General features: G+C 51.2%; 5 protein-coding genes and 1 pseudogene across 7 annotated transcripts; 3 read left to right on the top strand and 3 right to left on the bottom strand.

The window, feature by feature from the left end:
- Positions 1-4,772: 4,772 nt before the first annotated feature.
- Positions 4,773-7,696, bottom strand: LOC310887826 (olfactory receptor 14C36-like). Of its 2 annotated transcripts, XM_083814004.1 has the most exons (2): positions 7,365-7,696; positions 4,773-5,947 (listed from the first exon to the last, which is right to left on the bottom strand). In XM_083814004.1, exon 2 carries the CDS (start codon positions 5,922-5,924, stop codon positions 4,968-4,970), a length of 957 nt encoding a protein of 318 aa, XP_083670130.1. In that variant the 5' UTR covers positions 5,925-5,947; positions 7,365-7,696; the 3' UTR covers positions 4,773-4,967. The 2 variants fall into 2 exon arrangements, with proteins under 2 accessions (XP_083670130.1, XP_083670129.1); XM_083814003.1 differs by lacking the exon at positions 7,365-7,696 and having other exon boundaries at positions 4,773-6,064.
- A 7,893-nt stretch (positions 7,697-15,589) lies between these two features.
- LOC310887843 (olfactory receptor 14C36-like) lies at positions 15,590-17,067 on the top strand (the record flags this gene model as incomplete). The annotated part of the gene is made up of 1 exon (XM_083814020.1): positions 15,590-17,067. The coding sequence occupies one exon, from the start codon at positions 15,590-15,592 to the stop codon at positions 16,547-16,549; it is 960 nt and encodes a 319-aa protein (XP_083670146.1). The 3' UTR covers positions 16,550-17,067.
- A 2,892-nt stretch (positions 17,068-19,959) lies between these two features.
- Positions 19,960-35,341, bottom strand: LOC310887748 (antigen WC1.1-like; the record flags this gene model as incomplete). The annotated part of the gene is made up of 11 exons (XM_083813919.1): positions 35,011-35,341; positions 33,666-33,980; positions 31,565-31,870; positions 31,130-31,456; positions 30,734-31,048; positions 30,295-30,609; positions 29,739-30,056; positions 28,939-29,079; positions 28,173-28,268; positions 27,305-27,457; positions 19,960-19,973 (listed from the first exon to the last, which is right to left on the bottom strand). Exons 1-11 carry the CDS (start codon positions 35,075-35,077, stop codon positions 19,960-19,962), a joined length of 2,367 nt encoding a protein of 788 aa, XP_083670045.1. The 5' UTR covers positions 35,078-35,341.
- Positions 35,342-42,766: 7,425 nt separating this feature from the next.
- On the top strand, positions 42,767-45,327 carry LOC310887824 (olfactory receptor 14C36-like; annotated as a pseudogene). Its single transcript has one exon. The product of its transcript is annotated as an olfactory receptor 14C36-like (transcript).
- Positions 45,328-55,190: 9,863 nt separating this feature from the next.
- LOC310887853 (olfactory receptor 14C36-like) lies at positions 55,191-56,319 on the bottom strand. The gene has a single exon (XM_083814031.1). It carries the CDS (start codon positions 56,201-56,203, stop codon positions 55,250-55,252), a length of 954 nt encoding a protein of 317 aa, XP_083670157.1. The 5' UTR covers positions 56,204-56,319; the 3' UTR covers positions 55,191-55,249.
- Positions 56,320-67,771: 11,452 nt separating this feature from the next.
- Positions 67,772-68,931, top strand: LOC310887878 (olfactory receptor 14C36-like). The gene has a single exon (XM_083814054.1). It carries the CDS (start codon positions 67,878-67,880, stop codon positions 68,799-68,801), a length of 924 nt encoding a protein of 307 aa, XP_083670180.1. The 5' UTR covers positions 67,772-67,877; the 3' UTR covers positions 68,802-68,931.
- The last annotated feature ends 745 nt before the right edge of the window (positions 68,932-69,676 follow it).

The raw sequence follows: 69,676 nt of genomic DNA on the forward strand, positions 1-69,676 counted from the left end.
CAGCCAGGTCTCTGAGGAAAGCAGCTGGGAGCTGGTGCAAAGGGGCCGTAACATCCAGCTGCAGACTTCAGTGCAGAAGTCTGGTTTAAGGAAAAGTGATGCAAGTGCCAGGTGGCAATGAGAGAAATGTCAGGGTTGGGGTGGAGAGGAGTAAGGTTGTCCATGCACTGTCAGACCTCAAGAGTCTGCTTTTCCTCTCTGTGGACATCTCCACAGGGCAAGCCCTGGATTAATATCAATTGAAGAAAGATGCTCAAAGCTGAAATGCAACAAAATTCACCTTTTAAAACGAGAAAAGATTTTTATTAGGTGCTTTTTGAAATCTTCCTCCTTAACTACGCCATGAAAGCTCTCCAATTAGCTGTCCAAGTCTTGAAGACTTGAATAAAACTATGGAAGACATATGTTTCCTTAGGTGTTTCTGCATTTTAATGAATTCCATGGTGGATTTTGGTGCTCAGTCTCTGAACCTGAGATACTGAGAGGAGAATGATGCAACTGCTTGAGAAAGTAAAGTCAGAAGGAAAAGTTGAAGTGACTTGGAGTATTAATGGGCCCCACTGAGGGCCATTACCAAGAGATTCTCCTCAGGGACTTGTTAGGGCAGAAAATTGGAGGCCATCCTTACAGATAGGCAAAGCACTGTTCTGAGAAAACTCTGGGTTTGTGGTGGTGAAGTAAAAGGGCCAGGTCCTGACTCCAGCCACTGGGAGGGAAGATCCTGCACCCCCATGTCTGGCTCAGGGCTCTTGCTGGGGGTCTGTGGGATTTGGTGAGCAGTGTGCTGCCACAAGAAGAACAATGGTATGACACCTCCCTGGCTCTGCACAGGGTCTCAGGAAAGCAATGACCGCCCTTGCAATGACTATATCTCATCTCCTTACAAGCTCTATCCAAGGGGACAAAAATGTCAGGGCTGTTGGGGCCTTCTCTTCTTGCCAACACCCACCTCTTTGTCCTCTCCAGACTTTTCTATGCTGCCCCACACTTTGCCCTATTTCCTTGAAGGCTGCAGACACCCATCTCTGTTCACCACCTTGCTCTCAGCCCGGCATTTCCGTGGTTTCACCGATGTCTTGTCAACCCTCACCAGCTGTTCCTTGAAACACAAAGTCATGTTCTGATCACAGACACTCTTTGGGTGACCTCTAGCACCACAGCACAACACTTTGAGGGACATTCCTTCTTTATGACCAGTGCCAACCTTCCAAGGTGCACTTTCTGGCCGTTTTTTTCTCTCCTGCTCTTTCCTACTACCAAGGAAAGCTCCATCAGGGTGGAAACCACTCCTGTAGTAGGCATCCCAAACCATCAGCCTTCTAGTGGCCTGTCAGCCAACCAGACAGAAGTCACCTCACCATCATCTTCCAAACCATGGTCCTGCTGCTGGCCTTGCAGCTTCTTGCGTAGACACAACCAAGCCTTGTGCCACCTGCTGTCCAGTCATGTACCTGAGCAGAAGGGACAGTACAATCCATATTCAGGCCTTCTTTCTGTCTGGGTCCTCCTGGGCATGTAGGCAGAGGGGATCCCACAGTCAGCATGCCAACCAGGTGCCTTCTGCTGGACTTGCACAACCACTGGCAGATGTCAGCTGAAAAGTACAGATCCTAGGTAGAAGTGTGACCTGTCAGCTACTTCAGACAGAAGTGACCTCACAGTCCCTTTCCGTGACACGTTCCTGCTGCTGCCCTATCAACTGCAGAGACAGAAGTGACCTCACAGTCCCTTCCACAGTCACATTCCTCCTGCTGGGGCAGGAGATCCTGAAGCAGAGCTGAGCTCATCAGAGCATTCCCACCCATCTCCTCCTTGTGACCTACAAGCTGCTCAGATCCATGGTCCCTCACATTCACCTTTGAATGCACTGCAATCTCACGATTCCTGCCCTCCCCCAGTGGAACAAGAACCTAAAGTTAAAGGTTAGGAAAAGGGTTAAAGGTGAGAAGGTTAATGCACAGGAAGACAGGCTTTGGATGATAGTTGTTCATGTATGGCGTTAGGGACTACGGCGAACCTTTCTGGGTGAGAGATTAAGCAGATGTTTCATGGGAGGGTTTGGTGTTCTGCTTGGGGTGTCAGGTCTGCGGTTAGGGTATGGGCAAGCTCTTTGGTTGAGGGTTTTGTTTAGGTCTGCTGGAAGACTAGGGTTAAATAGAGCATTTCAATGCTAGTGTTAAGGGCAGGGATCAGGGTGAGCAAGAGAGTAAAGGTAACGGAGAGGGGTTATGGACTAATTTTGGCTTCAAGGGATATTGTGGTCAAAAATTAGAGCAGTGGATTCCTGTCAGGGTGTGGAGTGGCATTTAGATTTAGGTATTAACGTAACAGGTTAAAATAGGGTAAGGGTCTCACATGACTGCTTTAAGTCAGCTTTATGGTGGGATCAACATTACCTGAATATTCTTACCTCTCCAAAATCGTTAGCTTCTGCTCTCCAAGCTCCTCTTTCTTCCCACAAATCTCACATCTCTCCTGGCCAGGCTCCTCCTTTTTCCCCATATCAGTCATCTTCTTAGGGGCAGCTTTCTGATGGCTTTCATGAACTCAGAGTATCTGTCTCACCTCTGTTGGCTCCTCTGTTCCTGAGAAAGAAGCAGCTCCTAAGCCAGCATGGAGAAGGACACAAAGGCTGTCGGAGCACCCTGCACAATGTGCCCAGCAGCTCTGCAACACCACAAAAGTGCGCTTCCTGCCTACATGTTTTGGTTCCAGAATGGCTCCTATGGACCCACGGTAACTTTTTCCATGACCTCATGACGGCTTTGTGTTCCCCCAGGCATCTGGGAGGCAGTGGCCCCCTCTGTGTCGAAAACTGAAAGAAGCCCTGAAGGATGAACGAGGCAAAAGCTGAAACCTCTGACATGACAACACCTGTGCAAGTCCTCTTCCTCAATGGGGCCTACCAGATCCTTAGGGAGAGAGGATCTCACAAACTATGTGCAAAGCAGGTGCATCTGCTGGCCTGTCATGGCCTCCTTTAGGCTCACAAATCCCAGCCAGGATTCAAGGGATGACCTGTCAGCTACTTCAGAAAGAGGTCAACTCACAGGCCATTTAACAGCCATTCGCTTCCTACTGGACTTAGAGCTTCTGAGGCACCACTGCCCTCGTAATACGATGCCTACAAAACACCCCCTTCTTAGTCCAGGATCTGCCCAGGTAGAAGTGAGCTGGTTGTGATCCTTCAAGCCCATGGCACTGCTGCTGGACTCCCAGCCTCTCTGACACACAGCAGAAAGTTCCATGCCACTCCTGTGAGGTGTTAGGGCAGGAGGGACGTTGCAGGCAATGTTCCAGCCCCGTGCCTGTTTGTGGTCTCTCAGCTCCTTGTGCACAGTGAAGATCACGCTCATGTCCAGAATCCATGTGCCTGAAGCTGGCCTAGGAGACACTCAGGGGAAGCGCTCTCCCAGCCCCAGCCCCGGCCCGGCCCCAGCCCCCGCCCCAGCCCCAGCCCCAGCCCCAGCTGGCGGTGCTGCTCTGCAGAGCGAGGGGGCTGTGGTGCCCGGGGCACAGGGGCACTCTGCCCGGTCGTGCTGGGCAGGCTGGGACGCAGACCCAGCTCATGAGGTCACTGCCATTGCCCCAGGGCTGGAACAATTCACTCGCCAGACTCCTTTGCTGGGGCTGCTGCATGCCCCGGGGCTGCAGAACTCTCCTCTGCCTGCTCTCACCAGATTGAGCACTTGAGCTCTGGTCAGTCCACCTTGGACAGGCTCATGCTCTGCAGTTGTCTCCCAGGCTCATATTGCCCCTGCAGATCACCTGGGCTCTCCTGGAAGTTCCTGGCTCCCTCCAGTGAAAAAAAAAAAAAAAAAAAAAAAAGAAACTCATCTGCCATCAGCACCATCATGTTCTGTGGAGCCCGAGTGTCTAGGAATTAGAACTATTCATCAGCTGCATGGCCATTAGCAATTAACAGGGATCTTGTGAACCAACCCCAGATCCCTAAACTCCATGCTGGGACTCTGCTCTCACCACACCAAGCCCTTGTGGAAAGCAGAAAAGCACAGAGCCTCTTTGGAGTCTCTTCCTTGGGCTTGTTCTTGACGGCAACTTTGCAGGAAGGCCTCAGCCTTCAGGCAGTGCCCGGAGGAGATCCCCTCTTAGGAGGGAAGTGCTGCAGCAAGCGGAGGCCAGCTGTGCCACTGCCGTGCCCACTGCCTGTCCCTGCCTGCAGTCCCAGCACAGCCCCACAGCAGCACTGGCACCAAGCTACAGGAGCAGCCGGGCCTGACCCCACCAGCAGGGCTCAGCAGGAGAGGGCGGCAGTGGCAAGAGAGCAGCTCTGCAGGCACCAAGCGCTGCTGCTCCCTGGCCGTGCTGCTGGGATGGGGCTCTTTTCCTCAACACCCCTGCACACAGGCACTGCGCCTGCAGATCCAGACCAGGTCTCAGAGGAAGGACGTCAGACAAAGAAGGCAGTGCAGGCTCCTTTCTTTTGTTTATGTTCACAGAGAGCCTGGCTCGTTGTGTGCAGAGTCTTGTGTGCAGAGCTAAGCAGACACCCATGGGTGAGTTTAAATCTAGCCCTTGGTCTCTGAGAGGTCACAGTGCAACAATGAGCCATTCCCTGAACCAAAACAGGAACAGATCCTTGTGGGGAGCAATTCTTTGGGCCTATTCTTGACACTGGTTAGGGAAGGAAATCCCAGCCTTCGGTCAGTACACTCTGGTGATTCCGTTTTATTACGGAGATGTAATGCAGGAGTCTTCACTGAGTCTTCACAGTGCTAGACGCACATTTATACAGCCTCCATATGGGACAGAAGAGGTTCATTAATTCACAGGGGGGGAGGAAGGGAATCCAAACACTTATGTACAAATGCAAGGAGCACAAACACTCATAATGACAACAAGAACAACTGGAACAACAACAACAACAACAACAACAACAAAAAGGAATTCTAACAATAATGAGAACAACCAAAACACAAGCCTGGAAGGTGTTGTACTGGGCTTCATTATTGGAGAGTGAAGGGATCTTTATGAGTACTGAAAAACATCCATGAAATCTGTTTCCTAACTGCATCCTTGAGCTCCTGGTTCCTCATGCTGTAGATGAGGGGGTTCATTGCTGGGGGCACCACCGAGTACAGAACTGCCAGCAAAAGGTCGAGGGATGGGGAAGAGATGGAGGGGGTCTTCAGGTAGGCAAATGTGGCAGTACTAAGAAACAGGGAGACCACAACCAGGTGAGGGAGGCACGTGGAAAAGGCTTTGTGCCGTCCCTGTTCCAAGGGGATCTTCAACACGGCCCTGAAGATCTGCACATAAGACAGCACAAGGAAAACAAAACACCCCCCAAAAAAACAGGCACAAACCACAAGAAGCCCAACTTCTCTGAGGTAGGCATCAGAGCAGGAGAGCTTGAGGATCTGTGGAATTTCACAGAAGAACTGGTCCAGGGCATTGCCTTGGCAGAGGGGGAGGGAAAAGGTATTGGCAGTGTGCAGCACAGCATAGAGAAAAGTACTGCCCCAGACAGCTGCTATCATGTTGACACAAGTTCTGCTGTCCATTATTGTCCCGTAGTGCAGGGGTTTGCAGATGGCAACGTAGCGGTCATAGGCCATGATGGTGAGAAGATAAAACTCTGCTGCGACAAAGACAATAAAGAAAAAGAACTGGGTAGCACAGCCTGTATAGGAAATGGTCGTAGTGCCCGACAGGGAGTTGGCCATGGCTTTGGGGACAGTGGTGGAGATGGAGCCCAGGTCTAGGAGGGTGAGGTTGAAGAGGAAGAAGTACATGGGGGTGTGGAGGCGGTGGTCGCAGGCTACGGCTGTGAGGATGAGGCCGTTGCCCAGGAGGGCAGCCAGGTAGATGCCCAGAAAGAGCCCGAAGAGCAGGAGCTGCAGCTCGTGCGTGTCTGCAAATGGCAGGAGGAGGAACTCGTTGGGGAAGGTGCTGTTGGACATTTGCTGCCTCAGGGCATAGTTGCCTGTCAATGGAGGAAAAGGCAAAGGCATGTTAGGGAGACTTCTCTGAACAAAATTCACGCCTTCTCTCAGAGAATTCACCCTTCCCTGAGCTGTATGAACCCGCTCATTATCCTACCCTCCCAAGTGAGTGACACCATGCCCGACAGTTTAAAATGAATCTTGGGCCCTTTGTTCCCAAGAAGACACCCTCAGGGCAGGGCCCAGCATTCCTTGTCAGAAGAGAAGTTTATACTCACCTGCACCCCAGACAAAGAGAGCAGGAGAATCACACACAGCTGGAGACATATGAAGGAATATCACAATGCTCCAACGCACTGACACAGAGAAAGGAAGGCAGGCATGCAGGGAAGCCTTAACCTTATCAAGCCTGCATGCCACCTATGGAAGTGACTCTGCAGGGAAGGCACTCTTAGCCTCAGCGTTGTGTATCACACTGCAGGACACAGACTCCTCTCCTCCTCTGGAGGTCCAGCTGAGGAGGAGGTGGCTCATGCCCTAAAGCCCCTGAGGGCAGAGGCTGTGCTGGGTGGCAGAGGAGAGCAGGGGGTTGCTGTAGAGAAGGTGCCTGCACTGCAGGCCTGGCAGGGAGTGCATGAATCCCCCCTCCCTTGGTGTTTCAGGCAGCAGCTCCCTCTCCCTCCCTGCCCAGGTCTCTGCTGCCTGGAGTTGTCCCTGCTGGCAGCTGCTTCCCTGTCCCCACGTCTCCTCCCTGCCATTGCTCACAGACCCTATCCCACCTGACGTGTGCTCAGCTTTGTTCTGCAGACATCTCCTGTTCCAGATAATTGCCCAGGGACATCTCCTCATGCAGATATACAGCAGCTCTGACCTGTCCTGAGAGCCCTTCAGGGGAGGAAAGTGAACGTAGAGATCCCAGAAAGTGCCTTCCCTACTAGTAGTGCAGGCATTTCTCTTCCATTTCAAGAATCTCCCCCAAAGATTCCCTGGGGGTGTTGTGGAGCTGCAACCACCTTGACCCAGGCGGCAGCCTCTGGGCACCAGCAGTGTCCTGCCTTGTTCTTGTTGGGGGGCTCCTTCCACCTGCAGCTTCTCCCTGCATCTCCCTGAGAAGCTCCCCGGGCAGGCTGGGTGCTGAGCCTGGCAGGCGGCAGAGGCCCTGCCCCAGCACACAGCCCCTGGGGCACAGCAGGGACCCTGCTCTGCACCACAGCCCTGGCCACCCCTGCCTGCACCCCGGCTGCACAGCCTGCAGCCGACCCCATGAGGAGGAGCCCGCATGTCCTGTCCCTCTCTGACAGCTTTGGCAGGTAATTTTGTATCCAGGGAACATCCCTCTCCTCTAAACTAGGGAAGCCAGAACAGACCCTGTAACGTCTACTACCGGCCGTGGGAAGTGGCAGCTGTAGGAAAACCCTCTAGGATACTTCACCTGCCTGCCCTCACACAGACACTTACCTTGTTCAGGGCTGGGAAGATTTCTCCAACACTGAGCTCTCAGCAGCCCCCCTCCACACTGCCTTTAACATCTCCCTCCCTTCTCTCAGCCGCCCTTGTCCCCTGCAGGCAGTGCCCCCAGCCCTGCTGTGCTGTGCAGAGGAGCTGCTCCTGGGCAGAGCTGTCTCTCTGCAGCGCTGCCCGCTTGCCAGGAGCTCCCCTTGGGCCCAGGAGCCCAGCCCAGCTCAGCAGCACAGGGAGCTCTTGACAAGTCCCTGGGCCTCCAGGGGAATCGACTTTGAATCAAACTGATTTTATCAATGTTCTTCCTTCTTTCCACTCAAGAGAGACACCTATTTCCAGTGCTATCTATTCTCCTAGTTCAAAGGTAGAGTTCGTTATGAGAATCATCTTTTCCTGTCCTTTTATTAGTTAGGACACCCACAGATTGACACACAGCTGTATTCCATTTCATTCAAGCACTTGTTAATATTCAGGAGAAGCAATCTTCTTCACAGCAAATGAAATCCCTCTGTCTACACAGACTACAAAACCAATTGTTGGCCAGCATGCTCATGGAACCATAGAATCTTTGGGGTTGGAAGGGATCTTAAGTTCTAGTTCCAGTCCCTGTGAAATGGGCAGTCGCTTCCCTCTACAACAGTTTGCTCAAGGTCCCGTCCAACCTGACCTTGGACACTACCAGGGATGAGGCATCCACCACTTCTCTGGGCAACCTCTTCCAGGGCCTCACCACCCACTACGTGAAGAATTTCTTCTTTAGATCTGATCTAAATCTACTCTCTTTTAGCTTAAAAGCACTGCTCCTTGTCCTATCACTACACTCCCTGGTACAGTCTCTCCAGATATTTCTCCTATTTTTCTCCCCCTGTTCTTTTAAGAATGGGGAGGGAGAGAGCAGCTGTGTGGTGCTTGGCTGCCTCCTGGGGATAAAGCACAACATAGCCAGGGACACAAACCTGACCAACAAGCGATAAAGGAGGCAGTGAGGGAGCCAGACCTGGTCAGTCACGCTAACTGGTGAGAGCATGGGAGAGAGAGAAAATGTTTCTTCCAGTGAGGTTATCTGACCAGGAACCTTGTCAGTTGGGAAACCAAGGGAAAAGAGGGAATACTTGTAAAAGGGGATGTTCTATGAGGACAGGTTGAGGACACTTGGGTTGTCTATTCTGGAGAAAAGAAGGCTGAGGGGCGACCTCATTGCTCTCAGCAACTTCATGAGGAGGGCAAGTGGAGAGGGAGGTGATGATCTTTTTTCCCTGTTAACTGATCACAGAACGTGTGGGAATGGCACATGGATGCACAAGGGGATGTCCAGAGTGGACAGCAGGAAAAATGTTCTGTACTGTGAGGGTGGTCGAACACTGGAACAGGCTTCCTTGAGACCTGCTTTTAGTTCCAGGCCTGTCAGTGTTCAAGAAGCATTTGGACATTGCCCTCATTAATATGCTGTAACTTGTGTTTAGCCCTCAAGAGGTCAGGCAGTTGGACTAGATGATCTTTGAAGGTCCCTTCTAAATGAACTCTTCTCTTCTCTTCTCTTCTCTTCTCTTCTCTTCTCTTCTCTTCTCTTCTCTTCTCTTCTCTTCTCTTCTCTTCTCTTCTCTTCTCTGCTCTGCTCTGCTCTGCTCTGCTCTGCTCTGCTCTCCTCTCCTCTCCTCTCCTCTCCTCTCCTCTCCTCTCCTCTCCTCTCCTCTCCTCTCCTCTCCTCTCCTCTCCTCTCCTCTCCTCTCCTCTCCTCTCCTCTCCTCTCCTCTCCTCTCCTCTTCCCTTCCCTTCCCTTCCCTTCCCTTCCCTTCCCTTCCCTTCCCTTCCCTTCCCTTCCCTTCCCTTCCCTTCCCTTCCCTTCCCTTCCCTTCCCTTCCCTTCCCTTCCCTTCCCTTCCCTTCCCTTCCCTTCCCTTCCCTTCCCTTCCCTTCCCTTCCCTTCCCTTCCCTTCCCTTCCCTTCCCTTCCCTTCCCTTCCCTTCCCTTCCCTTCCCTTCCCTTCCCTTCCCTTCCCTTCCCTTCCCTTCCAGAAGGCTACAATAATTTATCATGGAGTCTTGTCTTCTCGATACTAAGCAATCCCAACTCTCTCAGCCACTCTTCACAGGAGGTGTACTTGGTGTGCATGGCATGTTTTTGGTAGTGGGGTGGTAGGCTGCACAGGGTGCTGGATGGTGAGGAATATCAATTTGATCACTTTGGGTCAGCTCTTCTGGCTGTGTCCCATCACAATGTCTTGCACACTCTCAACCCACATGTCATGGGGGGCAGTATGAGAAATAGAAACCCTTGATGCTGTGCTTACATGGGTCAGCACTAAGTGAATGTCTAATATCTAATCTAAAACTACTCTCTTTTAGCTTTATAGCTATTACCCCTTGTCCTGTCACTACATTCCCTGATAAAATGTCCCTCCTCAGCTTTCCTGTAGCCCCCCTTTAGGTACTGGAAGGGTGCTTTAAGGTCTCCCCAGAACCTTCCCTTTTCCAGCCAGATTAAAAATAAAAAATAAACAAAATAAAATAAATCAATTCTTCCAACCTCTCTCTTCATAACAGACCTGCTCCAGCCCTCTGAACAATTTTGTGGCCCTGCTCTGGACCTGCTCTACTAAGTTGATGTGTCTTTTATGCTGAGCTGAGACAGAAATAAAAAGATAGACATTTATTGAGCTATTGAAGAAACACTAAAAAATTCTGCATTTTTCTTTTATTCGTGGTGCGAGGAACATTGGGTAATATTGCGTCTTCCTTTGCAACTAATGGTTACACTTGATGAAACAGTTTTCCTACAAATAGCTAAATTTCTGCTCGTCAATGGCAAGTACTGAATAATGAGTTATTTTATTTTATTTATTATTTTATTTTATTTTATTTTATTTTATTTTATTTTATTTTATTTTATTTTTTGATTTGATTTGTTTTTAATTTTCATGTGTGCACAGCTCTTGCTTTACTTATTAAACTGTCTTTATCTCAGCCCACAGGGTTTCTCACTTTTAGACCCACTGTGTGGGAGGACCAAGCTAGCTGCTGTGTGGTGCTTAGCTACTTCCAGGTTAATCCACAACAAAACCTTACTGAAGTCAGAGTAGATCTATATCCACTGCCCTCATCTGCCGGGCCAGTCATTTCATCACAGACATTTGATGTCCAAACTGGTCAAGTGCCATTTCCCCTAAATGAAGACATTGCAACTGCTCCAAATGATTTTCTTGTCCATCCTGTGCCTGGAAATGGGTTCCAGGATGAGCTGCTCCATCGTCTTCCCAGGGATGGAGTGAAGCCTAAGCAGCCTGCAGTTCCCTGGGCCCTCCTTCTTGCCATTCTTGCAGCTGTGAGGGACATTTGCTTTCCTCCAGTTTTGGGGCACTTCTGCTGGTCACCAGGATTGATCCCAGAAGACCAAGAGTGACCTTGTAAGGACATCAGCCAGCTCTCTCTGCTCTCATGGGTGCATCCCATAAGGTCCCATAGATATGTGTATCCCATCTGGTTTAGTATGCCCTGACCTGACCCACTCCCACTGAATGTACATCTTCCTTGCCCCTGACTTTCCCTTGTTCTTTGTGACCTGGGATTCCTGAAGGGCAGTCTTGCCAGTACTGATTGAGATGAAGAAGGAACTCAGCACCTCTGTTTTTTCCCTGTCCTGTGTCAACAGATCCTGGGTCTCATTCAGCAGTGGGTCCACAAAATCCTGAACCTTCCTTTTGTCACCTATACACTTCCAGAAGCCCTTCTTACTGCTTTAGACATCCTTGGCCAAATCCCATTAGTCGGGCTTTAGCTTTCCGATATTCTTCCCTACATGCTCAGACAAGACCTCTGTATTCCTCTCAAGTTACCGTCTCTATGCTTCTTTCTGTGTTGGAGTTTGACCAGGATATCCTGGTTCATCCATGCAGGCCCCTTGCCATTTTTGCCTGATTCCATCTTTCCTGGGATGGACTGCTCTTGACGTTGCAGGAGGTTATCCTGGAATATTAATGACCTTTCTTGGACTGCTCTTCTCTCCAGGGCCTTATCCCACAAGACTCTTCCAAGCAGATGGTTGAAGAGACCAAAGACTGCTCTCCCGAAGACCAGATTACTATTTGTTCTCTTTCTCAGTGTTGTTGCAAACAGCAGGCAGAGTTTCGCATGGTCCCACAGCTGAGGTGTGACAGCCCAAAGATGTGCCGACACCATCAGCCAGGTGCTCAGACCAGAACATGTGATTTCTGACATCCATGGAGTCACTGCCAAGGCATGGTGGGACAAGTCTTGCAGCTTGGGATCCTTCAGTGGGTAGGTACAGACTTCAGAACAGACAGGCTGGAATGATCCAGAGTTGGATTTCCTCACTGAAGCTGCTTGGATATAGGGAGCTCCTCTATGTGACCTGTGAAACGTTCCGTGAGCCCTTGTGGGTGCCAATCAGAGAGGGGGTCACTAAGGGTGCTATCATGGTGGGAGAAAAAGAACTTGCAGCCATGTCAAGGAAGTGGACATAGTCATTGTTAAGCACCCCAAAGAAGTCTCTGGATGTATGAGTCTGGGTCTCCCTGAGGGCTTTTTAATGTCCCTGCCATTTTCCACAAGGGGAACAGAGCTGTGTGCAAACAGTCCAGGTGGTTTCTAGAGTGTCTTGGAATAGCTTCTTGGTCCAGCTGCCAGATGGTCCAACAGAGGTAATACAAACCTGGACCTGATACCTGCATGCCAGAAAGAGCTGGTCAGGGATGTGAAGATCCGTGTCAGCCCTGGCTGTCATGACCCTGAAATTGTGGGGTCCCAGATCCCAAGGGGTGTGAGGAAGGGGAATAAAAGACTTTTATTGGAGATCCCAGGTGAGCAGCCCACAAGTGCAGAACAGTGGTTGGACACCTCACGAGTTCTGTGCAGGGCTGAGGAGGCAACGAGGCCCTGGGGCTGGTGTCCTCTCGTGGTCCTCAGTGGAAGAGATGGCAGCCCTAGATAGCTGAGAGGACAAGGACCTCAGGTCTGTTGGTGGAGGTCCCAGCCACACCAGAGCCCCCAGCTATTCCCACCACAGGCTGTCCAATGTTTTTGCATGTCTGTGCTTTTTTCTCTGCAGATAACTCATGTCACTTCAGAATAAGAGATAACACACCTTTCTCCATTAATTTTCTCCCACTTTTGGGAAAGAGAGAGAGATTATAGGGGAGGTTTATATGATTTAGCTAACTGCCATGGGACAGCTCCCAGGTTAGTGACAAGGCACAAAGGAAGGCAACATTTTTAGGCAGTATACACTAGACAAAAAGCCAATACCTCTATTCCCAATCTCTGAAGTCCTAACTTAAAGGACTACTGCTAGCTTGGACAACCTCTGGCACCTCAAATGTCAAATGGTGTTTGCATTTGAACAACTCACTGTTCTTCCCTATCTCCTGTAATTACTTGAGGGAGCTTAGCCTAGAGTATTTTGTACATACCTAAACAGAGGTGAGAGAAATCCCAAATTGTGTGGGTTTGTGGCTGATATGGAAGGTTCTGGGCCCCATTACAGGCTTAGGACACCGAACTCAGAATGAGGTGCATCAATTGACTTGCTGTGATCACTTCCCTCAACTTGGGAAAATGTGATCCCTGCCACTCACCGTCTGGGTGTCCTGCCTAAAAGTGGAAGAGGACAAGGTGATTCTTTGATGAAACTTCTCCTGATAGGAGAAATGGCACTGCTGGAAGTAAGTAAGTGCCTCTCCCCAGCTGTGGGAGGGAACATCAGGGATTGCTTCAGTCTGTTTCAAAGTTGATTCCCCTGGAGGCCCAGGGACTTGTCAAGAGCTCCCTGTGCTGCTGAGCTGGGCCGGGCTCCTGGACCCAAGGGGAGCTCCTGGCAAGTGGGCAGCGCTGCAGAGAGACAGCTCTGCCCAGGAGCAGCTCCTCTGCACAGCGCAGCAGGGCTGGGGGCACTGCCTGCAGGAGACGGGGAGGACAGAGTTGTTAAAGGCTTTTTGAAATGAGAAGACAACTTAGCGCTCCTTGTTTGAGAAATTTTCAGTGTACTTTATACAAGTCCATGTAAAGGCAGAAACTTTATACAAGTCTCCATGTAAGTGTAAGGCAGATGCAGTACCTGCAGGGATCTCCTGAAGCTGGCATATCCGCCAGTTTACGGGATATGTCAGGAGTGCTCCTGCTACTTTTCCAGTCTGGAGGAGAAGAACCTGCCCCAGGTCAGTGTTTTTCTGCTTCACCATCAGAGGCCAGGACATGAGGGTTCTTTTTCATAGGGCTGGCTGCAGGCTGTTCAGCTGGGGTGCAGACAGGCGTGCCCAGGGCTGTGGTGCAGAGCAGGGTCCCTGCTGTGCCCCAGGGGCTGTGTGCCGGGGCAGGGCCTCTGCCGCCTGCCAGGCTCAGCACTCAGCCTGCCCGGGGAGCTGCCCGGGGTTGCAGGGAGAAGCTGTGGGTGGAAGGACCACCCCTGGCAGGGCAGGACAGGGTCCTGCTACTGCCCAAAGGCTGCCACATGGCTCAGGGCTTCTCAGAGCCCAAACTCGTAGCCTAAACAACTTCTCAGAGGAAGTTGCTTGATAGGGGAAGAAATGGAAGGGTTTACCTGGAAAGGAAAGAGCCTGTGAATTGAGATTTCTCCTCTTCCTTGCAAGGTTAGGAGTGAGATGGGAACTCACTGCGACTCTAAATCTGTTTCACTGAGAGGTGAATAAGTCTGGGTGCATCAGATTAGTTCTCCTTGATTTACAGATAAGCCACTTTACCTTTCCAGCCTCATTAGGTTTTGTCCAATATTCTGGTTAGCACTTTGTAACATGGAGGTGTCCCTGAGTTGTGGCACGGGACAAGACGTGTCTGCAGTGCAGCACTGAGTACATGGTGGGTGGGAAGAGGTCTGTGAGCAATGGCAGGGAGGACATGTTTTGGACAGGGAAGCAGCTGCCAGCAGGGACAGTACCAGGCAGCAGAGACCTGGGCAGGGAGGGAGAGGGAGCTGCTGCCTGAAACAGCAAAGGAGGGGGGATTCAGGCACTCCCTGGCAGGCCTGCAGTGCAGGCACCTTCTCTGCAGCAACCCCCTGCTCTCCTCTGCCACCCAGCACAGCCTCTGCCCTCAAGGCCAGGGGTTCTCAGAACTAGTGGCAGACCAACTGCAGGGAGGAGGAATGCCCCAGTGCCATCTGTCTGTCCCTGTCCTGCCTCCCTTGGCAGGAACACTGGGGCATTTCACCATATTTCCCCATCTCTCCTTGCCGTCTTTGTCCCAGCTAAACCCTGTGGGGTCTGGGCCCTGCAGTGTGTGGGGCTGGCAATGAGCTGGCCCTCCCTGCAGGACACCCCATCTTCGGGACATCTTTCTCTTTCCCCGGGTGGTCCTGCTGGGCTGCAGGCTGCCGTCCACAAGGGCACAGCTCCCCCGAGGCAGCTTTGCTATCTAGGAGCCCGATGCAGAAGACAGCTCACTGCTAAGGTGATGGAAATGCTGCTGGATGGTGTCTGTGGGCATCTGCAAGGAGCCCTCTGTGTCTTTGGCTGGGAGGGGAGAGCTGAGGTCCTCCTCAGGTACACCGACATGGGGCGGGGAGTTGTTGATTCGCACTTTCAGACTGGATTCGTCTGCTCTCAGCAGTGTCCAGGTTCTCCTCAGGGGAACATCTGGGGGTGATCATCCTCCACCTCAAAGAGCCACCTGCACAGGTAACCTGAGACCGGGACTGATGGATAGGCTGGCTGTCTGCCCTCTGCACTAAGGGACAGTCCATCTCAGGACCCACAAGATTTCACTTCACATGCAGCAGAAACGCCAAGGATTTCTACATAACTCAAACACTCCTCAGGTGTGGTGGGACAGCTAGAAGAAAATGAATAAAACAAAATCCCCGCAGCCCTTTTCAGTAGTCAAGTGAACTGGCAGTGACAATACTGAAAAGATCTTTGCTATCATTAGTGGACTTACATCTGAGATCACGCCATGATCCTATTTTCTAGCTTCTGTAGGGCATGACAGCCTCCTCTGAAGTCCAGAGCAGAGTCCCTGCTCTACTGGCAGCCCCAGACTTAAAGCAATCAGAGCTCAAGGAAAAGGGAGCTGCACAAAGTGTTTTTTTTTTTTTTGTTGTTTTTTTTTTTGTTTTTGTTTTTGTTTTTGTTTTTGTTTTTTTCTGAAAAGAGAGAGGCAGTGTTTGGGGGTATTCTGTGACAAATGGAGTAGGTTTGACTTAGTGAAGTCTACCTTCATTTTCTCCTTGCACAGACCCTTGCAGCAGAGGCAGCAAATGTCCAACAGCAGCTTCCCCAACGAGTTCCTCCTCCTGCCATTCGCAGACACCCGCGAGCTGCAGCTCCTGCACTTCGGGCTCTTCCTGGGCATCTACCTGGCTGCCCTCCTGGGCAACGGCCTCATCCTCACAGCCGTAGCCTGCGACCACCGCCTCCACACCCCCATGTACTTCTTCCTCCTCAACCTCGCCCTCCTTGACCTGGGCACTATTACCACCACTGTCCCCAAAGCCATGGTGAATTCCCTGTGGGACACAAGGACCATTTCCTACTCAGGATGTGCTGCTCAGGGTTTTTTCTTTTTCTTTTTAATCTCAGCAGAATTACATCTTCTCACTATCATGGCCTATGACCGCTACATTGCCATCTGCAAACCCCTGCACTATGGGACCCTCCTGGGCCTCAGAGCTTGCATTAAAATGACAACAGCTGCCTGGGGCATTGGTGTTCTCAATGCTGTGCTGCACACTGCCAATACCTTTTCCCTTCCCCTCTGCCAAGGCAATGCCCTGGACCAGTTCTTCTGTGAAATTCCCCAGATCCTCAAGCTCTCCTGCTCAGATACCTATGTCAAGGAAGTTGGGATTCTTGTAGGGGGTGTCTGTGTAGCATTTGGGTGTTTTGTTTTCATTGTGCTGTCCTACGTGGAGATCTTCAGGGCTGTGCTGAAGATCCCCTCAGAGCATGGACGGCACAAAGCCTTTTCCACATGCCTCCCTCACCTGGCTGTGGTCATGCTGTTCATCAGCACTGGCATATTCACCTACCTGAAGCCCCCCTCCATCTCTTCTCAGTCCCTGAATCTTTCACTGGCTGTTCTGTACTCGGTGGTGCCTCCAGCTGCAAACCCCCTCATCTACAGCATGAGGAACAAGGAACTGAAGGAAGCAATTAAGAAACTGGTGTCACTGTTGTTTTTCAATAATGATCAGCTTTCTATCCTTCTCCACAAATAACATCAGGGGTTTCCCAGTCCTTTATTTTGGCTTTGGTTGTGTTTTTGGTGTGTGTTTTTTACTGTTTTCTTTAATTGTTATTATCAGCATTAGTAGTAGCATCACCTTTACTGTTGTCATTATCATTATTACTATTGCTTTCATTTACATTATTGTTATTTGTGGTTATTATGTTATTACCTAGATGTTTATTTTCAGCTCACTTCTGCTTAGGAATGAATTTGCTTTGTCTCTTTTGGAGCCCATATCAGATTGCATCTCATGCTGTATCACAGCTGACTTTCTCATTGTGTCTCTGATAAAATGGGTTTTCCCCAGAGCAGTGGCTAAAGCCTGGGCTATTCTTCCAGAGTTGGTGCCAAGAACAGGCCTGAGCAACTGCTCCCCAAAAGGGCCTGTTGCTCCATGGCTTCAGAAGCAAAAAGCTGAATCAGAGAACCATGGAATCATAGAATCATTCTGGCTGGAAAAGACCTCTAAGATCATCCAGTCCAACCTTTCACCTAGTACTGACAAGTCCACCACAATGTCCCATTGTAACCTGATTGAGACTGAGGGCTAGATCTAAGACTAATGTATAAGCGGGCAGTGATGGGGTAGACGGTGAATGGTCACTGCATTACCTACACTGGCTGTCCCACATGTGACATGCAGAGGATGTCCTAAAGGAGGGGAGTCTGGAGATGCCTGGAGAGCCTGGAGCATCTCCAAGGACAGAAAGTGCCTGGGTCAGGCAGTGACCAGAGCCCTATGATGTGAGAGATCACCCAAGGTGGAGTCACCCAAAAGGAAAGGGCTAAACCCAGGAGGAAAGGGCTAAACCCAGGTGACTGCAGGGAAATGAGGACTTTGAAGTTGTGGGGGAGGCACTCGACACTGAGCAAATACAGTGAAGGGAGGCTGGAAAGAGATTCATACCACCCTTAGGCATCTACTGTCCTAGGAAATGCACCACTGTCCCTTCACACACCTGCCACCTCCCACCAAAGACGGGGATTAGCAGAGACCCCATCCAGCCTGGAGCCCCGTGGGGAGCATGAGCAGGGCACCAGGACTGTCCAGCCACGTTAGCAGAGGGATCGTGAGAGATCAGATGGGAGCTGCCTTGAGCTGTAAATTGCCTCACAGAGGAAAATCATAGAATCATAGAATATCCCAAGTTGGAAGGGATCCATAAGGCTGATCGAGTCCAACTCCTGGCTCCACACAGGTCTACCCCAAAATTCAGACCATATGACTAAGAGCACAGTCCAAACACTTCTTAAACTTCGACAGGCTTGGTGCCGTGACTACGTCCCTGGGGAGCCTGTTCCAGTGCGCGACAACTCTCTCAGTGAAGAACCTCTTCCTGGCACCCAGCCTGAACCTCTCCTGTCGCAGCTCCAAGTAAACTAAACTCCTCCAAGTTTAGTATCGTCACCAAATTTGCTCAAAACACAATTTAGTTCTACATCCAGATCATTTATAAAAACATTTAAGAGAACTGGGCCTAAAATGGAACCTTGGGGAACCACACTAGTGACCAGCCGCCAGCCTGATGCGGACCCATTTACCACAACACTTTGAGCCCTGCCCGTCAGCCAATTGTTCACCCATCATGTGATGTTTTGTTTAGCTGTATGCTGGACATTTTGTCCAGTAGAATGCTATGGGAAACTGTGTCAAAAGCTTTACTGAAATCCAAAAACACCACATCGGCTGGTTTCCCGTGAACAAGTAGATGGGTGATCTTATCATAGAAAGAAATCAAATTTGTTAGGCAGGACCTACCCCTCGTGAACCCATGTTGGCTGGGACCAATGACTGCATTGTCCCCCAGGTGCGCTTCAATAACTTAAAGGATAACCTCCATAATTTTACCAGGCACTGACGTGAGACTGACAGGCCTGTAGTTGCTAGGGTCTCCTTTCTTGCCCTTCCTGAAAACTGGAAATACATTTACCAGCTTCCAGTCTACTGGGACCTCTCCAGATTCCCAAGACCATTGAAAAATAATTGAGGGAGGTCCTGCGATGATGCCAGCCAGCTCTCTGAGCACCCTGGGATGAATCCCATCCGGACCCATGGACTTGTATGGATCCAGGTGGAGCAGCAAATCCCGCACACGTTCAGGGTTGTTTGGGAGTTTATCATTCCCACCATCACGGTCATCCAGCTCAGGGCAGCTGGGGTCCCAAAGCCCATCATCGGTGTTGAAGATGGAGGCAAAGAAAGCATTAAACGTCTCTGCTTTGCCTGTGTCCTTGTCTGTGAGGTGACCTTCCCCATCAAATAGCGGACCTATGTTTTCTCTGGTCCTCATTTTTCTATTCACATATTAAAAAAAAAAAACAAAAAACAAAAAACAAAAAACAAAAAACAAAAAACAAAACAAAACAAAAAAAAAACATTTTTATTGCCTCCCACCGACCTGGCCAGCTTCAAGTCTAACTGGGCTTTGGCAGCACAAATTTTCTCCCTACAAATGCTAAGAGCATCTCTGTAGTTCTTCCACATTACCCGACCCTGCTTCCAGTAGCACTTCCTTTTTATGCCTAAGCTCCAGAAGATCCCTGGTCAGCCAAGTTGGTGTTCTGTCCCGCCTGCTTGACTTCTGATATTTTGGAATTGCCTGATCCTGTGCTTTTAGGAGGCAGTGCTTAAAGATTGACCAGCACTGATGGACTCCAACATCTTCAAAAGCAGTTTCCCAGGGGACCTTGCTAACTAGTTCCCTGAGCAGCCTGAAGTCTGCTCTCCCCATATCCAGGGCTGAAGTTTTGGTGGCAGTTTTCCTCCTGTCACCAAAAATTTTAAACTCAAATGCTTCATGGTTACTATGACTGAGACAGCTGCCAATTCCCGCAGCCCACGCAAGGCCCTCTCTGTTCTCCAGCAACAGATCTAGGAGGGCACTTTTCCTAGTTGGCTCCCTTAGCATCTGCACCAAAAAGTTATCTGCAAGGTGCTTTAGGAACCTCCTGGACCTCCTTGTGTTTTCTGTGTGGTAAGTGTGGAGGTGTTTTAGTGCAGAGGGTAACCGGATTTGAGAGGGTTTAGGAACAGTCATGGTGCATCCAGCTTTCTTCAGGTTTGTGAGGGGATCTTAACTTCTTTTCTGGTTTTGACATCTCCACACCAGTGGCCTCATCAAACACCAGCCAGATCCTGCCCTCCCTTCCTGGTGTAGCAAGAGCAGTCACATCCTGCATCTATCTGTGCATTCATTTGTCCCTCCCTGTCTTCAGGGCACTGTGCCGCACAGATCCCCCACCACTACTTGCCCCCAGCATCTTCATGGAGGTGGCAGCACCAACACTACTGCCAGCAGGTTGAAAGAGGTGATTGTGCCCCTCTACTCTGCCCTTTTCAGACTCCACCTGGAGTCTTGCATTGAGCTCTGGGGCCCGCAGCACAATAGACACATGGACTTAGTCGAGCAGGTCTGCAGGAGGGTCACAAAAATGGTCAGAGGGCTGAAGCATGTCTTCTATTAGAAGAAGCTGGGAGAATTGTTTTTGTTGTTGTAGTTGTTTGTTTGTTTGTTTGCTTTTGTTTTCAGGCTGGAAAAGGGAAGGCTCTGGGGAGACCTTACAGCAACCTTCCAGTACCTAAAGGGGGGCTACAGGAAAGCTGAGGTGGGACACTTTATCAGGGAATGTAGTGATAGGACAAGGGGTCATCGCTTTAAACTGAAAGAGGGTGGATTTAAATTAAATTTGGAAGATTAGGAAGATCATTAGGTTAGGAAGAAATTCTCTGAAGGAGATGAGACCTTGGAACAGGTTGCCCATTAAAGTTGGGGTTGGTGCCCCATTTCTGAAAGTGTTCAAAACCAGGTTGGATGGGGCTTTGGGCATCCTGGTTTAGTGGAACACCATGGTGGGTAGGGCGGTTGATCTTTAACGGTCCTTACCAATCCAAAATATTTCATGATTCTATGATTCTATTTCAGAGCAGCTCGTATGGAGCTGTGTTTTGAATTTAAGACCAAAACAGTGTTGATAACAGACCAGTGTTTCAGTTATTCCTGAACCATGTCTGCACAGGATCAAGGGCTTCTGTTTCTCATACTGCCCACCCCTCAAATGTGTGTTGATGGTGAGCAGGATATTGTGATGGGGCACAGCTAGGACTGGTGACCCAAAGTGATCAAATAGATGTTCCACACCATGCAGCACCCCCTGCAGCCCACCACCCCACTTCTAAATGCATGCCATGCACACCAAAAGCACCTCCTTTGAAGAGAGGCTGAGATAGTTGGGATTGCTTATCTTGAAGAAGAGAAGACTCCAGGAGGCATTATTGTGGTCTTCCAATACATAAATGGGGCCTACCCACGTGTGTAGTGAGTACACGTAGAGTAGAGTAGAGTAGAGTAGAGTAGAGTAGAGTAGAGTAGAGCAGAGCAGAGCAGAGCGGAATGGAAGGGAATGGAACGGAATGGAACAGAACAGAAGAGAACAGAACGGAATAGTTCAGTTGGAAGGGACCTTCAAAGATCATCTAGTCCAACTGCCTGACCTCTTCAGGGCTAAACAAAAGTTACAGCATCCTGAGGGCAATTTCCAAAGCCTCTTGAACACTGGCAGACCTGGGGCATCAAGCAGGCATCAAGCTAGGGAGCCTGTTCCAGTGTTTGACCACCTTCACAGTACAGATTTTTTTCCTAATGTCCTGTCTGAACCTCCCCTGGTGCAGCTATGTGCCATTCCCGCAAGTCCTGTCATCGGTTACAAGGGCGAAGAAATTGGCACCTAACCTCTTCTCTTCCCCTCCTCAGAAAATTGTTGAGAGCAATGAGGTCATTCCTCAGCCTTCTTTTCTCCAGACTAGACAACCCAAGTGTCCACAGGTTGTCCTCATAGGACATGCCCTTACATTGGTGGCATTACCCCTTTCGCTTGGTTTCAGAGCTGACAATGTCCCTGATCAGATAACCTCACTGGAAAAAACATTTGCTCCATATCCCATGCTATCATCAGTCAGTGTGACTGGCGAGGTCTGCTTCCCCCTTCTCTACCTCTCCGACCACCTCCCACTCTTCCTCCCCCATCCCCCTGCAACCCCCACCACCCAACACCCCATCTTCTTAACAGAAAAAAAGGAGAACGATGAGGAGAATCTGTGACTGTGTGAGCCTGCAGGCCAACAATTGGTGATGCAGTTGGTGTAGACAGAAAGATTTCACTTGCTGTGAAAATGTTTCTTCCCCTTGCATAACAGCAAGCGTTTGGAAGAGATGGGATGCACCTGCCTGGCAATTTCTGGGGGTCCTCTCTAACAGGACAGGAAAAGATGATTCTCATAACGAACTCTTTCTTTGAACTAGGAGGAAAGATAGCACTGGAAGTAGGTGTCTCTCTCTAGCTCACAGAAGGAAGAACAGTGATTGCATCAGTCAGTTTCAGAGTCGATTCCCCTGGAGGCCCAGGGACTTGTCAAGAGCTCCCTGTGCTGCTGAGCTGGGCCGGGCTCCTGGGCCCAAGGGGAGCTCCTGGCAAGCGGGCAGCGCTGCAGAGAGACAGCTCTGCCCAGGAGCAGCTCCTCTGCACAGCGCAGCAGGGCTGGGGGCACTGCCTGCAGGGGACAAGGGCGGCTGAGAGAAGGGAGGGAGATGTTAAAGGCAGTGTGGGGGGGGGCTGCTGAGAACTCAGTGTTGGAGAAATCTTCCCAGCCCTGAACAGGGTAAGTGTCTGGCTGCAGGGCAACGCAGCTGTTGTTCCTGGTGCCATCTCCAGATTTGCTGGCAAATCCCACAGCCTCTGGGATCTTTCAGGAGGACACTTAAGAGTTCCTAAGATAAGAGGAGAATGACAAGCTCCAGAGCGGGGATTACCTGCCTAAGCTGTCAGAGGGACAGGACATGAGGGTTCCTTCTAGAGGGGCCGGCTGCAGGCTGTGCAGCCAGGGTGCAGGCAGGGGTGCCTGGGGCTGTGGTGCAGAGCAGGGCCCTGCTGTGCCCCAGGGGCTGCGTGCCAGGGCAGGGCCTCTGCCGCCTGCCAGGCTCAGCACTCAGCCTGCCCGGGGAGCAGCCCAGGGAGATGCAGGGAGAAGCTGTGGGTGGAAAGAGCCCCCCAGCAGGGCAGGGCAGGGCAGGGCAGGGCAGGGCAGGGCAGGGCAGGGTCCTGCTGGTGTCCAGAGGCTGCTGCCTGGTGTAGGCAGCTCACAACTCCACAGCACCCACAAGAAAACTTGGGGGGTGATTCTTGAAAGAGAAGGCCAACTCCTGAGTGACCTGCAGGGAAGGCACTGTCTGAGGTCTCTGCTTTCACTTTCCTGCCCTGAAGAGCAGTCAGGGGAATGCTAATGGAGTTGTCAGGTTGTATCAGTCAATGAGGCTCTTACAGCATTACACTCACGAGGTCTGTAGGTCTGTGAGGAACCTCACAGTTTTCCTCCACGCTCTTTAACCTACATACTTCATTGTTTCACGACGTATTGTTGGATGTCCTGCTCAGCACCTAAAATACTGAGATACTCTGGCCAGTGGGCACCTGAGACCCATCCCTAGTGTTTTTTAGCATATGCTGTAGGTCGGTACTGATTCTGGCTGAGCCCACAGAGGAGCTGTCTAGTCCCTCTGAACCCTTAGCAAGTAAAACTGAGAGCCTGAGGCAGGAGCACAACTTCCTCAAAGGGAAGTAGCAGTTTGTCTTGCTGAGGAGATTTTGATAAAACAAAATATATAGGTTTGGGTTTTGCTCAGAGAAATCTCTCTAACTTGTCTTTGTCTTTTACACCATTGAAAGCCAACCATGCTCTGAGGCAGCAAATGTCCAACAGCAGCTTCCCCACAGAGTTCCTCCTCCTGTCATTCGCAGACACCCGCGAGCTGCAGCTCCTGCACTTCGGGCTGGAGGTGACAGCAGCAGAGACACAGACAGAGTTTGTGTTTTCCTTGTCCATATGAGATGCTTATGGAGTGGATGTGGTTAGATGAACCTGAGTGAGCCCAATTCAATAAGCCATTCCCGAGGATTGCCATCAATTCTTTCAGGACAGACGGTTTCTTAAGGTCATTTATTTTTGAGGGTACAGTCCCCCGTGGAACTACTTGAATTATTTTTTCAGCCTTTAAAATAATTTTCTGCAAAGGTCTCAACATTTCTCTAAAATGCACATTCAGTGCATGATTCACTTTTCCACACAGAGCTGGCCATTCCCTTCAGGATGCCCTGGAGTTGCTAAAGGCTACATGAAGAAACGTGAGTCTGGACTTCAGAAGGGAGGCCTTCTGAAGCATGAGCTGGTTGGCAGGCAGAGTACCTGAGGGATTGTGCAGGGCATCCCCTGCACCCACTGCTCCTGGGTGGGCTGGGAAGAGGCCTCCTGAGCACAACAGCTCCTTGTAGCCCTCTGGATGCTGGCTGTGAGGTCACTTCTGTCCCAGCACCTGGCTGGCCAACAGCAGGGAGGCAGAGCCTCTGAGGTCATAAAGGCCATCAGAAAGCTGCCCCCAAGAGGGTGACACATTATGGGAGGCCAGAGGAAAGATGGGTGTATAACAGTGGGAGATCTGGGAGAGAGAAGAGGGTCTTGGCTAACAGTAAAGAAAGATTTGGAAGAGGTAAGAGGGATTCAGGTAAGGCTGCTGCTTCTTCAACGCTCACTGGGAAAAACTTCATGTTATGTCCTGGCAATATTTCTAACTAGTAACCCGAAAATCTAGTGCTACCCTTAATGCTCTCCCTCACCCTGAAAGGCATCCATTGCTCTAATCCCCAACCTCATTTCCTAACTTGAAGTCACACCCCAAACACATTACTTGTTACCATTAGTCACAGAGTCATAGAATCATAAAAACACAGGGTTGGAAAGAACCTACAAGATCATCTAGTCCAACCATCCTCCTATCACCAATACTACCCCCTAAGATACTAAATCTGATCTCGTAGCACCTCGTGCACGCGCTTCTTGAACACCTCCAGGGATGGTGTCTCCACCACCTCCCTGGGCAGGCAGTTCCAGTGCCTGACCACTCTTTGAGAGAAAAAGTTTTTCCTGATATCTAATCTAAACCTCCCAAGGTGCAACTTGTAGCCATTTCCTCGAGTCCTATCATTAGTTATCTGAGAGAAGAGGCCGACCCCCTCCTCATCACAACCCCCCTTCAGAAAGTTGTAGAGTGCAATGAGGTCTCCCCTGAGCCTCCTCTTCTCCAGACTAAACAATCCCAGTTCCCTCAGCCGCTCCTCACGGGACTTGTGCTCCAGACCTCTCACCAGTTTTGTTGACCTTCCCTGGACACGCTCCAGGGCCTCAATGTCCTTCTCGTAGTGAGGGGCCCAAAACTGAACACAGTACTCCAGGTGTGGCCTCACCACAGCTGAGTATAGGGGGATGATCACCTCCCTGCTCCTGCTGGCTACACTATTTCTAATACAGGCCAGGATACCATTGGCCTTCTTGGCCACCTGAGCACACTGCCAGCTCATGTTCAGCCGAGCATCGATCAACACTCCCAGGTACCTTTTCTCTTCACAGTCTTCAGCCACTCTGTCCCAAGCCTATAGCGTTGCATGGGGTTGTTGTGGCCAAAGTGCAGGACCCGGTGCTTGGCCTTGTTAAACCTCACCCCTTTAGCCTCATCCAAGCAGTTCAGACTATCCTAATCCCTCTGAAGGGCCACCTTACCCTCCGGCATATCAACGCTACCTTCCAACTTGGTGTCGTCTGCAAACTTACTGAGGGTACACTCAATCCCCTCATCTAGGTAATCAATAAAGATATTAAACAAGATAGGCCCCAGTACCAACCCCTGGGGGATGCCACTTGTAACGGGACGCCAGCTGGACTTAACTCCATTCATCAAAACCCTCTGGGCACAGCCCTCCAGCCAGTTCTTTACCCAGAGAAGAATATACCTGTCCAGGCCATGGGCAGCCAGTTTCCCCAGGAGAATACTGTGAGAAACCATGTCAAAGGCTTTGCTGAAGTCTAAGTAGACTACATCAACAGCCCTTCCCTCATCTACCAGTCTGGTCACACGATCATATAACAGACCCCCACCAGGATGTCACCCCTACAGGCCTTTCCCCTCATTCTATCCATTGACACTCAACTTTACCATTCCCAACCCCAAGCTCTTCAACATCAAAACACTCTTTAATATAAAAAGCCACACTATCACCCTTCCTTCCTTGTCAATCCCTTCTGAAGAGGTTGTAGACCTCTACCACAGTACTCCAGTCATGGGAGTGATCCCACCATGCTTCATTACAGCAACTAGGTCAGAGTTAGCCTGTCTCACAGTCGCTTCCAGCTCCTCCTGTTTGTTGCCCATGCTGCATTCATTGGTGTAGATGCACTTCAGATGAGACATCTGCCTCACCCCCAGCTTCAGCATTGTTCCCCCAGGCACTTCTCTGGTGATCCCTGTTTTATCCCCTTCCCCCGTCATAGCTAAAGCTCTCTGGAGCTTTTCTGGAATCTCTATGGTTCTACTTAGAGAAGCTCGTGTGCAGATGAGTTTTGCATTTGAGACCAAAAGAGTGTTGTTAACAGACCAATGTTTCACTTACTGTTGAACCATATCAATGGGTTCTCCATCTCTCATGCTGCCCCCCACGACATGTAGATTGGGGCTATGCAGGACAATGCAATGGGACACAGCCAGGACAGTGGACCCAAAGGGATTAAATAGATACTGCAATAGGTGTTCCAGCCCACCATCCTACTACCAAAAGCACCTCTCAGCCTGGAGCAGAAGAGCCTGCTGGGGAAGAGCTGAAGGGCTGTGGGGACCCACCAGCAGGAACTTGGAGGGCAGTTTCGGTGCCGTCCTGCCCAAGGGTCCAACATTTCTCCCCGTTAAGCTCCTGTAAGAGTGGTATCTCTGCCCGTGGGTGCTGGGCAGACATCCTTGGGCTCCATGGGGGCCCAAGAAGCAGAGGGTGGGCACTGCCAGTGAGTGCCTCATGGGGCTTCACAGAGATCCACTTTGTCTGGAAGCTGCCTGTGGCTGGCAGGACGGAAATGTCTCTGTCAGTAGGAATAGTGTCCAGGGACCAGGGGCTCTGGCAGCCCCACAGCCAGACACTGATCCTGCTGTCCCTAAGACGTGACCCTCCCCAACCGCTGTGTTTCTGAGCTCTGCTCCCCTTGATCAGCCTCACGGAGACACCCTGACACATCGGCAGGGAAGCACTGGATCTAGGGGAAAGCCCCCAGAGGGTTTTAGTATGAGGAAATACCAACACACAGCATAAAAACAGGGGAATACCAAGAGGGGAAATACCCATGTGTGTCTGCTGCCTGCTGGAAAAGGGAGACCATTCCCTGGCGCTCACAGCTCTCCCAGTGGCACTGAGCTCTCCTCCCTCCTGGCTGCACCCAGCTGCTCGGCAGGGCTGGGCTCTGCTGGCCTGGGGCTCTGGGACCCTTGTGCATGGGGCTCCGGTGTCACATCCTGGGTGTCCTCGTGGGGACATGCCAGAGACACCTCTTCAGCATCGTCATAGCCCATGGTCCCCAGGAGAGGGTACGAGATATCTCCCTCAGCTCCAGGGTCCCCAGTACTTCTCAGGGAGCGCAGGCTTCCCCCTGTAAGCATCAAGGCAGGCTGTTGTGGTTGGTCCTGTGGGGAGCCCTTTGGGGCTGTACATCACCTTCCTCCTACTCGCCAGCCCTGAGACATTCGGCCCATTCTCCCAGCCCCCAGGAAATCTCCCAGGACAGGTTCCCCGTGCCGGGAGATCAGGCTCTCGATACAACATGGACTTGCCTGGTGTTGGGGTTGGCACCAAAAGCAGCAGCGCTGCATTGCCCTCTCACCTGTGGCTGCATCCCTGGGCCCCTCTCCCTCCTCTGGAGTCCCGGGCACAGCCCAGTCCCCCTGCCCAGGGACAGGATCCTCCCCAGGGTCAGAAACCTCCCCGGCATCATCATAGCCATCTGCTGGGTCACCTCCGGGCAGGACAGGGACATCTGAAAGGAGAGGGCAGGTGGTGGCAGTGAGAAGAGACGTCCTGCAGAGCAGAGGATGGGAGAGTGTGCAGGGACACAAGGCTGACACGCTGCTGGTGTCAGGCCACAACAGAGCCTTCATCCTTCCAGCTCTGATGATGACACTCAGTGGCACTGCTGTCTGTCTGTCTGCAGGGAGGAGAGATGGAGCCCTTCCCTCCCCTCCCTCTCCAATCCCTGGGGCTGGCCCCAGACCATCCTCCTCCTCGCTGTGCCTGGGGTAGGGCTGCAGCTGGATCAGGGACCCCTCTGAAAAGGAGCCTGCAGACAGCTGCAGCGGGTGCTGTGGGGTGAGCCCTGCTGCCCTGATTGGTGCTCAGCACTGCTGGGGATGCGCACCCACAGAGCTGGGGCTGCTTGGGGAGGAGATCCCCAGCTCCTCTGGGACCAGCCCCTTCTCAGAGGGGCTCCCAGAGCTGCCCTGGGACAGCCCCTTCTCTCATCCCTTGGATGTCCCCAGGGTGCAGGGCCAGGCAGAGAGGGGCTGTCCCCTCTGGGATGGGCAGAGCTGGTGGGGAGGAAGCTCCTGTGTGGGGACCAGCACCTGGATGCTCTCCCACAGAAATGAAAGCCCCGGCATTTCAGGGACCATGGGCAGGAGCTGCAGGGCACAGCCCTGGTCTGGGGCAGGGAGAAAGGGCCCTGCAGATGTGCCCCCACAGGGACATGCACCCACCTGAGAGACTGAACCTCGGCTGCTTCTCCCATGCCAGGCTGTAAGCGATCTCCTCGTACACGGCCTCAGGGAAGGGCTCCCCAGCTCTCCCGGAGCCTGGGGACAGAGGCAGGGCTGGTGTGGGGATGGGCAGAGAGGGACAGGAACCCACTGGCCTCCCCCAGTCCCATTCCCTGGGCCAGCACAGGGCTGCAGGGCTGTCCCCACAGCACCACTGTGTTGTGTTGGCACTGTGGCCACAACCCCAGGGAAGGCAGCATCCCCATGGAAATGGTCTGGGGCAGCGTCAGCCTCACACCATCCCTTTGGAGACAGCCCTTGTGCCCCTTTGGTCTCTGGGTCACGTCCCAGTGCAGACCCTGCACCACCTCCCACATTTCCCCTCCCCATGGAGCTGCTCCATCTGTGCCCCACGCATCAGTAGCACAGCCCGTGCCCTGTTGGGGGGCGGCTGGAACCACAGTGATGGAGCCTGCTGCCCCACGCTCCTCCTGCCAGTGCTGCCCAGAGCACTGCCAGCAGTGCATCCTCCCCGTCTCCCTCAGCCCACCTCTCCCATTTCTCTCCTTCACCCAGGACTCATGTACTCGGGGTCTGGGCTCTCTCCACCCCTTGCTGCTGGTGCCCCATGGTCTATCAATCCGTGGGGCAGCAGATGGGGGAGGGGGCAGCACACAGCTCTGCCTGTGCCCCTCACCAACACCCCCAGCACACCCAGCCCTTCCAGGAGGTATCCCCCCCCCAGGACCACTGGGGGAGGACCCACCTCTGCGCTGAGCCCTGGCGCTTCGCACCTGCCCAGCCAGGAGGGCCAGGAGCAGGCAGAGGAGGGCCCCCAGGATGATGCAGATGATGACAGGCACCGAGAGTCTCTCACTGGTGGTGGTCAGAGGGCCCCGGGGGGGAACTGCATGGGCAGGAACATGGCAGGGACAGCATCAGGCATGGGAGAGGTTGGGGGCAGGACACGCCACTCCTGACCACACAAGGCAGCAGGGGCTGGGGGGAGCGGGCTGGGTGATGGGGCAGCTCCCACCCTGCTGGGTACATCAAAGACTTCCCCCAGATCCCTCGATTTCCTGAGAGTCTCAGAGCCCAGCAGGGAGCCCCTTCCCCTGGCTGTGGGTCACAGCCTGGCCATTGGCAGCCCCAGCCCCAGGGGAAGAACAACTTACCTGCTTGTGGGGGGGGTGTTGCTGTCCTGGGTGCAGCTGCAGGGCAGGAGAAGGAGAGCCAGGCTGAGAGGCTGGGGCTGCGGTACCAGGCAGCCTCCCTGGCAGACGGCCCCAACATGTGCCACCTGAATTGTCCCTCCTGCGTGGCTGGGCAGGGTGGCAGGAACAGGGCCCAGCACCACTGCTCTGGGCCGCTCACAGGACAGTGCAGGCAGCCCAGGGGATGTGCTGAGACGTCCAGCCCCACAGGGGCTTCTCCCCACCCACCAGCAGCCTCCAACTCTGCAGGGACACCCTTGATCTGGCCAGCAATGGGCCATGCTAGGATCCAGCAGGGCAGATGCCCAAGCCAGCTCCTTGCCAAGCCCCCAGCGATGTCTCCCAGACCTACTGCTCACCTGAGCAATGCACAGCTGCATCTGCCTTATGCTGGCAGGCACTGCTGTCCCTTGGCTGGGCCCAGCAGTCCTCTGCAGAGACAGCTCCGTCCCCCTGCACTCCATCAGCCAGATGGGGCCCGTCCCCTCTCCAGCAGCAGCCTGGCCCAGGGCATAGACCGCGGGGCCACAGCCCAGCTGCCTGCATGCCACCTCGGCGTCCCGCATGTCCCAGGCGTTGTCACACAGCGTCCCCCAGGCGCCGCGGTGCCAGACCTCCACTCTGCCCGAGCAGCCGTCCTCGCCTCCCACGGTGCGGATCTTCTCCCTGTCTGGGGAGGCAGCGACCTCCCATTGCACCGGGACAGCTGGGACAGCCCTGCCAGGTGATGGGGGCACGTGCAGGGGCAGCTCCCTACCTGTGCACGTCGTGGAGTTGGGGCATGCAGCCACCTGTGGCCTTTCTGTCCATGTCCCAAAGGAAAGAGAAATTGGGCTGAAGGGACTGCTCTGGGGGTCGTGCAGGGGAGAGCAGGGATGACCTTTGCTTGCATGTCCCCATGCAGTTACCATTGCAGGTGATGTGGGCCTCGTCTCGGAGGTCATCACACGACTGCGGATGCCAGGGAGTAGAGGGACACTGCCAGAAGGAGCTGTTGCTCTTCCCACACTCCACATGATCCAGCCACGCGGTGCCAGACAGCTTGGCATCATTAGAAATTGTTTCCAGGGAGCCTTCATTCCCACAGCCCAGCTCCTTGCACACCAGTGACGCTGTCTTCGTATTCATCGAGTTGGAGCAAATGCTGCCCCACGTCCCGTTGTAGAAAACCTGCAGGCGCCCGGAGCAGCCGTCGCTGTTCTCCAGCCTCAGGGCCATGAACTCTGGAAGGAGGAAAGGCCCAAGCGATGTCCTTGCACATCAGCCACTGATGGCCTTGGCCCTAACTGGCTCTGCCCTCACCACAGCCTCACCGGCCCTGCTCCCAGCCCCACTCCCAGCACAGACCTGAGCAGACAACTCCCACGTCCTCCTTGTGCCCACAGTCGTGCTGCCCCCAGGCCTCAGCAGGGCAGTCCCAGAGAGCAGCTTCGGCCCCGGAGCAGTTGACACCGTCCAGCCAGATCTGCCCGGAGCCCTCCCCGAACCGAGCGGAGCCGGCTGCCTCCACGGCCCCTCCGCAGCCCAGCTGGCGGCAGACGACGGCGGCGTCGGCCAGGTCCCAGGCGTCGTCGCAGACGGTGCCCCAGCACCCCTGGTAGTAGATCTCCACTCTCCCGGCACAGCGCCCGGCCCCATCCGCCAGCCGGACCCGCCGGCTCCCTGCAACGGGGAGAAGCCCCGGCCATCAGGGGCTGGTTGCCCACCGGACCCCACACCTCGGGGATGTGCAGCACCACTCACCCCGGCACACGGCCCCCACGTCCTCCATGATTCCTGCTGAGGGTGGGCTCTCAGGCAGGGAGGTGTTGCAGAGGCTCAGGTCAGCCTCGTGCCCTGTGCACCGCACCCCGTGCAGCCCCACGGGGCCCAGCCCTCGCTCGGCCCTCACAGGGGTGTAGGCTGCCTCTGCCTCTCCGCACTGCAGCTGCCGGCACACCACGCTGGCCTCCTGCATGTCCCACTGCTCATCCAGGACTCTGCCCCACGTCCCGTGCTGGAAGACCTCCACGCGCCCGTCGCACCGGCTCCCTCCGCCCACCAGCCGCAGGGACATGGGGCGAGCCGGGCCTGGTGAGAGCAGAAATTCAGCCAGGCGCTGCCATGGGGTCCCCAGCTCTGGGTGGCCGTGTCACACACGAGGGGCAAATGGACTTTGCAGCACTGCCCAGCACTCACCTGAGCAAATGACAGCAGCAGCGTTCTCGTGGGAGCACTGTGAGGCCCCCAGGGCAGTCACCGGGCACTGCCCCAGGTGGGCTTCAGTCCCGTCACAGTGGAACGAGTCTCTCCAGACGGGGCCGGTTCCTCTCCCAAAATGCCCTCCTCCAGGAATGGACTCAGCAAAGCCACAGCCGAGGTGCCGACAGAGAATGTGGGCGTCCAAGAGGTCCCAGCGGGAGGCACAGAGGGTCCCCCACGTCCCCAGCACCTCGACCTCCACCCTGCCCGCACACGCTGTGCTGCCGTTCACCAGCCTGAAACCTGTGTACTCAAGGACAAGGGAGGGTGAGAGAGGCCACATTTGTGCTTTTGCTCCCACAGGAGCTGCAGGAGAGGCCAAGGGGCAACGTGCCTTTCTCCTCCTGCAGCACTCTTTCAGGGCTGCAGACCACCACCTCACCCCACCTGTCCCCCTCCCAGCATAGCCCAGTGCCCACCCTGCTCTCCTGCCCCCACCACAGACCCCGTGGGCACCATCCCACCCCATGTCCTTATGTGTGCAGGTGACATGAGTGCCATTGCCGTGGGTGCAGGGCTGGTCCCTGGGGGCCCCCGTGGGGCAGAAGGAGAGGACGGATTCATTCCCCACACACTGCAGCTCTCTGTCCCAGACAGGACCAGCCCCTTCTCCCACGTGAGTTGCCCCATGCACAGACAGGGCTGTGCCACACTGCAGCTCCCTGCAGACCACCTCAGCAGCTTTGGCACCAAAGTGGGAGTCACAGACAGCTTTCCACTGGTCCCTGTCGTAGACCTCCACACTTCCTGAGCAGGGGCTGTCCCCTCCGACCAGCCGGACAAATCCTGGAGCAACCAAGGAGACCTGTGAGTTCCCAGAGCCCTCTGGCACTTCCGTGCCCACCTCCCACCTCATCCCTAAGGTGGCCACATGCAGAGCCCCACGGCCAGCCCAGCAGCTCTCAGTGGGTGTTGATGGCACAAACAGGTCAGGCCGCCCTTCTGCTCCTCAGAAACCAGCCCAGCACCCATGGGCTGCCCTCTCTCCCAACCCCTAAGCTGCAGGCATCGCTCAGGGAAACTGCTGCTGCCTGGAGCCCCTGGGCTGCCCAGCCCCAGACCCAGCACTGCAGCACCCGCAGCACGTGGGCCCAGGGAAATAGGCCCAGACACTGGGGGCTGCTGCAGCCTGCTCTGCCCCACCGGGCTCAGGCCAGGCTGAGGAAGCCCTTGGAGCTGCCAGAAAAGCCCCCTGTTCCCAGGGGCTGCTGGGGCTCTTGGGGAGCTGCTGTTAGATGGGGCACATCTGGGGAGCAGGTAAAGGGGGGTCCTCAGGGAGGGACGGAGTGTGGTGGTGGGCATGCACGTGTCCAGCCACCAGCCAGACATGGGGCGAAAGAGCAGGCAGAGAGCAGCCCTGGGCTGACACGAGCTCCCGGTGCGAGGGCAGGCACCGAGGAGAGCCAGGAGGTGCTGGCACAGCCCCTGGGGCACAGGACAGGCAGGAGACACTGGGCAGTGGGTCAGCACAGCCTGGAGGGGCCATGTCTCCAGGGACTGGCTCTCGTAGGGTGACCCTGGGACAGGAACAAGGTGCCACTTGCCACACTGCTCCTCTGCCCAAGCCCAGTGCTCCTGCCCTCTGAGCAGCCCCCCTGCTTTGGCCGAGGTTCTCTTGTCTGCTGGGGGTACAACCCAAAAGGCCTGGGCCGTTGAACGCCCTTCCCTGAGGCTGCTGGTGGCTGGGGGAGTTGCTCTAGATTCCCCTGGCATAGGGACCAGCCTGCCAGACAGGGCCTGGGTGAATGGGAGGAGAAAGATGGGAACCAGCCAGCACAATGGGGAAGGGTGGGGGCTTTCCTCTCCCAGCCCCGGGCACCTCCCCAGGGTTGCCTGCTCCAGCTTCAGGGCCAGGCTGGGTGCGCTCCCACTGGGCATTCCCCAGGGACAAGGGACACCAGCAGTGACAGACCCAGCTCAGAGTGCAACTTGACACCCAGAGCCATGTTCTGGTGTCCACTTGTTGCTTCCTGAGGTCACAGCCAGGTCCCTTAGAAGTGTCCTCATCCCAGAGGAAGGGAACAAGTTCAGTCCTTACCTGAGCATGTCACTCCAGCGTCCTCCCTGTGATCGCAGTATGTTTGACCCCATCCGCTGTGTGTGCAGTCAGACAGCACAGACTCGGTGCCATGACATTTAACATCATCCATCCAAATGGGGCCAGATCCTTGCCCAAAGTGTGCTTTCTGAAGAGCTTCAAGAGCAACCCCACAGCCCAGCTGCCTACAAACCACTGCAGCATCGTCCTTGTCCCAGGAGTCATCACACACAGTCCCCCACTGGCCCTGGTGTTTCACCTCCACTCTCCCAGCACAGCGCCTGCCGCCATCCGCCAGCCTCACCTCCGCAGCCCCTTCAAACAACAACACAGGAAGGGTCAGGAGAGCTTCGAGCCCCACACTGAGGGTCTGAGATTGTCCCTGGGACAGGCACAGTCACAGACCCCAGGGTGGGAGCCCTGTCCTGCATGGCCTGTTCCTGGGGTGGTGCGGGGGTCTTTCCTCTCCCCATGGGCTGAACTGGGCTGGGGGTGCCCAGCTTCAGCCCTCTTGCACCATTCACTGCCACACAGCCCTCCACACCTCCTCCCACACCAGTGGCTCCCTGACCCCTGCCCATGCCCACCTGCATACTACCCCCAGCCCTGCACAGGGCTCCCACTCCTCCCCAGCCCAGCATCCCCTGAACAGCCCCATGTTCCTTATCCCATACCTCTCCCTGTCCCACCTGGCTCAGGCACCTCCCAAATTCACCAAAAACCCTGGGGCTTTCTGTCTGTCCAGGGGACACCAAGTCAATCACAAGGTTCCCCCCCACCTGCGTCCCCTCCTCATCCCTGCTGTCAGCCCAGCCTCTAAGCTTGGCCGGAGACCCCAGGAAGGACACCTCTCTGTCACCTCTGGTGCAGAAGCCACAGTGCCCTTCTGTCTGGTGGGCACAACCTGCCCTCCTGGGATCACTGTTTACCCAAATCCCAGGGGCAGGGAGCAGCACACAACCCCTCCAGGACACCCCAGACAGGCTATGCCCAGGAGATGGCTGAGGACTGCTGTCACTGTCTGGGCCTTCTCCATCTCCGGAGGGACAGTGCTGGGGAACAAGGGGTCCCAAAAGGGTACACAAGGACACAGTGTCTGGAAATGGAGCCAGGCATGGGCTGCCATAATCATGGGAGCTGTGGAAATGGATTACCCTCTCCCACCCAGACAGGCACAGATTAAAGCACAGGGCTGAGGGACTGAGAACCTTCTGCCTCTCATTTTAGTGGTGCCTGGAAAGCAACCCCACTCCCAGGGGGATCCTGATGACCCCGCTGCTGCTGAGGGGTTCCCAATGACTCCGCTGCTGCCCGCTGTCCCCAGGCTGTGGAACAAAGCACTTACCTCTGCAAGGCTGCACCCAGAGGAGCAGCCACAGCACCCAAGGGGACAGGAGTCCCTCTGTCCCCATCCTGAGGCTCCTGCCCTCACAGCACGGTCCTGCTGCTGGAGCTCCTCTGACCAACAAGGCAATGGGGGTGATGAGGGAGCAATATATCTGTGCAGATGCTGTCCCAGCTGCAGGAGGAGCCAATCGAAGCAGCAGGCACCTTTTTAGACGTTATCGGCACTTATCTCCCCTCCGACGCAGCCCAGCTCTCCAATGAACTTCTCCAGCGCTCTTCATGACCATATATGAGGGACGGCTCCGCTGCGGGTCTCACGTCACTGCGGTGGGAGATCGTCGTGGGGTAGGGCTGGGTGTGGGGGCAGATGGGTCTGACACCCCTTGCAGCCCGCTGTGGGGACCGGGAGCACGGAGCATCTCCTGAGCTGTAGCGTCCAAGAGCCCAAGGTGCGATTGTCCGGCCGTCCCTGCGCCATGGGATCCACGGGGCTGGGCCTGCAGCGGGGCTGTGTCAGGCTGGGAAGGGCCCAGCCCCTGCCCCTGCTACAGCCCCCGCTGTGCTGGCAGCAGCAGCTGGGAAAGGCCCTTGGGCAGGGCCCGAGCCCCATGCCGGGAGCGCTGGCTGGCCCGTCCCTCCCCAGGGAGCCTCCTGTGGGGTCCTGGCAGCAGCCAGAGCTGGTCCAGGGCCTGCCCTGGCAGCAGAGCTGCAGCCCAGAGCCTCAGGCGTCTCCCTGGCTCTCAGCGTGTCACCCAGGGGCCATTATTCCCCGCGGCGGGTCGGGAGCTGGAGCCTGCCTGCCACTGCAGGTGCACAAACCGCAGCCCACGTGACATGGCGCCCGGGCAGGAAGGCGGTGGTTTCCTCCTGGCCCCGTGCCCAGGCCTGGCCCTGCGCTGCCTCCCAGCCTCCTCGCAGCACCAAGCCTGGCAGAGTCCGAGAAGTGCTTGGACAATGCTCTCAGACATATAGTTTATTTTATATATATATAAATATATATAATGTTTTCAAATAAAAATATGTATTTTATAAATATATATGTGTTTTACATATATATTGTTATATTATTATATTTTTATTATAGATTATATGTTTATAATATATAAGTTACATATTATAATATATATTGCATTTATTATATTATATTATATATACTATACATTTTATTTATATTTATATAATATATATTATTTATCATTAATAATATTTTAGTACATATTATATAAAAAATGTTTTTAATAAATATATATATTATTTTTTAATATTTTTAATATATATTATATATAATATATATATAAATATATATATTTATAAAATATATATATAAATATAAATATATATATATATAAAATATATATTTTTTTAGATAAATCTAGCTTATTTTTTAGTCTGGAGGCTGGACTTAGACTCACTGATCTTCAATTCTTTCCATTGAGGGATATTTCATGGTTCTGTCCAACCCAGCTCCGGGTGATGCCATAGCATCCTCACCTGCCATGGGCCTGCTCCTGGCCTGTGTTCAGACAGCAATGACCTCACAAACACCTACACAAGTTCTTGGCCTGTTCCAGGCCTGCCAGCTCCTCAGGCACCAGTGACCTCACAGGTACCTGGACAATCCATGGGCCTTGCCCTGACCTATCAGCTAATTGATCACCAATGAGCTCCCCACAGACCCACACAAGCCAGGTGCTTATTCCTGGCCTACTGGCTTCTCAGGCACCAGGGTCCTCACAGCATGTGGCACAGACCATGTTTGCCCTCAGCCAGTTAGTTACACAGGCACCACTGGCATCCAGATGGCATTCACAGGCCAGGGGCCTGCTCCTGGCCTATCACCTCCTCAGCTGACCATGACCTCATAAGCACATGTTGCCTAATGGAAGGTGTCCCTGCCTGTAGCAAGGGGGTGTGGACTAGATGGTCACTAGGGTTCTTACAACCCAAACCATTCTACGATTTTGTGATTCTCTGATATCCGTGCAGCTGATGCATACTCGCCATGGAGGTAGTCAGGCTCCAGTGACCTCCCAAGAACTTATACAGTCATGCACCTGCTCCTGGCCTACTGGCTACTCTGCCAAGAGTGGCATCACAAGTCCATTCCCCAGGCATGGGTCTCCTTCCTGCCTGTCATCTTCTCAGGCACCAGTGACCTCACAAGCTCCTACGAGAGCTGTGGGCCTGCTGCTGGTCTGTCAGCTCCACAGGCACCACTGACCTGAGCACCACATAGACACCTATTTGCTTTCTGCTCACCTATGAACAAGTGTGATGCACCAGTAGACAGGTGCCTGGGGTTTCTGTTGGATGGCAGGAGTAATAAAGCATGGGGTGCCATCACTGACATGACATCATAAGCTCCCACAGACCCACACAAGCCATGTGCTTTTTCCTGGCCTACAAGCTTCTCAGGCACCAGGGTCCTCACAGCGTCTAGCACAGGCCATGTTTGCTCTTGGCCTGTCAGCTACTCAGGCACCACTGGCCGTCAGAGGAACATTCACCTGCCATGGGCCTGCTCCTGGCCTATCAGATATTCGGCTGACAGTGACCTCATAAGCACAAATGATCTATTGGAAGATGTCAGTATCCATGCCCTTGACAGGGGGTGGGTGCTCATGTTCAGCTGGCTGTTGACCAACATCCCCAGGTGCTTTTCTGCTGGGCAGCTTTCCAGACACTCTTCCCCAAGCCTCGGCTGCTGCATGGGGTTGTTATGATCCAAGTGCAAGAGCTGGCACTTAATCATTGTTGAATGTCATGTGATTGGACTCAGTCCATCAATCCAGCCTTTCCATATCCCTCTGCAAATCTTTCCTACCCTCAAGAAGATCAACTGTCCCAACTAACTTGTTATCATCTGCAAATGTACTGAGGGTGCACTTATTTCTCTCATTCAGATCATCCATCAAAATAGTAAACAAAACTGGACCCAGTACTGAGGCCTTGGGAGTGCCACCGGTGACCGTCCACCAACTGGACTGATCTCTCTTCACTCAGGCTCTTTGAGCATGGCCTTCCAGACAGTTCTTCAAACAGCAAACTGTACACTTGTCCAAGCCATGAGCGGCCAGATGGGTTGTCATTCTGCAGGGCTGCTGCTGCTGAGTCCACATGGAGAAGATGTAGCTCCTTCTTTTATGCTTTTTCTAATGCTCTGTACTCAGTCCTTTCAAACCAATTAAGCATGAATCTGGTGCTTGTGATGAGCTGGTGCTCAGCTCGTGTTCCAATTACTTGCTAGCATGTATCATCGTCGTTGAGTTTGTACAGCATGGGCATTCTTGCATTCCCTTTTGTCTCTGTTTGCTTGAGTCTGCATTGTCAATGGTAGTTCAGGAAGACTAGAGGAGTGGCTGCTAGGGAAGGACAAGTTTGCATCTGTCATGGTGGGACTTTGGTCAGCATTCACAGTGCAGTGACTCAAGCTGTGACACAGTCAGGAGTTCTACCCTTTGAGGGAATCCCAAAGGTAGTTCCTTCCTGAAGGGCGATGCCATCCTGAGTCCTGTCCTTGTCTGTGCAGCATCTGTCAAAGGGTTGAATATCCGTTTCTCCTCAGAAGAAAGGCCCCACCATGAGAGGCTGCCTAGAGCTGGGCTCCTCTCCACAGTTCTGACGCAGAGTCTTCTCCTGCAGGGGCTCTCCCTGGACTGCAGCCTCCTTCAGGCCACATCCACCTGCTCCCACATGGGATCTTCCATCAGCTGCAGTGTGGAGATCTGCTCCAACATGATGCACCACAGGCTGCAGGGGAACTTCTTCTCCAGCACCTGGAGCACCACCTCACCCTCTTTCTTCACTGACCTTGGTGTCTGCAGGGTTGTTTTCTCTCACATTTTCTCAGTCTTCTCTCCCAGCTATTCCTGCATGCCATTTTTACCCGTTTCTTTAAAATGCTCTCACAGATGTACAAACAGCATCACTCATTGGCTGAGGTTGGCCAGCAGCATGTCCCTTTTGGAGCCAGCTGGAAGTGGCTCCTCTAACAAGGGACAGCTTCTGGACTCTCCTCACAGACACCAGCTCTGCAGTCCCCCGGCTACATAACCCTTTCCATGTAAGCCCAATACAACCTCCCACCTGCAAAATAAAAACAGAGCCCAGACAAGCAGCAGCAGACCCATGAGCAGGCAATGGCAAGGCACTGCTGCTGCTCTGGGGATGCTAGCAGATGAAAACCCTGGGAGAACTGCTCAGAGCTTTTTTGGCTATTCCCTCCATGGAAGAGATAAGACAAGGAGGGTTTTGGTAGGGGGTGAGCTATTCCTCACTTTTGCTTAGGTGGGAAGTTAGAAATCAGCCCAGGTGTTTGCACCAAACCAAACACACACACACGCCCCAGAGCACCAGGGACTGTACTACCATGGGCCACCTCTGCACACCCATGCATTTCACTACAGAAAAAGATGGGTGACACACACCCTGGCCATTCCAGGACCAAGGGGCCACCACAGAGATACTGTAGCTTGGCTCAGGGCATGTGGTAATCTGGTCTGGGCTGGAAAGTTCCCCAAAGTGCTCACTGCAGTATTTCCAGCCTGTGGAGTTCAAGTAATAGTCAAACAAGCTGTGTGGAGTGCCCTGACAACCATCTGCACAGCCATGGGCCTCCTGCTGCCTCCTGATATCGTGAGGCACATCTGACTTCAGCAAAGCATCCCCACCCATCACTTCCTTGAGTCTTGTGACCTGTCCAGATCCATGTCACCTCACCTGCCTTCTCCAAGACCAAGTGATTGCTGCAGGACCTCTCAAGCCCTGCCCAGCTTCATGAGGCCAGACTGCTTCAGTTAGGTGACTAGACCATAGGAATGCAGGATTTGGGGATTAGGTGATCAGGTTAGGGTTTAGGGATTAGATCTTGCCTTCCAGGCTTAGTGGTTGGGCAGAGTATTAGAAGGAGGCCTGTGTTTTCTGCTTTGGGTTCCAGTCTGTGTCTAGTGTAGAGACTAGGTTATTTGCTGGGATTTTCTTCAGGGCTCTGTTGAGGAATCATGTTAAGGCTCATATTCAGTGCTAGGGACAAAAGGCTGAGGAATAGGCTGAGAACTGAGCTAAGAGTAAGGCCTTATGGGCTTGGGACTTGGCTAACCTATGCCAGGTGAGGTTTGAGGTTAGGGGTAAGAGTAGAGGATTCCTTGCAGAGAGAGGGATAACATTTACATGTAGGGGTAGGGTTTATGGCTACTGCTTAGAAAAATTACTAGGGCCTGATGTGAATGTTTTCCTAGTAAGTGTTGCAGAAGCAGCAGCCGTACCTGAACCCCTCTCACCTCTTCAAAATCTTTCTTTTCTCTAAGCCAAACCCCTCTTCTCTCCCCTAGATCTCCCACCTTTATTCGTCCAGCTTTCCCCTGACCTCCCCAAATGTGTCACCCTGTTGGGGGCAGCTTTCTGATGGCCTTTATGACCTCAGAGGCTCTGCCTCCCTGCTGTTGGCCAGCCAGGTGCTGGGACAGAAGTGACCTCACAGCCAGCATCCGCAGGAACACAAGGAGCTGCTGAGCTCGTGAGGCCTCTTCCCAGCCCCCCCAGGAGCAGTGGGTGCAGGGGATGCCCTACACAACCCCTCAGGTACTCTGCCTGCCAACCAGCTCATGCTTCAGAAGGTCTCCTACATGTCCAGACTCATGTTTCTTCATGTTACCTTTGGTAACTCCAGGGCATCCTGAAGAATGTAGCCCTCCCAGCTCCTGCTGCACCCCTAGCCTGCCCGATGGCAGGACAGAGTGAGAAGCTGAAAAGTCCTTGGCTTAGTGTAAGCACTGCTCTGCAGCAATTAAAACATCAGCATGTTATCAGCACTCTTCTCATCCTAATCCAAAACATAGTACCCTACCAGCTACTAGGAGGAAAATTATCCTAACTGAAACCAGGACAATTTCTCAGCTCAGCCTCAATTTTGTCTTCCAAACAAAGACTTTTGTACCATCTTCTGTCTTCCAAGACTTGGTCACATGTTAAAGGAAAGATGAAAACAAAACAAACACTCTTCAAGACAGCTGTTGCACAAAGGTTCTTCAGGGCAAAGGTGTTTTAATGCAGAGGGTGACTCGCTTTGAGAGGGTTTAGAAACAGTCATGGAGTGTGTCTGAACAACATTAAGGGTTTCTGTTTCTCATACTGCCGCCCATGACATGTGGGTTGGAGGTGTGTAGAACATTGTGATGGGACACATCCAGGAGAGATAACCCAAGGTGATCAAATTGATGTTTGTCACCATCCAGCACTGACTACTACCTGCCTACCAAAACATGCCATTCACATCAAATACATGTCTTGTGAAGGGCAGCTGAGAGAGCTGGGATTGCTTAGTCATGAAAAGACAAGACTCTGTGAGAAATTATTGTAGCCTTCCAACAAAAAAATGGGACATACCCATGCGTGTAGTGTGAGAGAAGAGAAAAGAGAAGAGAAGAGAAGAGAAGAGAAGAGAAGAGAAGAGAAGAGAAGAGAAGAGAAGAGAAGAGAAGAGAAGAGAAGAGAAGAGAAGAGAAGAGAAGAGAAGAGAAGAGAAGAGAAGAGAAGAGAAGAGAAGAGAAGAGAAGAGAAGAGTTCATTTGGAAGGGACCTTCAAAAATCATCTAGTCCAACTGCCTGACTTCTTCTGGGCTAAACAAAAGTTACAGCATATTAATGAGGGCAATGTCCAAATGCTTCTTGAACACTGACAGGCCTGGAACAACAACCAGGTCTCAAGGAAGCCTGTTCCAGTGTTTGACCACCCTCACAGTATAGAAAATGTTTCCTGCTGTCCACTCTGAATATCCCCTGGTGCATCTACATGCCATTCCCACGTTCTGTGATCAGTTACCAGGGAGAAAAGATCATCACCTCCCTCTCCACTTGCCCTCCCCATGAAGTTGCTGAGAGCAATGAGGTCGCCCCTCAGCCTTCTTTTCTCCAGACTAGACAACCCAAAGTGTCCTCAGCCTCTCCTCATAGGACATTCCCTTTCACCAGTATTCCCCCCTTTCCCTTGGTTTCCCAACTGACAAGGTTCCTGGTCAGATAACCTTGCTGGAAGAAACATTTTCTCTGTCTCCCATGCTCTCACCAGGCAGTGTGACTGACCAGGTCTGGCTCCCTCACTGCCTCCTTTAGCACTTGTCGGTCAGGTTTGCGTTATCCCTGGTAGTGTCCAAGGTCAGGTTGTCTGGGACCTTGAACAACCTGATCTAGTGGGATGTGACTCTGCCCATTTCACAGTGACTGGAACTAGACCTTAAGGTCCCTTCTAACCCCAAATATTCTATGATTCTCTGAGCATTCTGGCTAACACTTGGTTGTGTGGTCTGTGTAGACAGAGGGATATCATTTGCTGTGAAAAGGATTGCTTCTCCTGAATATTAACAAGTGCTTGGAGGAAATGGAATACAGCTGTCTGTCAATCTGTGGGTGTCCTAACTAATAACAAGGCAGGAAAAGATGATTCCCATAAGGAACTCCTATTGTGATATAGGAGAAAAGATAGCACTGGAAGCAGGTGTCTCTGTCTAGCTCACAGAAGGAAGAACAGTGATTGCATCAGTCTGTTTCAAAGTTGATTCCCCCGGAGGCCCAAGGACTTGTCAAGTGCTCCCTGTGCTGCTGAGCTGGGCCGGGCTCCTGGGCCCAAGGGGAGCTCCTGGCAAGCGGGCAGCGCTGCAGAGAGACAGCTCTGCCCATGAGCAGCTCCTCTGCACAGCGCAGCAGGGCTGGGGGCACTGCCTGCAGGGGACAAGGGCGGCAGAGAGAAGGGAGGGAGATGTTAAAGGCAGTTTGGAGGGGGGCTGCTGAGAGCTCACTGCGGGAGAAATCTTCCCAGCTCTAACATGGTAAGTGTCTGTGTGAGGGCAGGAAATGCAGTATCCTAGAGGGTTCTCCTACAGCTGCCACTTGCCACGGTCGGTAGGACATGTTACAGGGTCTGTGCTGGCTTCCCTATTGTAGAGGAGAGGGATGTTCACTGGATAAAAATATACCTGCCAAAGCTGTCAGAGGGACAGGAGTTGAGGGCTCCTTCTCATGGTCCAGCTGCAGGCTGTGCAGCTGGGATGCAGAGCCTGGGCAGGGGTGCCCAGGGCTGTGGTGCAGAGCAGGTTCCCTGCTGTGCCCCAGGGGCTGTGTGCCAGGGCAGGGCCTTTGCCGCCTGCCAGGCTCAGCAGTCAGCCTGCCCGGGGAGCTGCCCAGGACGTTGCGGGGAGAAATTGTGGGTGGAAGGAGTACCCCCAGCAGGGCAGGGTAGGGCAGGGTCCTGCTTCTGGCAGGGGGCTGCTGCCTGGGACAGCTGCTCAGAGCTCCACAGCCCCCCCAGGGCATCTCTAGGGGAGATTCTTGAGAGGGAAGACCAACACCTGCAGTACCTGAAGGGAAGGCACTCTCTGAGTTCTCTGCTTTCAGCTTCCTGCTTTGGAGGGCAGTCAGGGGGATGATAATGGTGTTGTCAGGATTGTAGAAGGGTCTGAAACTCATAGAGCATTACACTGAAAGAGATGTGCAGGTCTTTGAGGAACCTCACAACTTCACTCCACACCCTTTAGCCTACAGACAGCACCAACACCACCTTCATTGTTTCTTGTGGGATTGTTGGATATCTTTCTCAGCACTTGTAAATGGGGAGATGTCTCTGGCCAGTGGACGCCTGAGATCCATCCCTGGTGTTCTTTACTGTATAGTGTAGGGCAGCACTGACTCCTGCTGAGCCTACAGAGGATCTGCCTAGTCCCTGAGGCACTCTTAGGCAGAGAAACCCAGAGCTCCAGGGAGGAGCAAGTCTTCTTCAGATGAAGACGCAATGAGGATGCAGTCTTGGTGAGGATGTTTTCTATGAAATATGGTTTAGTTTTTGCTCAGAGAAGTCTCTGTAACATGTCTCTGTCTTTTCCTCCATGGACAGCCAACCATGCCCAGAGGCAGCAAATGTCCAACAGCAGCTTCCCCAACGAGTTCCTCCTCCTGCCATTCGCAGACACGCGCGAGCTGCAGCTCCTGCACTTCGGGCTCCTCCTGGCCATCTACCTGGCTGCCCTCCTGGGCAACGGCCTCATCCTCACAGCCGTAGCCTGCGACCACCGCCTCCACACCCCCATGTACTTCTTCCTCCTCAACCTCGCCCTCATCGACATGGGCTCAGTCTCCACCACTGTTCCCAAAGCCATGGCCAATTTCCTCTGGGACACCAGGGCCATTTCCTATGCAGGCTGTGCTACCCAGGTCTTTTTCTTTGTTGTCTTTGTCGCAGCAGAGTTTTCTCACCATCATGGCTTATGACCGCTACATTGCCATCTGCAAACCCCTGCACTACGGGATAATAATGGACGGCAGAACTTGTGCCAACATGGCAGCAGCTGCCTGGGGCAGTACTTTTCTCTATGCTGTGCTGCACACTGCCAATACCTTTTCCCTCCCGCTCTGCCAAGGCAATGCCCTGGACCAGTTCTTCTGTGAAATTCCCCAGATCCTCAAGCTCTCCTGCTCAGATGCTTACCTCAGAGAGGTTCGGCTTCTTGTGGTTAGTGCCTGTTTACTATTTGGGTGTTTTGTCTTCCTTGTGCTGTCCTATGTGCAGATCTTCAGGGCTGTGCTGAGGATGCCCTCGATGCAGGGACGGCACAAAGCCTTTTCCACTTGCCTCCCTCACCTGGCTGTGGTCTCCCTGTTTCTTATTACTGTAACATTTGCCTACCTGAAGCCTTCCTCCATCTCTTCCTCATCCCTGAATCTTTTGCTGGCAGTTCTGTACTCGGTGCTGCCTCCAGCAGTGAACCCCCTCATCTACAGCATGAGGAACCAGGTGCTCAAGGATGCAGTGTGGAAACTGATGACACGGATTTTTTTTCAGTACTCATAAAGATCCCTTCACTCTCCAGTAATGAACCCCTGTACATCCCCTTCCAGGACTGTGTTTTGCTGCTTCCTCTTCTTCTTCTTCTTCTTCTTCTTCTTCTTCTTCTTCTTCTTCTTCCTCTTCTTCTTCTTCTTCTTCTTCTTCTTCTTCTTCTTCTTCTTCTTCTTCTTCTTCTTCTTCTTCTTTTTCTTCTTCTTTTTCTTCTTGCTATTGTTGTTATTATTGTTGTTATTGTTGTTATTATTGTTGTTATTATTGTTAGCATTTGTAAAAACCCATAACCACAGAGTGATTATATGAAGGTACTTTTATTAGGCACCAGAAGTTATGGGCATGTCTTCCCAAATCTAACTTCGTTCGATTTGCACACACAACAAACATTTATACTCTTTAGAAACACACATTTGCATAATATACTCGTAATCATCAGTTATCTTCATATTCATTGGATGAATGTATATTCCATCCTCTTCAATCACAGCCCCTTTAATTAATCTGATTGGTCCCTTTTTCCGTTACTTACTTTATTGATTACATTGGATTTCAGCGGTATTTAAATTAGTTTCCAAACCATTTATTCACCTAGCAATAATCTCCCAGATACCCCTAATATTTATCCTAACTACTATCTCTAGATCAAAAGAGCATTTATGTTATGCACTTTAGCAGCAATACTGGTTTTACTACTAATAGACCTGTTTCCATGTTAACTTTTACCAACACTTTCCCCCTTTGAAAGTATTTCACTCCTTCAAGGAGGGCGAATGCTTTCACTAACTGATTAAAATGTCTTGCACTCAGCATACATCAATAACATAATCAAGAAAATTACAAAGATTAGGATTGTCACAACATTCCGTAAATCCACTACTTCTGCTTTATGTTGTATTCGCTTTTCTGGCCAGGTTCATTTAATCTGAAATGGATGACATCTTTAACCTCTGGGTTCCTCAGGTTCTCTCTGAAATCCAAAATTGTCATATGCCGGTGGAGGGTATTGCGGATGTGGCTCCATGTGCCGAGCAATGGTCTGCATCACTTTCCGGTTCCAGGTTGTCTTCTTCAGGATTAGACTTTTCAGCATTACAAATGTTAACCAAATTAATACCCCTACAATTACCAATATAATTACTGTCTCCAGTAAGGATTTGACCCGATTACTAATATTCCATCTGCTAAAAATTTTGTCCAACCAGCTTGTTGTCATATCTTTCTCTTCCTGTTCTGCATCTCGTTCCATTTGAGCCAGCTGTTCTATGTCATGTTCTACATCAACAGTCACATTTGGAATGTGGATGCAGCAATGATCAATACGACCTTTTAGAAATCTGCACACTCCATGCAGTATGTAAATTCCAAGAAATTCCTAATAGCCTGCTTATGTCTTTAACCACAGATGCAATAAAGTACTGTCCCCTATCTGAGGATATTCCTAACGGTACCCCAAACCTCGGAATGATTTCCTGCAATAACCATTTTACTGTCTCTTTAGCTTGATTGGTGTGACAGGGAAGGGCCTCTGGCCATCCAGAAAAGGTGTCAACCCCTACTAACAGATACCTATATCCCCTAGTCCTAGGTAACTCTACAAAATCAATTTGCCAGTAATCTCCTGGTTCTATTCCTACTCTCACTCTTCCCATTTCAGCATGTTTTCTTGCTACTGGATTATTTTTCAAACAAATCTCACACTTTGACATTACTGACTTTGCCATTGTTAACACATGTGTAGAGATAATGCCACATTTTAAAAATGTTACCGTTGCCTCTGTGCCCCAGTGACACTCATTACGTCTTATCTGAAGTATTTCCCGCATCTCCAAAGGGGGTAGTACTACTTGGCCCGTAGCGGTTACATACCATCCATCAGAGTTCTTTCAGGCCTTTAGGAGATTTGCTAATTTCTCATCCTCTGATGAGTATCTTGGTTCCTTGGGAAGATTAAGATGAGTGGGGCCTACCTTGAGTGGTACCAGAGCCATCACACTCCACACCTCCCGAGCAATTTGTCGAGCTGCTCGATCTGCCAACCGATTCCCTTCTGATATTTTCGAGGTTCCTCCTTGATGGGCTTTACAGTGTATAATAGCCACTTGTTTTGGTTTTTGTACTGCATTTATTAAATTTAACACGTCCTCTTGATACCTTATGTTGGCCCCTTGTGAGGACAACAGCCCTCTTTCTTTCCATAATGCTCCATGAACATGAACTACTCCAAAGGCATACTTTGAATCTGTCCAAATATTTACCATCTTTTCTTTGCTCAGTTCCAGTGCTCGAGTTAGAGCTATCAGTTCTGCTCGCTGTGCCGATGTTCCAGGTGGTAAAGGTTTTGCTTCAATCAGTGTTTTCAGGGTTGTCACTGCATACCCTGCATATCGTGTTCCATTTTCCACAAAACTACTACCATCAGTAAAAAGCTCCCAGTCATACCTTTCAAGGGGTACATCCTTCAAATCTTCATGGCTAGCATGAGTATGTTTGATTATTTCCACACAATTGTGTTCCAATGGTCCTTCTTCTGGAACAGTTCCTAGAAATACTGCTGGATTTAACAAGTTAGTCATTTTAGAGGTTACATTATCTTGTTCAGTTAATATTGCCTGGTATTTCATCATCCGGCTGGGTGATAACCAGTGGCCCCCCTTTTGCTCCAAAACGGTTGTTATAAAATGTGGTACAAAAACTTCAATATGTTTTCCCAAGGTAAGTTTCCTTGCTTCCTGGATTAAGAGAACTGTTGCTGCCACTGCTTGCAAACATGAAGGCCACCCTGCACTTACAGCATCCAATTGTTTGGAAAAGTATCCCACAGGCCTTTACCAGCTTCCCAGCTGCTGGGTTAGTACCCCTAATGCTAGTCGTTGTCTTTCATGTACAAATAACTGGAAATCTTTTGATAAATCTGGTAGACCCAAAGCTGGTGACTTCGTTAGAGCGTCTTTAAGTTTCTTAAAAGCTTCTTTCTGTATTTTTCCCCAAATAAAATTCTGTGCCTTCTGAGCTTCATAAAGAGGCTTAGCTATAAGTCCATAATCCACTATCCATAGTCTGCACCACCCAGCCATTCCTAAAAAGGCTCTTAGCTCGTGGAGATTCTGAGGTTCCGGGATAGCACATATAGCTTTTATCCTATTGATGCCCAGACATCTTTGTCCCTGAGAGATCTCACACCCCAAATATGTTACAGTTGAGCAAACTATTTGTGCCTTTTCTTTTGAAACTTTATAGCCACCCATTCCTAACTGATTTAAAATCTCAACGGTTATTTGGGTGCAGAGGGACTCATTCTCTGTGGCAATCAAAATATCATCTACATATTTTAACAACAAATACTGACTTCTGGGTATCTGTATTTGTCCTTGCATTGTCCAGATTTCCAGTTCCTTGGCCAGCTGGCTCCCGAAGATGGTCGGGCTATTCTTGAAGCCTTCCAGAAGTCTTGTCCAAGTTAATTGTGTCTTCCGTCCATTTTGCAGGTTTTCCCATTCAAAGGCAAATAATTTCCTACTATCTTTATCAAGAGGTATGCAAAAGAAGGTATCCTTTAAATCTATTACGGTAAACCATTTGTATTTCTCTCTCACAGATGTTAACAATGTGTAAGGGTTAGCTACTACCAGGTGAATGTCCTTTGTTATTTCATTTATTGCTCCAAGATCTTATATCAATCTATATTTGCCATTCGGCTTCTTTACTGGAAAAAATGGAGTATTATATTCCGATTTACATTCCTCCAAAATCTGATATTGAAAAAATTTGTCAATAATTTTCACTATTCCCTGCCTAGCTTCTATCTTGAGTGGATATTGTTTGATTCAAACAGGTCTGGCTCCGTCCTTTAATTCCACCTTTACCGGTTGTGCCAGTTTTGATTTCCCTGGTATATCTGTTTCCCATACTGCATTTTCTACTTCTCTTGGAATTTTAACAAAGAGTTTATCTTTGATCATCAGGATTTGTCCTATTTTGAACTCAGGTACCTTCATTATTAATTCTCCATCCTCAAAGGTTATTGTTGCATCTAATTTAGCTAATAAATCCCATCCCAAGAGTGGAATTGGGCATTCTGGTACATACAAAAATTCATGGGTTAATTCCTTACCTCCAAAGCGCATATCAAGAGGTTGTAAGAATGGCCGTTCTTCCTGCTTCCCTGTGGCTCCAATTATTGTAGTCATCTTATTTCCTAATTGTCCTTTTAAACTATTTAACACTGAATATGTTGCTCCTGTATCTATCAAGAACCTCACTTCCTTGACCCCTAATTGAATCTTTACTAAAGGTTCTTTAGCTGCTTTATGTTCTGTATCTAGTCAGCTACTAAAATCTCCCAGCACTATTGCCTTAACGGCTTCCTGATTCTGAAGCGAATTTCCCGAGAATTGTTGGTCTCTCCTAAACGGACACTCATTTTTCCAATGCCCTTCCTTTCTACAATAAGCACACTGATTCAATCCTAATCTTCCTCCTGGATTTCCACTAAAGTCTCCACGACCCCTTCCTATACTAACTCCCCATCCTCTAACAAATCCTCTTCCTCTCCCTCTGAATCCTTGGTTTCCTTTGCCTTGAATTACTGCTAAGAAGTTCTGTTGCTGCCTCCTAGTGGAGTCCTTTTCTCTATTGTTATATACTTTCCAGGCTATTTCTAACAACCTATCCATATTTCTCAGATCTGCCCTTGTTCTAGTGGGGCTGATGGTGTTACTTCCAAATCTATATTTCCATCATCCTGTCTATAATACATACCATTTTCTAACACTTGATGCCCTATACAGCGCTTTTCTCCTGTACGTGCCTTGCACTGCTCATCAACAGTTATTTTAGCCAACATTATCCCTCAAGTGCGTTGCCACTCAGGCTTATCCCGCAAATAGAAAAATAGCTCTACATGTGGAATCTCATCCCACTTGCCTTCTCGCTTACAGAACAACATTAATTTTAAGATAGCATTATATTGCAAGGTTCCATTTTCTGGCCAACTCTCTTGATCTTCTAATTCATACTGTGGCCACCAAACATTACAGTAATCAACTAATTTACCTTTTCGTAACTCCTGTCCAAAGCCCCCCTCCTTCCAGTGTTCTAGTAAACAGCCCAAAGGGGAAGATCGCGGTATGGGAGTATTGCTACCCAAAATACCTTTAAGTTTTTCCATTATAGCTATAGCTTTTTACCAAACCAAACCAGACACGGAACCTGCAGTAAAACCAGACCACTGATGCCGAACCTGCAGTGCTTTCACAACTGTCTTACGGATGGCACCTAGGCTTACCACGGGAATTCCCTGGACCAACTGTGTGTGGCTTTCGCCACATCTGACCAGCAGGCTACCAGACCAGATCAGTACCGATTACCAGAAAGCACCTTGTTAGCAGCAATACTGATTTTACTACTTATACACCTGTTGCCACATTAATTTTTACCAACATTATTATTATTATTGTTGTTGTTGTTGTTGTTGTTGTTGTTTTGTCATTATTAGTGCTTGTGCGCCTTGCATTCCTACATAAGTGTTTGCATTCCCCCTTTCCCCCCTTCCCCTCCGCCCCCTGCTATAAATGAATGAAACTGTTCCGTCCCATATGGAGGCTGTATAAATGTGCATCTAGCACTGTGAGTCAGTGAAGACTCTTTCATGATATCTTCGTAATAAAACGGAATTACCCCAGTGCAACGCCTGAAGTCTGAGCTTTCCTTCCCAAACCACTGCCAAGAATAGGCCCAAAGGATTGCTCCCCACAAGGATCTGTTCCTGCTTCAGTTCAGGAGATAATGGCTCATTGTTGCATTGTGACCTGTCAGAGACCAAGTGTGGGAGTGTGGCCATGGGGGTCGACAAGCCCCATGGTTGGTGATAACATGGGACTCTTAACTATGAGGCCATCAGGAATGTAAAGAGTCTAGGGGGAACAAAGAAGGGCGATTCAGGAGACACCTTGCCGTCTCGGGTTGCTTGTTCTCCAGTCCTTAAGGCATGGAAGTTGCTGGGTGTTTGGGGTTGCTGGGCAAAGTTGTTTGGCCAATGAATAGTTAGTGGAAAAGTACTGCTGTGGGGCAAATGGTATAAGAAGGGAGCCTGTCCTCAATGTGGGGATGCAACAAGGAGAATGAAGTTATGGCCTCCTTATGAGAGATGAAGTTAGGCCCTCGGTAAGAGAGAAGGAAGTTTTGTCATCAATAAAGTAGTAGCAGTTACTGATCCTAAAAGAACCCTGGTGTTCGTGTGGTCATTATGCCACAGGGCATCACACAAGCACCACGGCAAAAGGTGCCTTCTGCTGGCCTGTGAGAGATGCTGGGAGATGTGAGCCTAAAAGTCCATCTGTCAGCCAGGAGGTGAGGGATGAACTGGCAGACACTTCAGAAAGATGGGACCTCCCAGTGCCTTGCCCAGCCATGCTCCTGCTGCTAACCTACCAGCTCCAGAGGCAGAAGTGACCTCGCAGCCCCCATCAAAGCCAATTGCTTCTTACTGGAATCATAGTTTCTCAAACATAGTCGACGCCCTATAAGAACATCCCAAACTGGCACCCTCCTTGACGCTCAGCACCTAATGCAAAAAAAAAACAAGGTCGTTGTCATCCTCTAAGGCCATGTACCTAATGATGGCCTTTCAGCTTCTGTGATGGACAGGAGACACCTATATGCAAGCTCTGTTAAGTACTAGCGCAGGACTGACTTTGAAATAAAGATTTACACTAGCTTCATGTCAGTGGCTCCTCAGTTCCTTATGACATCTAAAATGACATCCTTGTACACCAGCCATGTGCCTGAAGGGGGCCTATTAGGCCCTCAGGCAGAAGTGCCCTGACAGCCACCTGCGCAGTCATGGGCGTCCTGCTGCCTCCTGTGATCCTGAGGCAAAGCTGACCTCAGCAGAGCATCCCCACCCATCTCCTCCTTGAGTCCTGTGATCTGATCAGATCCATGTCACCCCACCTGCCTCCTCCAAGACCGAGTGATTGCTGCAGGACATTTCAAGCTCTGCCCAGAATCATGCAGACAAACTGCTTCAGTTTTGTGATAATAAGCAGGAATTAGGGATTTGAGGATTAGGAGTTCAGGTTAGGGTTTAGGGATTAATTCTTTCAGTCCAGGTTCAGGGATTGGGCAGAGGCTAAGTGGGAGGCTTTGGTGTTCTGCTTTGAGTACACAGTCAGTGTCTAGGGTATGGGCTAGAGTTTGGGTTAGGGTTTTATTATGTGCTTTTATTACAGAAGGAGGGGTGGTGTTAAAGGCTAGCAATATAATGCTAGGGAATAAGGGCTAGGAATTAGTGTGAGCAATAGGTTGAGACTAATGGTAACAGGTAATGTGTCTGGGATTTGACTTCAAGGTAAGATTTGAATTTAGGGATTAGATCAATGGATTCCTTCCAGGGTGAGGGATAGCATTAAGGATAACACCAGGTTTAAAGGTTCCTGGTTAGAAATATTACCAGTGGTCTAACATGAATGTTTTCCCAGTGAGTGTTGAAGAAGCAGTCTTACCTGAATCCCTCTTAACTCTCCAAAATCTTTCCTGTTAGCCAAACCCCTCTTCTCTCCCCCAGATTTCTCACCATTATTCTCCCAGCTTCCCCCTGGCCTCCCGTTAACATGTCGCCCTGTTGGGGGCAGTTTCCTGATGGCCTTTATGACCTCAGAGGCTCTGCCTCCCTGCTGTTGGCCAGCCAGGTGCTGGGACAGAAGTGACCTCACAGCCAGCATCCACAGGGCTACAAGGAGCTGTTGTGCTCAGGAGGCCTCTTCCCAGTGCCCCCAGGAGCAGTGGGTGCAGGGGATGCCCTGCACAATCCCTCAGGTACTCTGCCTGCCAACCAGCTCGTGCTTCAGAAGGCCTTCCACAAGTCCAGACTCAGGTTTTTCCATGTAGCCTTTAGTAACTCCAGGGCATCCTGAAGGAAATGGCCACTTCCGTGTGGAAAATTGAATCAAGAACTGAATACATGTTGTAGGAGAATGTTGAGAGCTCTGCAGAGAAGAAATTAGTGTGAAAGTCATGTTGATTAGCATTCGTCATATCCATATCCAGTAAAAATGACCCAGCCCAGACTTCTCTGTGGTTCCCCCCAGCCTCTCCCAGGAGGCCAGCACAGCCCATGTCCTCCTCCCCAGCTCTCCACACCTCCCTGTGCTCTTCCCAGCCCAGCCCAGCCCAGCCCAGCAGCCCAGGCTGGGCTGGACCCAAAGCAGCAAATGGAGAAGTGGAGGGCAGTGGCAGTGTCCCTGCCCTGCCATCTACAGGAGATTCCCCACTCCCAGGCAGCCTGCAGCCCTCCAGGACAGTCCCGCTCCCCAGCACAGCACAGCACAGCACCACACTGTTGTCCCTGGGGCTCCTCAGGCAGCACCACTGCACACACACAACGCCCTGCTCTGCTCCCGGGACACCTCATGTCCCACACAGACTTGCCCCAGCCCACCACATCTGGGCTGGCCTGAGCAGCCATTCCTGCAGCCCCTGCCCATGCTGCCCACAGCCCCCGAGCTGGTGGTGCTGCTCTGCAGAACGAGGGGGCTGTGGTGCTCGGGGCCGTGGGGCACTCTGCAGGGCTGTGCTGGTCAGGCTGGGAAGGCAGAGCCATCTGGTGGGGGGCACTGCCACTGACTGCCTCCCACACAAGTGGTTCTTTGGCCATGGAGGGTGCACACAGATAGCTGGCCTTCTTCAGAGTCGGAGGCTCATTCAATAACCCAAGCTGGAAGGGACCCACAAGGGTCATCATGTCCAACTGATTTCCAATATCAGAAGATATTTTGGGGTTATTCACTCAATCCAGTCTATGAAATTTCACCAGAGGTACTAATCAATATAGTCATCAACAACTTGGATGAGGGATTAGAGCGTTCTGTCAGCAAGTTTGGTGATGACACAAAACTTGGAGGAGCGGTTGGCATGCCAGAAGGTTGTGCTGCCATCCAGAGAGACCTAGACAGGCTGGAGAGTTGGGCAGGGGAAACTTAATGAAATATAATGAGGGCAAGTGTAGAGCCCTGCATCTGGGCAAGAAAAACCCTGGACACCAGTGGCTTGTGGTTAGTAGGTCAAGAGTGGTTCCCCCCCCCCCCCCCCCCCCTCCATCTGCCCTGGTGAGACCACATCTGGAATATTCTGTCTAGTTCTGGGCCCCTCAGTTCAAGGACAGGGAACTGCTCAAGAAAGTCCAGCTCAGAGCCACAAGGATGATTAAGGGAGTGGAGCATCTCCCTTATGAAAAGAGGCTGAGTGAGCGGGGTCTCTTTAGCTTGGAGAAGAGGAGACTGAGGGGTGACCTTATTAATGTTTATAAATATGTAAAGAGTGAGTGTCAGGAAGATGGAGCCAAGCTCTTCTCAGTGACATCTAATGATAGGATAAGGAGCAATGGGTGCACGCTGGAACATAGGAGGTTCCGCTAAATATGAGACGAATCTTTTTTACGGTAAGGGTGACAGAGCACCGGAACAGGCTGCCCAGGGGGGTTGTGGAGTCTCCTTCTCTGAAGACATTTAAAACCCACCAGGACATATTCCTGTGTGACCTGATCAAGGTGTTCCTGCTTCGGCAGGGGGATTGGGCTAGATGATCTTTCAAGGTCCCTTCCATCTCCTAACAGTCTGTGATTCTGCAATTCTGTGAACTTATTCAGCGGACAGCTTTCCCTATGCTTGCTGTGTTCCTGGAGTTACAGAGCTCTAATTTGCATGTTCCCACCCAGATTTAGCACTTTATTGCTGGGTGGCTCCACCTTGGACACGCTCATACTGTGTGGGCTCCATGCACTGCTGACTCCCAGGAGCAAACGGTACTTCCCAGTTCCCGTGGCTCTCCTGGCAGCTCCTGCTTCACTCCAGGAAGACACCTGCCTGCCATCAGCCCTCTTGCATGCTGTGGGCACAGGCAGGTGAATTCACCATCTCCATGAATGCTGGGCACCAACAGGCAGGAGTGCAATCAGCCCTCCCTGCCTAAAAGATGATTCTGGGGTTCTGATCTCACGCCCTGGAATCCACAGAGAAACAAGCAAAACAAGGAGCCTCCTTCAGGTCCATTCCTTTGCAATATCCATGAGAGAAACTCTGGGAGAAAAGCTGAGCCTTCAGGCAATGCCCTGAGCAGCTCCACTTTATGCTGGAGATGCTGGTACAGAGACAGCTGTGTTAGAAAAGTGCCCCTGGCCTGTCCCTGCCCTGACACTGCTGCTGTGCCAGCACTATTTTTCCCTCCACCTCTGTGCACAGCCAAGTGACCCTGCAGCTCCACAACATCCTGTGGAAGGATCCCAGGACATCAAGTCACTGAAGGTTCCGTTCTTTAATTTAAATATACAGAGAGCTTGAATAATCACACATATATATACACCAAACATATAAAGAAGTATCAAATGAGCCAGTAATGAGTTACATTATGTGTTTTATGCAAAAGACAGGCATTTTATTGCTTCTGAAAAACATCCCATCATCACTTTCCACACTGAATTCTTCAGCTGCTGGTTCCTCATGCTGTAGATGAGGGGGTTCAGTGCGGGAGGCACCACCGAGTACAGAACTGCCAGCCAAAGATTCACGGATGAGGAGGACATGGATGGAGGTTTTAGGTAGGCAAATGTGCTGTTGCTAATGAACAGGGAAGCCACAGCCAGGTGAGGGAGGCATGTGGAAAACGCTTTGTGCCGTCCCTGCATCGAGGGGATCCTCAGCACTGCCCTGAAAATCTGCACATAGGACAGCACAAGGAAAACAAAACACCCAAATAATAAACAGGCACTAATCACAAGAAGTCCAACTTCTCTGAGGTAGGCATCTGAGCAAGAGAGCTTGAGGATCTGGGGAATTTCACAGAAGAACTGGTCCAGGGCATTGCCGTTGCACAATGGTAGTGAAAATGTATTGGAAGTGTGAAGGAGGGCATTGAGAAAGCCACTACTCCAGACAGCTGCTGCCATGTTGACACAAGTTCTGCTGGCCATTATTGTCCCATAGTGCAGGGGTTTGCAGATGGCAACGTAGCGGTCATAGGCCATGATGGTGAGAAGATAAAACTCTGCTGCGACAAAGACAACAAAGAAAAAGACCTGGGTAGCACAACCTGCATAGGAAATGGTAGTGGTGTCCCAGAGGGAATTGGCCATGGCTTTGGGAACAGTGGTGGTAATAGTGCCCAGGTCGAGGAGGGCGAGGTTGAGGAGGAAGAAGTACATGGGGGTGTGGAGGCGGTGGTCGCAGGCTACGGCTGTGAGGATGAGGCCGTTGCCCAGGAGGGCAGCCAGGTAGATGCCCAGGAAGAGCCCGAAGTGCAGGAGCTGCAGCTCGCGTGTGTCTGCAAATGGGAGGAGGAGGAACTCATTGGGGAAGCTGCTGTTGGACATTTGCTGCCTCTCGGCATGGTTGCCTGTCCATAGAGGAAAAAACACACACAGTGAGGACAGGGTCTCTAAGCAGAATCCACTCCATTTCTCACTGACTCATTGCATACTCACTTCCATTCTCCCCTGATCAGGATGGCATACTTCCAGCTCCTCAGCTAGCACTCTGCCTTGTGCTGGGTGAGTGCGCTCTAAGGAAGAAAACTCCCTGCCTAGGGGCTCCTTCACAGGATGTTGAGTGCCAAAATCTGCTCCTCAGCTGAACCCCATCTTGCTGCCCCAGAGAGCTGACATATCCAAGAACCGCAGTGTAAGAGAAAGAGGAACACAGAGGGGTGGAGGGAAAAGGACAAGCAGCATGACTGAGAGAGGGGAGGGACAGGTGAGCAAGCAGAAAGGGGTCACCCTGCCCAGCTGTGCCTGCCGCCTGCCAGGCAGCACCATGGAGAGCAGTAGCTCTCAGCCCTTTGCCAGGCAGTGGGACAAGGCACATAACTGGAGAGACAGACCTTCCTTCTTCTGGGCCTCTGGCTACCCAGGAGGCAGCTCCTGCCTGGTTTCCTGCAAGCTAGGAGGGCAAAGGCTCTGCAGGGTGGGAGAGGAGAGCTGAGTGGGGTTGCTCAGGGGGTTGCACCTCTGCAGCAGGGTTTCCTTTTGCATTTCCCTTTCTCCCTGCCCGTTTCTGCTGCCTGCAGCTGTTCCTGCAAGGAGGTGCTTCTCTGTCCCCACGTCTGTGCCCTGCCAGTGCTTCCAGAACCCAGCCCATCTGCTGTGTGCTCAGCTCTGCCCTGCACCCTCTCAGTGTGTGCAGGTGCTGAAGAGCAGGTTACACAAGCCCTGATCAAACTGGGAAGGTGATGCTGCTGCCTTCTGAAGGTTTGCAGCTGCTGACGGTCCTTTCTGAGGTTCCTCATAAAATTCGAGGTGACAGAAACTCAAAATCTTCTCCACTCTGTACAGCTCTGTTTCCATTCCCATCCTGATAAACCAAAGAGAGGTGAAAGTGCAGTTTCAGGAAAGCCCAGACCACAGCAGGCAGCCTTAGCCTTGACCTTCCTTCTGAAGAGTCCCCTCTGACATGGTTTGGGAGTGCTGTGGAGCTGTGAGCAGCCTGCCCCAGGCAGCAGCCCCCTGCCAGCAGCAGGACACTGCCCTGCTGGAGGTGCTCCTTCCACCCACAGCTTCTCCCCGCAGCACCCTGGGCAGCTCCCTGGGCAGGCTGAGTGCTGAGCCTGGCAGGCGGCAGAGGCCCTGCCCCGGCACACAGCCCCTGGGGCACAGCAGGGACCCTGCTCTGCACCACAGCCCTGGGCACCCCTGCCTGCACACCGGCTGCACAGCCTGCAGCTGGCCCATGAGAAGGAGCCCTCATGTCCTGTCCCTCTGCAGGTTTGGCAGGTAATTTTGTATCCAGGGAACATCCCTCTCCTCTAAACTAGGGAAGCCAGCACAGACCCTGTAACATGTCCTACCGGCCAAGGGAAGTGGCAGCTGTAGGAGAACCCTCTAGGATACTGCATTTCCTGCCCTCACACAGACACCTACCATGTTAGAGCTGTGAAGATTTCTCCCGCAGTGAGCTCTCAGCAGCCCCCTTCCACACTGCCTTTAACATCTCCCTCCCTTCTCTCAGCCACCCTTGTCCCCTGCAGGCAGTGCCCCCAGCCCTGCTGCGCTGTGCAGAGGAGCTGCTCCTGGGCAGAGCTGGCTCTCTGCAGCACTGCCCGCTTGCCAGGAACTCCCCTTGGGCCCAGGAGCCCGGCCCAGCTCAGCAGCACAGGGAGATATTGACAAGTCCCCGGGCCTCCAGGGGAATCAACTTTGAATCAAAGGGATGCAATCACTGTTCTTCCTTATGTCAGCTAGAGACAGACACCTACTTCCAGTGCTATCTTTTCTCCTATATCACAATAGGAGTTCCTTATGGGAATCATCTTTTCCTGTCCTTTTATTAGTTAGGACACCCACAGGTTGACAGACAGCTGTATTTCATTTCTTCCAATCACTTATTAATACTCAGGAGAAGCAATCTTTTTCACAGAAAATGAAATCCCTCTGTCTACACGGACTACACAACCAAATGTTGGCCAGCATGCTCATAGAATAATAGAATATTTGGGGTTGGAAGGGACCTTAAGGTCTAATTCCAGTCACTGTGAAATGGGCAGAGTCACTTCCCACTAGACCAGTTTGCTCAAGGTCCCAACCAACTTGACCTTGGACACTACCAGGGATGACGCATCCACCACTTCTCTGGGCAACCTGTTCCAGGGCCTCGCCACCCACTGCATGAACAATTTCTTCTTTAGACCTGATCTAAATCTACTCTCTTTTAGCTTAAAAGCACTGCCCCTTGTCCTATCACTACACTCCCTGATACACTCTCTCCAGATATTTCTCCTATGTGTCTCCCCCTGTTCTGTTAAGAATGGGGAGGGAGAGAGCGGCTGTGTGGTGCTTGGCAACCTCCTGGGGATAAAGCACAACACATCCAGGGACACAAACCTGACCGACAAGTGATAAAGGAGGCAGTGAGGGAGCCAGACCTGGTCAGTCACACTGACTGGTGGGAGCATGGGAGAGAGAGAAAATGTTTCTTCCAGCAAGGTTTTCTGACCAGGAACTGTGTCAGATGGGAAACCAAGGGAAAAGAGGGAATACTGGAAACAGGGAATGTCCTATGAGGAGAGGCCTAGGACACTTTGGGTTGTCTAGTCTGGAGAAAAGAAGGCTGAGGGGTGACCTCACTGCTCTCAGCAACTTCATGAGGAGGGCAAGTGGAGAGGGAGGTGATGATCTTTTCTCCCTGTTAACTGATCACAGAACATGTGGGAATGGCATGTAGATGCACCAGGGGATATTCAGAGTGGACAGCAGGAAACATTTTCTGTACTGTGAGGGTGGTGAAACACTGGAAGAGGCTTTCTTGAGACCTGGTTGTTGTTCCAGGCCTGTCAGTGTTCAAGAAGCATTTGGACATTGCCCTCATTAATATGTTGTAACTTTTCTTTAGCCCTGAAGAAGTCGGGCAGTTGGACTAGATGATCTTTGAAGGTTCCTTCCAACTGAACTCAACTCTTCTCTTCTCTTCTCTTCTCTTCTCTTCTCTTCTCTTCTCTTCTCTTCTCTTCTCTTCTCTTCTCTTCTCTTCTCTTCTCTTCTCTTCTCTTCTCTTCTCTTCTCTTCTCTTCTCTTCTCTTCTCTTCTCTTCTCTTCTCTTCTCTTCTTCTCTCTTCTCTTCTCTTCTCTTCTCTTCTCTTCTCTTCTCTTCTCTTCTCTTCTCTTCTCTTCTCTTCTCTTCTCTTCTCTTCTCTTCTCTTCTCTTTCTCTTTCTCTTTCTCTTTCTCTTTCTCTTTCTCTTTCTCTTTCTCTTCTCTCACACTACACACATGGGTATGTCCCATTTTTGTGTTGGAAGACTACACTAGTTTCTCACGGAGTCTTGTCTTTTCATGACTAAGCAATCCCAGCTTTCTCAGCTGCCCTTCACAAGACATGTATTTGGTGTGAATGGCATGCTTTGGTAGGCAGGTAGTAGTCAGTGCTGGATGGTGAGGAACATCAATTTGATCATCTTGGGTTATCTCTCCTGGCTATGTCCCATCACAATGTTCTACACACCTCCAACCTACATGGCGTAGGGGCCAGTATGAGAAACATGACTGTTTCTAAACCCTCTCAAAACCAATTACCCTTTGCACTAAAACACCTCTGCCCTGAAGAACCTCTGCGCAACAGCTGTCTTGAAGAGTGTTTGTTTTGTTTTCATCTTTCCTTTAACATGTGGCAAGTCTTGGAACACACAAGGTGGTACAAAAGTCTTTGTTTGAAAGACAAAATTGAGGCTGAGCTGAGAAATTGTCCTGGTTTCAGTTAGGATAATTTTCCTCCTAGTAGCTGGTAGGGTACTATGTTTTGGATTAGAATGAGAAGAGTGCTGATAACATGCTGATGTTTTAATTGTTGCAGAGCAGTGCTTATACTAAGCCAAGGACTTTTCAGCTTCTCGCTCTGTCCTGACAGCGAGCAGGCTGGGGGTGCAGCAGGAGCCGGGAGGGGACAGACCCAGGACAGCTGACCCATACTGGCGAAATGGGTATTCCATACCATCTGACATTGTGCTAAACAATATATAGGGGTGGCTAGCCGGGGTGGGGGGGCAGCTGCTTGGGTATTGGCAGGGCATCGGTCAGCGGGTGGTGAGCAATTCCATTGTGCATCACTTGTTTCGTACACATTATTATTATTATTATTATTATTATTATTATTATTATTATTATCCTGTCTTAATAAACTGTCTTTAACTCAGAGGCTTCACTTTCCCGTTTCTCTCCCCCATCCCAGAGAGGGAGGGAGGAGGATGGACAAATGGCTGTGTGGTGTTCAGCTGCCAACCGTGTTAAACCACAACAGACGGACATTCTGCTAGTCACCAGGATTGGTTCAAATTGACCAAGAGTGGCCTTGCAAGGACATCAGCCAGCTCCCTCTGCTCTCATGGGTGAATCCCATTGGGTCCCATAGACTTGTGTCATTTGGTCAAATATGCCCTGACTTGAGCCACTCCCACCAAGTGCACATCTTCCTTGCACCTGACTTTTCCCCGTTCTCTATGACCTGGGATTCCAAAAGGACAATCTTGACAGTAGGGACTGAGGTGAAGAAGCAATTCAGCACCTCAGCCTTTCCCCTGTCCTGTGTCAACAGTTCCAGGACCACATTCAGTAGTGGGTCCACATATTCCTGAGCCTTTCTTTAGCCATCTATATACTTCTAGAAGCCCTTCTGTTGTGGTTTAACCCAGTCGGCAGCTAAGCACCACACAGCCGTTTGCTCATCCTCCCCCCTCCCTCTCTGGGATGGGAGAGACAAATGGGAAAGTGAAGCCTGTGGGTTGAGATAAAGACAGTTTGTTAAGACAGGGTAATAATAATAACAATAATGATAATAGTACTACTAATAATAATGTGTACGAAACAAGTGATGCACAATGGAATTGCTCACCACCCGCTGACAGATGCCCTGCCAATACCCGAGCAGCCGGCTCCCCCACCCCAGCTAGCCACCCCTATATATTGTTTAGCATGACGTCAGATGGTATGGAATACCCCTTTGGCCACTTTGGGTCAGCTGTCCTGGGTCCGTCCCCTCCCAGCTCCTTCTGCACCCCTAGCCTGCCCGCTGTCAGGACAGAGTGAGAAGCTGAAAAGTCCTTGGCTTAGTGTAAACACTGCTCTGCAACAATTAAAACATCATCATGATATCAGCACTCTTCTCATCCTAATACAAAACACAGTACCCTACAGCTACTAGGAGGAAAATTAACTCTATCCTAACTGAAACCAGGACACCTTCTTACCCTCTTAGACATCCTTGGCCAAATCCCTTTAGAGCTGGGCTTTAGATTTCCAACATTCAACCCTACAGACTCAGACAAGATCTCTGTATTCTTCTCAGGTTATTAGAGGCCTTCTGACGTCTCTATGCTTCTTTCTGTTTTGGAGTTTGGCCAGAATCTTCCGGTTCATCCTTGCAGGTCTCTTGCCATTTTTGCCTGATTTCGTCTTTCTTGGGAAGGACTGCTCTTGATGTTGGAGGAGGTGATCCTTGACTATTAACCAGCTTTCTTGGACTGTTCTTCTCCCCAGAGCCTTATCCCACAGTATTCTTCCAAGCAGATGTTGAAGAAGCCAAAGACGGATCTTCTGAAGACCAGAGTTGTGAGCTTGCTATTTGTCGGCTATGCTGCCCTCCCACAGGATCAACTCTACCATGGTCACTGCAGAGAACATTGTTGACTCATCCAGAGCTTACCATGAGCCACAGCCCCCAGATCCCCTTCTGCAGGGTTATGCTCCATCCACTTGTCCCTCAATCTGCATGTACATCCTGGAATACGCAGTCTGATGTGCACAATCTGACATTAGTTCTTGTCACATTTAAAATGGTAGGCAACTGACCAGCATTCAAATCTGTCAAGATGTCTCTGTAAGGCCCCTCTACCATCAAGGGAATTGACAGAGCCTCCTAATTTAGTAGATGTAAGGCAGTCCACTCATGTGCCAACACTCTCAAACTCCTGTTTTTTCTCTCCTCCATCCTTTACTTATCCCTTGATATATCCATCAAGGAACAGACCAACCATTTTCAGAATGTGCCTCTCAACAGTACCATGAGATTCTTGGAGAGCAGCTTCACCACCAGCAATGACCCTCAGGGGCTGCAGAGATAGATAGACTGAAAGCAAACCCATTTTTTGCCAGAGCGGCTTGTTCCAGCTCTGTTTCTCATTGTCACTGCAGACAGCAGGCAGAGTTTGGCATGGTCCCACAGCTGAGGTGTGACAGCCTGTCCTGGTTCCAGTTAGGACAGAGTTAATTTTCCCTCATAGTAGCTGGTAGGGTGCTATGTTTTGGATTAGGATGAGAAGAGCGCTGATAACATGCTGATGTTTTAATCGTTGCAGGGCAGTGTTTACACCAGGCCAAGGACTTTTCGGCTTCTCGCTCTGTCCTGCCAGCGAGCAGGCTGGGGGTGCAGCAGGAGCTGGGAGGGGACAGACCCAGGACAGCTGACCCAAAGTGGCCAAAGGGGTATTCCATACCATCTGACGTCATGCTAAACAATATATAGGGGTGGCTGGCCGGGGTGGGGGGGCCGGCTGCTCGGGGATAGGCTGGGCATCGGTCAGCGGGTGGTGAGCAATTGCATTGTGCATCACTTGTTTTCTTACACATTATTATTAATACTATTATCATTATCACTATTATTATTGTTATTATTATATTCCTGTCTTAATAAACTGTCTTTATCTCAACTCACCGGCTTCACTTTCCCGTTTCTCTCCCCCATCCCAGAGAGGGAGGGGGGAGGGTGAGCGAACGGCTGTGTGGTGTTTAGCTGCCAGCCGGGTTAAACCACAACACAGCCCAAAGACGTACCAACGCCCTCAGCCAGGAGCACAGACCAGAACAAGCTGCAGCCTGTGATTTCTGACATCCATGGAGTCACTGCCAAGGCATGGTGGGACAGGACATGCAGTTATGGGATGCTTCAACGGGTGGGTACAGACTTCAGAACAGACAGGCTGGAATGATCCAGAGTTATATTTCCTCACTGAAGTTGCCTGGGTATATGGAGCTCCTCTATGTGACATGTGAAACATTCCGTGAGCCCTTGTGGGTGCCAATCAGAGGAGGGGTCAATAAGGGTGCAATCATGATGGGAAAAAAAGAACCTGCAGCCAAGGCGAGGATGTGGACATAGTCGTTGTTAAGCACCCCAAAGAAGTCTCTGGATGTATGAGTCTGGGTCTCCCTGAGGGCTTTTTAATGTCCCTGCCATTTTCCAGAAGGGGAACAGAGCTATGTGCAAACAGTCCAGGTGGTTTTTGGAGTGTCTTGGGATAGCTTCTTGGTCCAGCTGCCAGACAGACCAAGAGAGGTAATACAAACCTGGATCTGATACCTGCATGCCAGAAAGAGCTGGTCAGGGGTCATAATGTTAGTAATAGAAGAAGAAATAATACAATATTGTTTAATATGTTACATTTGCGATGTACTGTTCCGAGGCTGCGCTTGGAAGATACAAAATGTATGTGCAAGGGTAACATGAGAATGCACCAATTCATGATGAGGAGTAAGGAGGATTAAAAGAATGCTCAATTTGCAAGACATCTAGATAACTGGGGCTTCTTGGACCCTGGGAACTGGATCAAACCAACCTTGCGGTTTGGACTGAGACCAAGGGCTCAGAGAGCATGCGTGAGAAGGAAAGGTTAAAAAGTTCAACTCTGATGAAGACATCTTACTTCAACCCGACGACCACCCGGACGACCACTAGAGAGTAGTACGCAAGCGCAGAAGGACTGATAAGATAATTAGCATACGAAGCGAGGCTAGGCGGAGCTAGGAAATGAATATGCATAGATGAATTGTGAAACCTAATGCATATGTAATATCTTAGGGGATAAAAGAGAACTAAGAGAACAAATCAGACGAAGTTAGATTTGGGCAGGCATGCCCCTAACTTCCGGCGCCTAATAAAGCACCTTCATATAATCACTTTGTGGATTATGTGTCTTCATGAACGCTAACAATAGAATCATTAAGATTTTAAAAGACCTTCAAGATCATCTGGTCCAACCATCATCCTACTGCTAATGTGGCTGTCGTGCCCCTGAAATTGTTGGGTCACAGATCCCAAGGGGCATGAGGAAAGAGAGTAGAAGACAGCAGATGTCACACCTCAGAGGAGCAGACTTGGGCCTATTCTGGGGACTTGTAGTGAGGAACTCAGGTGTGAGAAACGATCTGTAGCCAGTAACACAGGCTCTGGAGGGGATCTCAGTGAAGCAGCATTTTTAATCATGACTGCAATGGCAGGCATCCTGTAAGCAGGAGCTCACAGCAAAAGTATATCATAACCTTATATTCCCTATTACCTGATGCTTGATTCCTCTCCTGTTTCCTCATTGGCTGAGTACTACAGGTTCACAAACTACTGATGCTTTTTACTATACCATATATGAACCATTTTATTTGACCGACTGTTAGTTTCTCCTTATTTTTCTCTCCTTTTGTTTTTTCTTCTTCTCTCATGACTAGAGGGCCTTTGATTTATTGTTTTACCAATTTCACATGGCTCATCTTGTTTTTCTTAGCTATCCTCCTTATTTGGGGAGACCGGGACTTTCCACTGTCCCCTTATCTGCCAAACATACTTCTCACTATTATGCCACTGTTACGCCTGCACAGTCACTTTTGAATATGCAAGGTTAGTGGAGTTTTCCACTGCAAAAACACAACCTGAATTCCCACACAGGTGAGCAGCACACAAGAGCAGCAGAGCTCAGTACAGCTGTTCTTCAAGGACAGCATCTTCCAAGCACAGCACTAGTCCAAATCATAACCAGTTGCAACTTGAAAGGGAATTCAAGAGCACCAGAATGTATTGTTGCTCTTTCTAGTGCCAAGATCCTGAACAGCAGAGGCTGAAGGATTGAATAAGCCTCTGAAAAAGTAAAAGTCAGGAGCAATCCTCCAAGTTTCTGAGGCTGTTAGCAGGCCTGACTGAAGCCCATCACCAAAGAGAGCATGAGGAGAACAAGCAGACCAGGTGCCCACCCCTGAGAATGAAGGAGGAAGTTGGATGTACTAAATCCAAGTGGAAAACAAAAACGTTGAGGTGGCTCTGATGCCACCAGAGCCCTTGCTGAGTTTCAACAAGGGCTGGATCATGACCAAGCCCTGCTCCCCATCCCCTGGGAAGGGGGAGCCTTTCCCTCACAGGAGTCTCAGGGCTCTTGCTGGAGGCAGTGTGATGTGGGGGTGTGCAATGGCAAGTGCAGAACAGTGGATGGACACCTCACGAGTTCTGTGCAGGGGTGAGGATTCGAGGAGGCCCTGGGGCTGGTGTCTCCTCATGGTCCTCAGTGGGAGAGATGGCAGCCCTAGAGGATCACATCCAGGTGGATTTTGCATATCTCTAGAGAAAGAGACTCCCCAGTCTGTCATGGCCACCTGTTCCAGTGCTCTCTTACCTTCACAGTAAAGAAGTGTTTTCTCATATTCAGATGGAACTCCCTGTTTTTCAGTTTGTGCCCGTTGCCTCTTGTCCTGTCACTGGGCTCCACTGAAAAGAGTCTGATTCCATCATCTTGACACCCTCCTTCAGATACTTATACACATTGATGAGATCCTCTCTCTGTCTTCTCCGCTGAAGAAAGCCAACGTCACCACTGTCTTCAGAAAGGACAAGAAGCAGGGTGCAAAAAACCTACAGGCCAGTCAGCCTCACCTCCATCCCTGGAAAGGGGATGGAGCAGCTCATCCTGGAGGTCAGCTCCAAGCACGTGCAGGGCTAAGAAGGTGATCAGGAGTAGTCATCATGGAGTCGTCAAGGGGAAATCATAGAATGGCTTAGGTTGGAAAAGAACCTTTAAGAGCATCTAGTTCCAAGCCCCTGCCATGGGCAGGGATGCCATGCATTAGATCAGGTTGCCAGGGCCTCAGCCAACCTGGATTTGAACACATCCAGGGATGGGGCATCCACAGCCTCTCTGGGCAACCCGTTCCAGTGCCTCACCACCTTCTGAGGGAAGAATTTCCTCCTTACCTACCTAAATCTCCTCTCTTTTAATTTAGAACCATTCCCCCTTCTCCTGTCATTAACTGATTGAGAAAAAAAAAAAAAAAAGTTTGCTTTTCTCTTGCCTCAGCTTGGGAAAATGTGATTCCTGCCAGTCACCGTCTGGGTGTCATGCCTAAAACTGAAAGAGGACAAGGTGATTCTTTGATGAAGCTTCTCCTGATAGGAGAGATGGCACTGCTGGAAGTAAGTGTCTCTCCCCAGCTGTGGGAGGGAACTTCAGGGATTGCGCCAGTCTGTTTCAAAGTTGGTTCCCTGGAGGCCCAGTGACAGACATGTCAAGGGACACAAGAGAGGGCAGAGACAGCGAGGCCTTGGGCTGGAGCTGTGCTGCTGAGCTGGGCCAGGCTCCTGGGACCAATGGGAGCTCCTGGCAAGCGGGCAGCGCTGCAGAGAGACAGCTCTGCCCAGGAGCAGCTCCTCTGCACAGTGCAGCAGGGCTGGGGGCACTGCCTGCAGGGGACAAGGGCGGCTGAGAGAAGGGAGGGAGATGTTAAAGGCAGTGTGGAGGGGGGCTGCTGAGAGCTCACTGCAGGACAAATCTTCACAGCCCTGAACGGGTTAAGTCTAAGGCTTAAGGGCAAGGCAGATGAAAGTATCCTAGGGGTCTCTTCTACAGTTGCCAGTTCCATGGCTGGTAGTCACCGGGGATGTGTGGCTCTAAACTGGAAGAATATAGGTTTCCTGGCTTATATACTGGCTTGTCCAGTGCAGAGGATGGGGATGTTTCCTGAATCACTGATTTCCTGCCAAAGCTGTCAGAGGGGAAGGACATGAGGGTTCCTTCTCATAGTGCCAGCTGCAGGCTGTGCAGCCAGGGTGCAGGCAGGGGTGCCCAGGGCTGTGGTGCAGAGCAGGGTCCCTGCTGTGCCCCAGGGGCTGTGTGCCGGGGCAGGGCCTCTGCCGCCTGCCCCGCTCAGCACTCAGCCTGCCCAGGGAGCTGCCCAGGGTGCTGTGGGGCAAAGCTGTGGGTGGAAGGAGCCCCCTCAGCAGGGCAGGGTCCTGCTGGTGCCCAGAGGCTGCTGCCTGGTGTAGGCAGCTCACAGATCCACAGCACCCCAGGGACAACTTTAGGGGAGAATGAAAGGAAAGGCCAGGCTTTCACTGAGGCTTTCACAGCATGACACTGAAAGAGAGCTGTAGGTCTGTGAAAAGCCTCAGATTTTCTCTTCACACCCCTCTGCCTACAGAGAACACCAAAACCACCTTCAGTGTTTCTCATGGGATTATTGGATGTCCTTCTTGGAGCCTGAAAATAGTGATGCCTCTGGCCTTTGGGCACCATAGATCCATCCCCAGCGCTCTTCACTGGATATTGTAGGGCAGTACTGACTTCTGCTGAACCCACAGAGGGATCTGCCTGGACATTGAGGCACCTCAGACAGAATAAAACAGACGTCATAAGGAAGACACTGTGTCTTGTTGAGGAGGAATCTGTGAAACACGATAGCGGTTTTGCTCAGAGAAGTCTTGCTAACTTGACTCTGCTTTTCCTCCATGGAAAGACATCCATGCCCGGAGGCAGCAAATGTCCAACAGCAGCTTCCCCACAGAGTTCCTCCTCCTGCCATTCGCAGACACACATGAGCTGCAGCTCCTGCACTTCGGGCTCTTTCTGGGCATCTACCTGGCTGCCCTCCTGGGCAACGGCCTCATCCTCACAGCCGTAGCCTGTGACCACCGCCTCCACACCCCCATGTACTTCTTCCTCCTCAACCTCGCCCTCCTCGACCTGGGCTCCATCTCCACCACTGTCCCCAAAGCCATGGCCAATTCCCTGTGGGACACCAGGACCATTTCCTATGCAGGCTGTGCTACCCAGGTCTTTTTCTTTGTTGTCTTTGTCACAGAAGAATTTTACCTTCTCACCATCATGGCCTATGACCGCTACGTTGCCATCTGCAAACCCCTGCACTACAGGATAATAATGAACAGCAGAACTTGTGTCAACCTGGCAGCAGCTGCCTGGGGCAGTACTTTTCTCTATGCTGTGCTGCACACTGCCAATACCTTTTCCCTCCCCTTCTGCCAAGGCAATGCCCTGGACCAGTTCTTCTGTGAAATTCCCCAGATCCTCAAGCTCTCCTGCTCAGATGCCTACCTTAGAGAATCTGGGCTTCTTGTGGCTAGTGTCTGTTTATTATTTGGGTGTTTTGTCTTCCTTGTGCTGTCTTATGTGCAGATCTTCAGGGCTGTGCTGAGGATCCCCTCCCATCAAGGCCGGCACAAAGCCTTTTCCACGTGCCTCCCTCACCTGGCTGTGGTCTCACTGTTCATCACCACTGCAATATTTGCCTACCTGAAACCCTCCTCCAAGTCCTCCTCCTCCCTGAATCTTTTGCTGGCAGTTCTGTACTCGGTGGTGCCTCCAGCAGTGAACCCCCTCATCTACAGCATGAGGAACCAGGAGCTGAAGGATGCAGTGTGGAAGGTGATGACTGGAGGTTTTTGAGAAGCAATTAACTGCATGTCCATTGCATATCACTCATAATGTAACTCATTAAAGGCCAAGACATATATTATGGTTATTTTTTTGTTTGTTTGTTTTGCTTTTTGCTTTACTTATGTAGTGATATATTTGTCCCCCCCCAAAAAAAATCTTCTTTCTTTCCCTTCCAGTTCACTACCTAATGTTTCATCTGACTCTGAGACTTGGTGTAAATGAGGTGTATTTACAGGCCAAATTAAATATTTAATGTGTATTTAAATAAAAATATGGTTCCTGCAGTGACTTGCTTGCCTGAGATCCATCCTCAGAGAAATGTGGTGGCACTTGGCTGTGTGCAGAGGTTGAGGGGAACAGAGTCCTGGCACATTAGCAATGCCAGGGAGCCCCAGGGCTTGGTCTGTCCCTAGCTGCTCTCCCTTTCACCTCCCACACTCTCCTACAGAGCCCTTGTGTTGCTGTGAGGACTGATTGCTCTTGTCGCTTGCTCACCATGCTGCTGTGTGGCAGTCCTGTGTCCACAGGCAGGGACAGGCCAGGGGCACTTCTCTAACACAGCTGGCTCCGTACCAGCATCTGCAGCATAAAAGGAGATCTGCTTGGGACAGTGTCTGAAGACTCCGCTCTTCTCCCAGACCTGCTGTCATGGATATTTCAAAGGAACTGACTTGAAAGAGGCTCCTTGCTTTGCTTGTTTCTCTGCGGGCTCAGGCAGATAAGCTAGGAATCCCAGGATCATATTTTTTGCAGGGAGGGATGATTCCATTCCTGCCTGTTGGTGCCCAGCACCTATGAGATATTGACTTCACTGGCCTGTGTCCACAGCATTCACGGCTGTCCTCCTGGGAGAGTCAGGGAGGATCAGCAGAGAAGGGGTGTTG

Source organism: Anser anser, assembly GCF_964211835.1.
Source record: "Anser anser genome assembly, chromosome: 29".
Taxonomy (NCBI): domain Eukaryota; kingdom Metazoa; phylum Chordata; class Aves; order Anseriformes; family Anatidae; genus Anser; species Anser anser.

Bases quoted from the DNA above. Each gene is read 5' to 3' on its own strand.
- LOC310887853 (XM_083814031.1), bottom strand. From the start codon at position 56,203: ATGTCCAACAGCAGCTTCCCCAATGAGTTCCTCCTCCTCCCATTTGCA.
- LOC310887878 (XM_083814054.1), top strand. From the start codon at position 67,878: ATGTCCAACAGCAGCTTCCCCACAGAGTTCCTCCTCCTGCCATTCGCA.
- LOC310887826 (XM_083814003.1), bottom strand. From the start codon at position 5,975: ATGCCTTTGCCTTTTCCTCCATTGACAGGCAACTATGCCCTGAGGCAG.